A 72,089-nucleotide genomic window follows, 5' to 3' on the forward strand; every position below is an offset into this window, starting at 1 on the left:
TACTTCTGAAAGGTCACTTAAACCCATGGTTTGATAGCAATTTATAATTCCCTTAAAAAGTTAAAGGAAGGTTTTTGTAAAAATACCTACATAACCCCCTCAAAGTAAGTGATCAAGGATGGTATTTTTCAAAGGCTTTATTACCAAGGTGATGGATTCTGGAATAAATGAGAATTTGTTCAAATTTTGATTTCTTAAAAGAATAAGCTGTTTGGTTATTTCCTAGATCAGTGAGTAATGAGAGGCGGTTTTCCTTGAGATTTTTTCAAGATGGTTTCAGAATTTAGCAGGTAACTTTAGGTCTGGTATTTTAGTTGCATTATAAAACCAAAGTGTCTTCACATGAGATCTGTTGTCATGAAGAAGCTGAGTTGTCACTGAGCCTCCTTCTCACTACATTCAGTGTGGGAAGGCCACTGATTTCAGTTGTTTCCATTATAGGACCATAACTAGCTTCCTCTTATGGCTGATTACACTTTATAGTTACTGTGTATATATATTTATGCAAATCCCTGTTCCTGGAAAGTTTCAGCTCGGCAGATAAAAGCAGTCAGTTTGATTTCCATCCTTTTATAAGAGAATGATAAAGGCAGCCTAGGAAGTGTTGGTTATTCAAGTAAAACAGTAGCTCTAAATTCTTTGCCTTTCCAGGCTTGTCCTTTAATAGAAAATAATGCTGTAAATAGAAGTGAGCCCGTTAGCTGGAAACAATTCAAGGATTGAATTAAATAAAAACTCCCCTGGGTTTCTGCATGAAAGCTATTGAATTTGGCTGCAAATGAGCACAAAGCACTTTCAAAAAATTTTTTTCTCATCTTTCCCCATTGTAGAGCCCTCGATTTAGTTTATTTGACAATAATGGATCTCCACTGACCTACATAACTCGTGTATTTAAATACTCATTTCATTTAAAAATACGTATTCAAATATCTATTTCATTAAAAAATATGTTGAGAGAGAATGTAACAGCTTGTTCAACCATCCTTCTTAACAGCTCCTCTGGAGTCTCTCTGTGCTCTCAGCTAAATCCAAACTTGCAGAATTTCATTATGAGAGAGTACTGAGTCAATTCAATTACACTTGGAATTTGTGGTGGTCTGTCATGTTAGAGTTTCACCTGAGGGAACTTCAAAATGCATGGCAATGAAACATGTAAAATATCATGTAGGAAACGAGTTGCCAGTCCAGGTTCGATGCATGATGCTGGATGCTTGGGGCTGGTGCACTGGGACGGCCCAGAGGGATGGTATGGGGAGGGAGGAGGGAGGAGGGTTCGGGATGGGGAACACATGTATACCTGTGGCGGATTCATTTTGATATTTGGCAAAACTAATACAATTATGTAAAGTTTAAAAATAAAATAAAATTGGAAGAATAAAAAAAAAATAAATAAATAAATTGATGAGTCCAAAATGCATTCATTTTAATTTTGCTAAACTCACATGAGGCTATCCTGACTGCGGAAATTTGGGGAATGGGTTCTGATCATTTTTTTACTTTGTAAAATTGAAGCATATCAAACACTGTGAAGAAAGGTGAGCACTGAAGAATTGATGCTTTTGAACTGTGGTGTTAGAGAAGACTCTTGAGAGTCCCTTGGACTGCAAGGAGATCCAACCAGTCCATTCTAAAGGAGATCAGTCTTGGGTGTTCATTGGAAGGACTGATGCTAAAGCTGAAACTCCAATACTTTGGCCACCTTATGCGAAGAGTTGACTCATTGGAAAAGACTCTGATGCTAGGAAGGATTGGGGGCAGGAGGAGAAGGGGACGACAGAGGATGAGATGGCTGGATGGCATCACCGACTCAATGGACGTGAGTCTGAGTGAACTCTGGGAGTTGGTGATGGACAGGGAGGCCTGGCATGCTGCGATTCATGGGGTTGCAAAGAGTTGGACACGACTGAGTGACTGAACTGAACTGAACTGAACTGAATACACATATTAATGAGCAGAAAGTGCACTGATCCTAAGTATACAGTTCAGTGAAGTTTTGCCTTTGTATACACACATCACCATCACCCTGATGAAGGCAGAGAATATCTCCTGCATCCCACAAGGCTCCCTTGTAGTTATTTCTAGACTCTACTCCCATTCTGAACTTCTATCCCCATTCATTAGTCTTTTCTTCAACTTCATGAAATAAATCCTGTACTATATAGTCTCTTGAGTTTTGTTTCTTTCACTTAGTATAACGTCTGTGTGATTCATCCATGTTGTTGTGTGTAACAGCTTATTTTGTCTTATTATGCAGCAGTATTGCACTCTCGGAATATACCAGAGCTTATTCATCCATTCTCTTCTTGGGCATCTGGGTTGTTTCCAGTTTTGAATTACTACAGCATGAATTATCTATGAATGTTCTTGATTGTGTCCTTGGTGGATCTATGCACTCATTTCTCTTATCTATGGTCTCGTTTCACTTTGAAAAATTTTGTTAATGTTTTTCTTACAGCTTTGTGAAAGTCTCTGTATATTTTGGATGCAAGTCCTTTGCCAGCTATGTTTAACACAAATATTTTTTCCTAGTCTGAGACCTTTCTACTTTTTTAATGATGTATTTTGGTAATGGAAGTTATTTAAGGAAATTAAATTTATCACTTTTTGTGGTAATTCTTTTGGTATCTTTAATAAATTATTGCCCATGATAATATCAGACCTGTTTTTCTGATTGTGACTCTGCAGATACTTTGCAAATTGCATTCAGGGAACCAGCAACCTGAGTAGTGAATTGTCAAAGTCCTAGTCAAGGAGTCAACTCTTTCATTTAGTTATGGGGAAGAAGTTTTTTCAAGACAATGGCAGTTGCTATGGGATTGTTATTAATTTGAACCATTAAGCAGCTCCCATTTGCCTGCATGCTGTGCCCCCATTTCTAGCCTCTAAATGGGGCCTGACACTTTCTGATGCACCCCCACTAAGGTCGTTTCTTCCCTTTTCTTTTTACTTAGTTCCATACCCTTTAAGTCTTAGCTTGAATTTTAATTCTAAAATTCCCTGAAGTGTGTTACATGCCACTCATTCTTAGCAAAGAGTAATTTGAATAATGCTAGTCACAGATTAAAATACATATTTGTACTTTTGCTTTGTCTATGTCTACTTCCTTCCAGAATGTGGTTCATAGGAGGTTTATTCAGTTTTATTATAAATAATGTTTATAATAATATCACCCAGAACAGTTTCTGGTCCACTTTTAAGTAATTAATAAACATTTTTGAATGAACAAATGATTAATAATCAACTAACTAATAGAATTCAGCTGTGCTGAATCTTTGCAGACAAATAAACCATGTATCATTAAAATAAAAAAATCAATTAACTTTAGAATGATATATAACAATAATAGTAGTAGTATTGATGATAGTCATGATAAAACAGAAAAATATTTAATCCAAAGTGTACTACCCAAAGATCATCTATATTATTTTCTATTCTATTCCAGACTTAATCTTTATCTGTAAACAATTTCTGAAAAACTGCTATCATAGGTGAATTTTTGCTTTCTTTTGGCATATGAAATGCTGCATAATAAACATTACATTTCTAAGTATAAATGAGTAGTTACAATTTTTAATAACTGTGTAAAATGGTATAGAGTTGCTCTAGTGTGACTATCTTTACCCTGTTATCTGATATTTAGGCTGTTTTCTATATTTTGCTATTATGAATCTAACTTAAATGAATTGCTTCATGACCCTCCAGTGTAAGTAAGAAAGGTCACTTTTCTTTATTTTCATAAATCAAATAAAATCTGGCTAGGACTCCCACCTGTTAAGGTTAATGAGAAATACAATCCCAGTCATTTTTGAAACAGTTTCTGTGACTTTAATTGGTTTTACCAGGAACCTGGGGCTAATGTGGCTCAAGAAAATTAGAGAAGTTTCCTAGCTTCAGCTTATCTTTGTTCCTTTCATTTTCTATTACAATCCAGTGTGGGGGCTGGTCCTCACTGTCTTGCACTTAAGGCTGCTTCAAATGACAACAGTAATGACTGACTGCTCTCAGAAGCTCTGCCCATTGGTAGCAGCTCTGATAGGCAAGCACCTTCCCTCTGCTACTTTTGCAACACAGTTTTCCCCCCATAAAAGCTCAAACTCGAACTTTAGTTGCAGTCTTCTGGCATTAACTTACTCTCCTGGTAGTTCACTCTCATCCTGTGACAATTTTAATTTCTTCCTTTATAAACCTGGACCTCTCAAACCAAGGCCTCTGTGGGGTTTACTTTAGTGCAGCTTCTGAAATAGAACAAAGAGAGCTTGTTAAGCACCCAGGAACTCCACTCCAAGAGGAGTCTTGAACTTTATAATACAAGACATACACATCTATTGTGTGAATGAGGGAAGGGAAAATTTTTCTTCTCATAAGTCCTCTAAGAATTAGGCCCATGTTCATATTCCAATTGATTTCCCTATTATGTATATAATACTACAATACATATCATGTAGCATATCACTTTTCCTCTAATAAATTAGTGGGTCAACTTTTATAAGTACTTTAACCTCTGTAACAAAGGGAACCCGCCTGAAACAGACAAGTTGGCATTCATTTCTGTAATTGTTATTATGAAACAATTTAGGAAATTCTAGCACGAAGATAAGGAGGAAACATGAGTCTCACGTGGTTAAGGAATATTGGGGAAGAAAGCTTCATTCTCAGCTTCTACTGTCACTGATGTTACAGTGACGCTTTCTGTTTATGACCCACATAGGAAATCTGACCCTACTCTGCTGGGCTAAGAAGCTCCAAAGGGCAATAGCAATTTACCAAAAGACATCAGAGAGTTATCAAGAGACTAAAATCAGGCTAGAACCTGGAAAGATTGAGATCCATAGAAGTGAGCCCCTGTTTGGGCTTGATCTCTTTAGGAGGGTATGGGTTGTTGGCTCCAGAGAAAAGAAGAGAATGAGAGCCTAACTGGTGACCTTGACAGACCTGAAAGGAACAGAAGTTTGAATTCATGGCTGGAGAGAGAACAAAAATGTTCTGGTGAAAATTCCTGGCTTTGGGCTCATGCTTTATAGAGTTACATTATAGGAGTAAAGACAGACCAGCCCTGAAAAGGACTGGATTTCCTACAAACTCTTTTTATCTCTAAACTAAAAGAAGGTGGGTCTAGATGGTCAGGGCTTTCATAGCCAACAACAACAACAGAAACAGATTTATTACAGAACTCAGATCTGGCTGCTCACCACCGTGTTGAGACTCTGCCCTCCCAATGTGGGGAACGTGGGTTTGACCCCTGGTTGGGGAACTAAGATCTCACATGCCACTCGGTGCACCTGAAAAAACAACCATTACCCGAGAGGCAAGTCAAAAGGGAAATACTGCTTCTAATCAGACAGCTGGCAATCTGGGTGAATTGTGTCCCTAAAAACTGGCACTCAGGATTCTGCTTAGCCATGAAAGTTTTTAAAGAAAAAAGGGAAATGATCTCAGCTAATCATTGAGATGGGGGTCAGAGTCCTTGCCATCCCTCACTCTGGGCAGGCTTGTTGACTTCTTGTGATCTTTCTTTAGATGCTATCTTGTTCAAACTGTGAGATTACTGAAGGGGAAGCTAAGGAAGAAATCTTGTCATCTGTTAATTGCTTATTGTTCATTTCTACTTCTTAGAGTTACAGAAAGGACCAACAGGTTAAGCAAAGTATTGTGTGACCAAAAGATTTTAAAGATGTGATTGGGCTGGAGATGAGTAGAGCTTAGGAGTTAAGATTAGTTACAATATAGTAGGATGTAGCTTTGCTAAAGGGGCCCCCTGCAGAGACCTCTTGCCTGCAAAGAGCTTTTTCCTGCCAAAAGCTGTTTACAAATCCCCACTTGTCAGAACATCCTCCAATTTCTATGGGATTATGGGCAAAGGTTTATCTTCTATAACTTCTTCCTACCGACATGGGCACTGTAGTCTTAGAGTGGAAGATGTGACATGGGTCTGTGTAGCATCTCTTTGCTGACAGTTTTAGTTGCCTATTTACATATATAAGCAGGACAAACTATGATTATTTTTATGTCCACAAAGATATAGATTATTATGAGCAATAATGTTAATCCTACTCTCTTAAGGTCAGTTCTTGAAAGTGTGGTATCCACAGATTCAGTATTGCTCAAAATGGAGCAGCTAATGTCATGGTTACAGTTTGGTCATCATGAAGTTAGCTTTTTCCCTCTGGTGGTATTTAGGTTGATACAAATGTAACTATGGTTTTTGACTGAATTTTATATCATTATAACTAGGCTCAAACACATGTTTATTAATTAAAATAAGATCTGTTACAATCAACACATTTTTGCCAGTGAGAAATAAGTTTGCTTATTCCTGTAGCACACACATCTATGTCTCAGGATTCGATGAACTCTTGGAAAGCATTTTTTGCCTCCTGCTGGTTGTGGAAGGATTTTCTCTACAAAAAGTTGTTGAGACACTTTAAGAAATGGCAGTTGACTGGCAAAAGTTCAGATGAATATGACAGATGAAGCAAAACTTCATAGCCCAATTTGTTCAACTCTTGAAGTGTTGGTTGTGCGACCTGTTGTTGGTTATTGTCATGGAGAAGAATTGGGTCCTTTCTGTTGACCAGTGCCTTCTGGTCAGTTGCAGTTTTTGGTGCATCTCATCAATTTGCTGCACATACTTCTCAGATGTAAGGGATTCAGAAAGTGGTAGTGGATCAGACTGACAACAGATCACCAAACAGTGACATGTCCTTTTTTTGGTGCAAGTTTGGCTTTGGGAAGCTCTTTCTAGCTTCTCAGTCCAGCCACTGAGCCGGTCATTGCTGAGTATCCTGTAAAATCCACTTTTCATTGCACATCACAATACGATTGAGAAGTGGTTCATTGTTGCATAGAATAAGAAAATATAGCACTTCAAAACAATTTTTTTTTATTTTCAGTCAACTCACAAGGCACCTACTTATTGAGCTTTTCATCTTTCCAATTTGCTTCAAATGCTGAAAGACCATAGAATGGTTGATGTTGAGTTCTTTGGCAACTTGTCCAGGTTTGATGCACGATACTGGATTCTTGGGGCTGGTGCACTGGGATGACCCAGAGGGATGGTATGGGGAGGGAGGAGGGAGGAGGGTTCAGGATGGGTAACACATATATACCTGTGGCAGATTCATTTTGATATATGGCAAAACCAATATAATATTGTAAATTAAAAAAAAATTTAAAAAAAAAGGATCAGTTTTGATGATGCTCTCAGCTGGTCGTTGTCAACTTCTGATGGCCAGCCACTACACTCCTCATCTTCAAGGCCCTCGTCTCCTTTGCAAAACTTCTTGAACCACCACTGCACTATACGTTCATTAGCAGTTCCTGGCTAAATGTGTTGTTGATGTTGTGAGTTGTCTCCACTGCTTTACAAAGTATTTTGAATTAAAATAAGAAGGTTGCTCAAATTCGCTTTTTGCCTGTTGTTTCCATAGTCTAAAATAAATATAAAATACACAGCGAGTAAAAAGTCCTTAGGAAAAAGAACAAAGTGAGAAATGCTCATTAAAATGATGCATAACATAACCACATTTACTTAAGAATGTATTCCAATATCAAATGGCAAATTTCAGTAATGCAAAACCGCAATTACTTTTGCACCAAACTAATAGTTATAGTATCTGTAAAACAATTGAGGAATATGCATCAGACACTGAGTCTGTGACTCTATTGTTCGAATTATTAACTGCTTGAGCTTAACCTCTTGAGACCAGGAGGACTGGGAGACTTCAGCTTTTCTACAAATGAGAGGAAGGGGATGTAAATGGGCCTTTGTCCTGGGAGAGGGGAGCACAGGGTTCTGCTCAACTTTAGTTTCTCTCTAGAGAAAGGTAATTTTTTAGGCTCAAGTTAATTTTCACAAACAATTTTGCAAATACAATGTCTGGTAAACAATTAAAAAAATTCAGGCACACAAAATGACAATACAACATGATCAAACAGTAGAAATAGCAAACAATAGAGATAGACATATAAGGACTTCAAATATGGAAGGGGTGAAGCTATTGCACATCAACTTTTGAAAATATGTTCATAATTGAAAAAATACATGATTGTTTTGTAGAGAATTGGAAACTGTGGGAAAATATTAAATGTTGGCTCTAGTGCTATAAAGCATCATAATTAAAAGTAATAGCACAAACATGAGACTAAGAGTACATTAGATAAAACTGAGGCTTACTACTGAACAAGAAGATAAGTTAGAAGAGTAGCAACAGAAAATAATGACAAAAATATTTAAAGCAGAAAAGAAATGATTAAGAAACATAGACATGAGAGTGATAAGGTTTAATATAGATATATAACAGAGAAGACCAAACCTGACTCCATATTGTGTCTATTCCTTTAGCTCTGACATTTGTGCTCTGTTGCCGATGCTTAGTCATGCTGGCTCTGCACCTTTGTCAATAAGAATATTGCCTATAACCTGAAACATACATAACAGACCATTCTCAAGGCTCTGTCTCCAAGGCTTGACTTTTAAAGGTATGAAAGAGATGTCTTTTATAGAGAGAGAGATAAAAAGTCAAAGAATGGAGAATAAATTTGTCTTGTTGGAGTTTTACAGAAACATCATGACCAGAACTATGTTGACAACTACAAGAGTAAAGGATTCTGGCACCAAGAAGTTTGCTGCAACCGATCATACCCTCTCCCCTTTTAGTATAAAAGAAGCCTGAATTTTAACTCAGGTTAAAATGATTCTTTGGGGTAGTAGTCTCAGTCTACTGTCTTTCCAGTTAAGTCACTATTCCTTTCTCCAACAACTTGTCTCTTGATTTACTGTCTTTATGTGCGGTGATGAGCAATATGAACCTAGAGCCAGTAACACATCTGATTAGAGACCCAGTAGAAGAGGAGAGGAACAATTAGACAGAAGCAATATTGTTGGTCTTCTCTAAACTGACAAATACAAAAATGTTAAAAGCAGTTAAACAACAGAAAACAAAACAAAAAACTGTCTTTAATAGAGCAACATTTAGATTGATAATTTTCATTCAATAAAAATCAATGGAAAATAGAAAATAATGTCACGACATATACAGGTCTGAAAGAATTCTATATGCAAAAAACCCTTCAAGCAAAACAACTGTAAGCCAATAAATCAAACAAAAAAGCAAATGAACAAAACCCTAAAAGAAGACAGATATTTTTAGATGAATAAACCCAGAGAAAATTTTTTGACAGCAGATATGAACAAAATAAGAAAAATTGTTCTTCAGACAGAAGAAAAATAAATTTTGATGAAGAATTCAAGGGGTAGAAGTAATACAAACAGTGAAAATAGTAAAGATATGGGTAACTTATCTTCAGCATTCTTGCCTTGAGAACACCATGAACAGTAAGAAAAGGCAAAAAGATATGATACTAGATGATGAGCCCCCTAGGTCAAAGGTATCCAATATGCCACTGGAGAAGAGTGGAGATATAGCTCCAGAAAGAATGAAGAGGCTGAGCCAAAGCAGAAAAGATGCTCAGTTGTGGATGTGTCTGGTGGTGAAAATGAAGTCTGATGCTATGAAGAACAATATTGCTTAGGAACTTGGAATGTTCAGTACATGAATCAAGGTAAATTGGACATTGTCAAGCAGGAGATGGCAAGAGTGAACATTGACATTTTAGAAACCAGTGAACTAAAATGGACCAGAACGGGTGAATTTAATTCAGATGACCATTTATATCTACTACTGTGGGCAAGAATCCCTTAGTAGAAATGGAGTAGTCTTCATAGTCAACAAAAGAGTCCAAAATGCATAATTGAGTGAAATCTCAAAAATGACAAAATCTCAAAATCCACTAAGAAGATTCCAGGAAACATCTACCTCTTCTTGATTGACTATGCTAAAGCCTTTGACTGTGTGGCTCACATCAAATTGTGGAAAATTCTTCAAGAGATGGGAATACCAGACCACCTTACTTGTCTCCTGAGAAACTTGTGTGCAGACCAAGAAGCAACAGTTAGAATTGTACCTGGAACAATGGACTGGTTCAAAATTGGTAAAGGAGTGTGTCCAGGTTGCATATTGTCATCTTGCCTATTTAACTTATATGCAGGGTACATCATGTGAAATGCTGGGCTAGATGCAGCTCAATCTGGAATCAAGATTGCCAGAATTATCCATAACCTAAGATGTGCAGATGATACCACTCATGGCAGAAAGTGAAGAGTAAGTATAAAGCCTCTTAATGAAGGTGAAAGAGGAAAGTGAAAAATCTGACTTAAAACTCAACATTTAAAAAACTAAAATCATGGCACCCAGTCCCATCACTTCATGGCAAATAGAGGGGGAAAAATGGAAATAGTGACAGACTTTAAATTCTTGGGCTCAAAGTCACTGCTGACAGTGATTGCAGGCATGAAATTAAAAGACATTTGCTCCTTGGAAGAAAAACTATGGCAAGCCTAAACAGTGTATTTAAAAGTAGAGACATCACTTTTCTGACAAAGGTCCGTATAGTCAAAGCTATGGTTTTTCCAGTAGTCATGTATGGATGTGAGAGTTGGACTTTAAAGAAGGTTGAGCATCAAAGAACTGATGCTTTCAAACTGTGGTCTGAAGAAGACTGTTGAGAGTCCCTTGGACCACAAAAAGATTAAATCAGTCAATCCTGAGGGAAACCAACCCTGAATATTCATTGAAAGGACTGATGCTGAAGCTTAGATACTTTGGCCACCTGATGTGAAGAGCTGACTCACTGGAAAAGACCATGAAGCTTGGAAAGACTCAGGGGAGGAGGAGAAGGGGATGGTGGGGGATGAGATGGTTAGATAGCATCACCAACTCAATGGACATGAATTTGAGTAAACTCTGGGAGGTAGCGAAAGACAGGGAAGACTGGTGTGCTACAGCTCATGGTGTCACAGAGAAATGGACATGCCTTAGTGTCTGAACAACAAGACTTTTTAATGATGGCATTTCTGACTGGTGAGGTGATGTCTCATTGTAGACTTGACTTGCATTTCTCAAATAATTAATTAGCAATATTGAATATCTTTTCAGGTGCCCGATGGCCACCTGTATGTATTCTTCAGGCCTTCTGCTCATTTTTTGATTCAGTTGTTTGAGTTTTATATATATGTATATGTATGTATATATTGAGTTTTGTGAGCTCTTTGTCTATTTTGGAGATTGATCCCTAGTCATTCACATCATTTGCAAATATTTTCTTCTATTCTGTAGGTTGTCTTTTTGTTTTGTTGATGATTTTCTTTGCTGTGCAAAAGCTTTTAAGTTTGATTAGATCCCATTTCTTTAGACTAACGTATTCTTGATATCAAAACCTGAGAAGGACATTATTGGAAAAAAATATAGGCCAATTTCATTCATAAACATAGATGTAAAAATTTTAAGCAACATATAGTCAGATTGAAAGCAGATCTTTATGAAAGTATATAAACTGGGTTTATTAAAGGAATGCACCTTCAGTTAATCATGAAAAAAATCAGTATAATTCATATTAGAAGAAAAAGTCAAAATTAATACAGATAAAGCATATAGCTAATTACAGAAATAGAAAAAATATTTTAAAGGTACTACTTATAGTCCCTTGGACCACAAGGAGGTCCAACCAGTCCATCCTAAAGGAGATCAGTCCTGGGGGTTCACTGGAAGGACTGATGCTAAAGCTGAAACTCCAATACTTTGGCCACCTCATGTGAAGAGTTGACTCACTGGAAAAGACCCTGATGCTGGGAGGGATTAGGGGCAAGAGGAGAAGGGGACGACAGAGGATGAGATGGCTGGGTGACATCACCGACTCGATAGACATGTGTTTGGGTTAACTCCAGGACTTGGTGATGGACAGGGAGTGCTGTCCAACGCAGGTGTGCTGCAATTAATGGGGTCACAAAGAGTTGGACATGACTGAGCGACTGAACTGAAATGAACTGAACTGACTTATAATAAGATTAAAATAAAAAGTACCTATGAATAAAACAGAAAGCATTTGTAAGGTCTCTATCTAGAAAGCTGCAAAACATTATTGAGATAAATAAAAGATCTAAATAAATTGAGCATTTATTGTTTGGAATCCTCAACATATCAGAGCTGTCAGTTCTTCTCAAATTGATCTACAGAATCAATACAATTTCAGTTAAAATTTCATTTGTTTTTTCCTATGTAGAACTTGACAAACTGATTTTAAAATTAAGTGGAAATGCAAAAGGCAAATCTTTTCTCCAAGTGTAGCTTATCTTTTCATGCTCTTAACGGCGTATACTGAATAGCAAAAAATTTTAATCCAATCTTTTCTTTGCACTATACGTTAAAAAAATCTCAGAATGGATGATAGATAAAAGTGTAAAAATGAAAACTACAAAAAATCTGCAAGGTAATATAAAAGAAAAGCTTTGTGACTTTGAATGAGACACAGGTTTAATAGATACGATGCCAAAAGTACAATCTGTAAAGAGACAAACTAGTAATTGTGTAGTTTTATTTAAAATGTATTTATTGTATTCTTACCAAGATCAGCTGTGTTCTTCCCACACTCATTAATGCCATTTGAAATTTATATATAATATATAACTAATGTTCAAATTCATATTATTTAAAACAGCAAAATATGAGTGTGGAAAGAGAAGTATTTCTATAAAACTAAAAATTAAGTTGAGTGTTTCAGAAAGACAGAATAAAGATTAATTGCTAAGTGAAAATACAGATTTTTAGTGTGGGATAGATAACTGCAACACATTGAAAGACATTATAAATATTTAGAAGGATTTTTTGCCCTCATGTTTAAAACAAATTCTGCTTGCTTAAAAACAAATACTTTGGAAATCATTGCAAATGCATTTTAATTTTGTTTTCTGCAAGAAAGTGACTGTGGAAATTTAATCAGTGGATTAATATTCAAAATGAGAGAAGTGATTCTATATTAAAGAAAGTAAAGTCGCTCAGTTGTGTCCAACTCTTTGCGACCCCATGGACTGTAGCCTACCAGGCTCTTCCATCCATGGGATTTTCCAGGCAAGAGTACTGGAGTGGGTTGCCATTTCCTTCTCCAGAGGATCTTCCCGACCTAGGGATTGAACCCAGGTCTCCTGCATTGCAGGCAGATGCTTTACCGTCTGAGCCAACAGGGAAACTCAATTCTATATCAAAAGACTTCTAAATAACTGTACAGTTACATATTTCAAGTTATATAAAGTACCAATTAATAATTTGAACTTGAAATTTTTGATTAACTATCTACTGTGCCAATAGACTTAATAAGAGGGTTTCTAGTATATGCTAATTTATAGCTAAATATCATTTTGCATGTTAGCAAGGTATATATTTGCAATATTTTCATTTTATTATTATGCTAAATAACAATATGTAGATAGATAACCTCTAAAGAATTTACTCTTTCCTTCATGATTTATTTTTCATTACTACAAATAGTTTGCTAAGTTATTAATATGCAATACTGATAAAAGTATAGTACAAAAAAGATCTTGATAACCCAGATACCCACAGTGATGTTGTCACTCACTTAGAGCCAGACGTCTGGAGTGTGAAGTCAAGTGGACCTTAGGAAGTATTACTAACCAATAAACCTAGTGGAAGTGATGGAATTCCAGCTGAGCTTTTAAAAATACTAAAAGATGATGGTGTTAAAGTGCTGTACTCAATATGTCAGCAAAATTGGAAAACCTGCAGTGGCCACAAGACTAGAAAAATCAGTTTTCTTTCCAATTCCAAAGCAGGGCAGTGCTAAAAAATGTTCAAATTACTGGACAATTGTGCTTGCTTCCCATGCTAATAAGATTATGCTCAAAATCTTTCAAGCTAAGCTTCAGCAGAACATGAACTGAGAACTTCCAGATGTACAAGCTGGATTTAGAAAAGGCAGAAGATCCAGAGATCAAATTGCCAACATCTGCTGGATCATAGAGAAAGCAAAGGAATTCCAGAAAAACATCTACCTCTGTTTCATTGACTACAGGAAAGCCTTTGACTATGTGGATCACAACAAATTGTAGAAAATTCTTAGAGATGGGAATACCAGACCACTTCATCTGTTTCATGAGAAGCCTGTATGCAGGTTAAGAAGCAACACTTAGAGCCTTACATGGAACAACTGACTGGTTCAAACTTGAGAACGGAGTACAACAAAGCTATATATTATCACCCTGTTTATTTAACTTATATGCACAGCACATCATGCAAAATGCTGGGCTGGATGAGTTACAAGCTGAAATCAAGATTGCCGGGAGAAATATCAACAACCTCAGATATGCAGATGATACCACTCTAATGGCAGAAAGTGAAGAGAAACTAAAGAACCTCTTGATTGGGGTTAAGGAGGAGAGTGAAAAAGCTGGCTTAAAATTCAACATTCAAAAAACTAAGATCAGGGCATCCAGTTACATCACTTCATGGTAAATAGAAGGGAGAAAGTGCAAGAAGTGACAGACATTCCCTTCATGGGCTCCAATATCACTGCAGATGGTGACTGTAGCCATGAAATTAGAAGACCATTGCTTCTTGAAAGGAAGGCTATGACAAACTCAGGCAGTGTATTAAAAAGTAAAGACATCACTTTGTCAACAAAGATCTGTATAGCCCAAGCTATGGTCTTTCCAGTAGTCATGTACAGATGTGAGAGTTGGACCATAAAGAAGGCTGAGCACTGAATAATTGATGCTTTCAAACTGTGGTGCTGGAGAAAACTCTTTAGAGTCCCTTGGACCACAAGAAGATCAAACCAGTCAATCCTAAAGCAAATCAATACTGAATATTCACTGGAAGGACTGATGCTGAAGCTGAAGCTCCAATACTTTGGCCACCTGATATGAAGAGCCGATTCACTGGAAAAGACCCTGATGCTGGGAAAGATTGAGGGCAAAAGGAAAAGAAGGCGGCAGAGGATGAGATGCTTGGATGGTTGGATGGCATCACCATTCTCTGGACATGAACTTGGGTGAACTCCGGGAGATGGTGAGAGACAGAGAGGCCTGTCATGTTCCAGGGTGGGGAAGAACTGGACATGACTGAATGACTGAGGAACAACTGATAAATACCCAAAACTATGTTCAAGCAGTTTATAATTTTTTAGTTAAAATTTTTATCTGATATGTGATTTATTTAGTGATCTATTTTTTCCCTTAAATTATCAGTGCATTCCAATGTTATTTACTGATTTTTTTCCTAACCCATTTTTGGGTGTAATTGATGGTTCATATTTTTAATTTATTTATTTTTCTCTACACTGGGTCTCAGTTGTGCAGGCAGGATTTTTCTTTGCAGCATATGGAATCTTTCCTTGCAGTGTTCAGTCTCTTCCTTGGGCACACTGGTTTCTCTCTAGTTGTGGTGAGTGGGCTCAGTAGTTGTGAGGATTTAATTGCTCAGAGGTGTTTGGGATCACAGTTCCTTGGCCAGGGATCAAACCCATGTTCTCTGCACTGGAAGGCAGATTCTTAACCACTAGAACAGCAAGGAAGACCCAACTGTTCATACACTTTAAAATTAAAATCCTACAAAGAATTTAGCTTTCAGATGTTCCCTGGCAGTTCAGTGGTTAAGATACTGCATTTCCTATGCAGGAGACATGGGTTCCATTCCTGGTCAGGTAAGTAAGATCCCACATGCTGCGTGTTGTGGCCAAAAATGAACAAAAAAATTTTAAGAAAAAGGAAATTAGTTTTCATTTTCCCATAAAGTGAAAATTAAAGTCGCTCAGTAATGTCCAACTCATTGTGACCCCATAGACTATACACTCCATGGAATTCTCCAAGCCAGAATACTGGAATGGGTAGCCCTTCCCTTCTACAGGGAATCTTCCCAACCCAGGGAGTGAACCCAGGTCTCTGCATGGCAGGTGGATTCTTTACCAGCTTAGCCACAAGGAAAGCCCTCATTTTCTCATAAGAAGAAGGTAAATCACTATCTTTTCCCACCTTGGAAAGAGAGGAAGAAAGAAAGGAAGGAGGTAGGGAAGGGAGAGAAGTTGCAATGAATTGTAACCTATCCATGCAGAGCAGTGATTCTCAATTGGGGGTGATTTTGCCCTCCAGGAGACATTTGGTAATATCTAGGGCCAGCAAATTTGGAAAACTCAGCAGTGGCCACAGGACTGGAAAAGGTCAGTTTTCATTCCAATCCCAAAGAAAGGCAATGCCAAAGAATGCTCAAACTACTACACAATTGCACTCTTCTCACATGCTAGCAAAGTAATGCTCAAAATTCTCCAAGCCAGGCTTCAGCAATATGTGAACCGTGAATTTCCTGATGTTCAAGCTGGTTTTAGAAAAGGCAGAGGAACCAGAGATCAAATTGCCAACATCCGCTGGATCATGGAAAAAGCAAGAGAGTTCCAGAAAAACATCTATTTCTGCTTTATTGACTATGCCAAAGCCTTTGACTGTGTGGATCACAATAAATTGTGGGATATTCTGAAAGAGATGGGAATACCAGACCACCTGACCTGCCTCTTGAGAAACGTTTATGCAGGTCAGGAAGCAACAGTTAGAACTGGACATGGAACAACAGACACTTTCCAAATAGGAAAAGGAGTACGTCAAGGCTGTATATTGTCACCCTGTTTATTTAACTTATATGCAGAGTACATCATGAGAAATGCTGGACTGGAAGAAATACAAGCTGGAATCAAGATTGCTGGGAGAAATATCAACAACCTCAGATATGCAGATTACACCACCCTTATGGCAGAAAGTGAAGAGGAACTCAAAAGCCTCTTGATGAAAGTGAAAGTGGAGAGTGAAAAAGTTGGCTTAAAGCTCAACATTCAGAAAATGAAGGTCATGGCATCTGGTTCCATCACTTCATGGGAAATAGATGGGGAAACAGTGGAAACAGTGTCAGACTTTATTTTTGGGGGCTCCAAAATCACTACAGATGGTGACTGCAGCCATGAAATTAAAAGATGCTTACTCCTTGGAAGGAAAGTTATAACCAGTCTAGATAGCATATTCAAAAGCAGAGACATTACTTTGCCAACAAAGGTCTGTCTAGTCAAGGCTATGGTTTTTCCAGTGGTCATGTATGGATGTGAGAGTTGGACTGTGAAGAAAGCTGAGTGCCGAAGAATTGATGCTTTTGAACTGTGGTGTTGGAGAAGACTCTTGAGAGTCCCTTGGACTGTAAGGGAGGCCTGGCGTGCTGCAAATCATGGGGTCGCCAAGAGTCAGACACGACTGAGCGACTGAACCGAACTGAACTGAGAGACATTTTTGGTTGTCACTTAGGCAGTACTTCTGCTGCTTAGTATAGAAGCCAGAGATGCTGCTAAATGTCCTATAACAAAGGCTTCCCCAGTGACTCAGTGGTAAAGAATCTGCCTGCGATGCAGTAAATGCAAATTTGATCCCTGGGTCAGGAATATTCCTTGGAAGAGTGCATGGTAACCCAATCCAGTATTCTTGCCCATGAGAGAGGGGCCTGGCAGGCCACAGTCCATGGCGTCATAAAGAGTTGGACGCGACTGAAGCAACTAAGCATGCATGCCAGTCCTACAATATACAGGACAGTCTCCAACAACAAAGAATTATCTGGTCCCACGTGTCGATAGTGCTGAATTAAAAAAAAATTTTTTATTATTGTAAAGAAGTAAATAGAATGAGAAAATCAGGGACACACATAATATGCTGAGAACTTATTGTTTAAAGCAGGGAGGCAAAAACGTGTTTTCCATGGGAAAGAACAGAAAGCCTAATGTATACAGCATTGTTATTAGATTATTATATACACTTGAAAATGAATATGCACTGAGCTGCCCTCTACATTCTTTCATTAAAAAGGTTTGTGGAGTATTAAGAGGATCTTGCTGGTAGAGAATTATATTGATTGAGGAAAATAGTCTTTGGGGAAATTTCTCAGATGTTTGATATAAATGGCTGCTTTCTGGGTATGGGAAATACCTTGTAAAGTTTCCTTCAAGTGAAAGTCATATCTCAGTTATATCAGGGATCCATTCAAAGATACATTACCTGTGCTCTCCACATATGGCCCCCAGAGTAGTTTTTAACAGTAGTTTTACACGGTAAGTATTAGATACCATATTTAACAAATAAAAGTACAGGATTGTATTTATTCTAGAAAAGTATTCATTATGTATCTGAAATTTGAAATTAATTGAACATCCTGTATTTTATCAGGCAATCCTTACATGTATTTAAACTACTTTTAATTCATTTTTAATATAAAGAAAAAAAGTACATGTTAAACTTTTGATTCTCTTTAACAGGGTCTTTCTCTAGCTTTATTGCATGTTTCTAACTCTTTATTCTCTCTGCCTTCCCTGCACTGTGAATTCCATTTAATTACCACAGAATCAAAACTCTTGATTCACTAATTTTTTCTACTTAAATATTGGCCATTGGGGCTTCCCTGGTGGCTCAGAGGGTAAAAGAATCTGCCTGTAATGTAGGAAACCCAAGTTCAATCTCTGGATTGGGAAGATCCCCTGGAGAAGGAAGTGGCAACCCACTCCAGTTATTCTTGCCTGGAGAATTCCATGGACAGAGGACCCTGGCCTTGGGCTACAGTCCATGGGATCACAGAGTCAGACACAGAGGAGCAATTAACACTTTCAGTTTGGGGAATGATTCTAAATAAAATACATTCCAAATATGACCTCTGAGCTTAAGAAATAGCATTTCCCAAGAAGAAGGCTGTATAGTGTTGGACAGTGGGGTGTAATACAGAAAATAAAATCTGCTATCAAAGAAAATCCACAGAGAAGAGAGGGGAAACCCAAACCTCTCCTCAGGCCTGCCACTTGCTACAGAGTAGCATTTCTCAAAATACTGTCTCTGGGCCACTTTCTCTCAGAATCATATGGATTGCTTTTAAATGTGAATTCCTGGACTTGAATCAGAATGTCTATTTTGGGTGAATACCACAGGTACATTTGAAGTTTAAGTACCATGAGGCTAGAATTTTTGTTGTACAGGTGTGTGCACTATTGGAAAATGTTAAAAACTAATGCTTTCTTTTGTTTTAGACTTTGTTTGGAGAATCTGATTGTTGTTTCTTAAACCATCCTGAATCCATATCCATGCCCTTTTCTCCCCCACAACCACACAAACTTACTTTCCCAATACACATATTTTCATTCGTTCATTCATTAAATCTTTCATTCAACACACACTGAGAGAAGCAAGCCTCTGTGACTATTTTCAATGGAAATGTAAATATAAGCCTTATCATTACCTTTCTGAAGGACAGTGTCTTCATATTTTACATTTATGTCTTTCTCCATATTGTTGGCAGCCTAAAAAAAAAATACAGCTTTATTTTACTTATTTGTTTTCCTGTCACCTGTGGCAAATATTTAATTTGTTACTAAATGACATTTACGATTTTGAACTTGCTTGTTTCTGTGTCCCCAACATGCACTGGGGCCCAGCCTGCATTGACAATATGTGTGTATGCTTATCAAAGTGCCCTTGGGAAATGAAATAACATGTGAAACTCATTTTTTATTTTCCAGCAAACTTCATAACATTCTCCGTGATTCTATCCTTTGGATAGATTTCTAGTTTATCTTATATGTGAGAAATGACCTTATAACCTGTGTGTGACAGTTGTTTGGGTTTTATTAAGTGCCCTGCTAGCTGGTGATATAGGGGTATTACTCATAGATATTTGTTTGCTACCACCAGTAAGCCAAGAAAATTTATTTTTATATATTTAAGTACAGTGTCTTTCTTCTCCTGCATGTCATTTAAAAGTAGTTCATAGAATAAGGAGAATACTGCCAATTTTAGCTTTAGATGTGGGAAAGAGATGGATTGCCATCATGAATCCCAGAGGTGAAACTTTGTAATACACTCATCTTCCAGGACAACCTAAGCTTGATGAAAATTAAACATAAATTTAAACTAAGAGGATTTCTTTCTTTCTTTTTTTTTTTATACACAGGAACAATCAGCTCACTACCTCCCCTATTTCTACCCCAAAACTTCAGTGGAAAAGTGTCTGCAGAATACTTCCCTTGAACTTCTGACATACACCCCTACAGGAAAGCAAGCTACTTCTGTATATGGAGGGGGGTGGCATTTGTTGTTATTTTTGAAACAGTGATAGCTTAGTGGTCATTTCAAAGTTGTGGCTGATTTCTGTCATGTGAAAACATCCATGGTCAGGAAATTCATCAGAACTTCAAAAACAAATTCTTAATTACATATTGTTTCTTCATATATTAGACTCAAATCAGATATTTTATTAGTGAATCTCATACTGCTGAATAGGTGGAAATTTTAATAAAACTGTATTATTTCAATGTAATTCTGAATACTAATACCAAAGCAGATATAATCAGTTTCTGCTATCACAAAGGATTTGTGCATTCCACTCCACTTATATATGGAAATTAGATATGGCATTTTCGTTGAGAAAACATGAGAGTGTATAGTGAATTATCTTAGGAGGTGGCTGGGTAGAGGTGGTGTTGAGCTTGCTCTGGCCTTTGGTGTTAGACAGTTCCCTTCCCGCTCAGTTCCTCTTTGCATATCCATTTGGATCCAAATGTGCCTATGAAGACTTGTGTTTTTTTTTTTTCTTTCTTTTGTTCATTTTCACAAAGATGCCTGGAAAACAATGAAGCACAGAAAACAGTTTATGGTTGTGGTGCTGCGGATGCCTGAGAGGCACTCTACTCGAAAATAAACAGCAAGATTTTGGTTTCATACAGCTATACAAACTTGGGGAAAGTACTCCATTTCCCTGAACCTCAGTTTCATATTAAAATAGAGGTAATAGTATCATAGGCATGTGGTGATATTTGAATTAAAGGCAAACTGTTTGTTATAACAAACAATTGGAAACAACACAAAGGTACATTCATGGGGGTTGAGTCAAACGTGGTGTGTGCCTTTAATGAAACACTGCAGAGCTGCAACTGAAGGAAGCTCTCCAAGTGAATGTGAGTGAACTCCATGCCAAATTGGAAACAACCACACACAAAGAAAAGGATTTCTAATGGCTTTAGAACTCTGCATACAGTTATTGGTATATATTCTAAGGACAAAAACAACTGTGAAAAATATTAAACTTCAGTCAATAATTTTACTCAGTATTAATATTGGTACAGTTATTTTGAATTTATTTTTGTTAATGTTGTAGGATAGAGCAAGAATGAATATTAAAGTTAGTAGGAAACAAATTTTAAGTGTAAGAGAAAAGATGTATAAGTACAGAATCAAAAAAAATGAAGGAAAAAATGTAAAATGTTACATTTGGATGGAAAATATCTGTATGAACTCATGATGTTAGAATATTTGTTTTTTTTTCTAGCTTTGTCCACTGAGAAAGCCTAAAACCACTGATAACCCAGTGAAACCATTTACTTCAGATTGGGACTTGAACCCATGTTCTGGGACTTGAACCCATGTGGTTGGGGACTCAAACTCACATAACCAGGACTTGAACCTGGCTGAAATCCTGCTTAGGACTTGAACCCATGTGGCTGGAACTCAAACCCAGCCAGAACCCGTGGTACCTGGTTTCAGGACCTAATGAAGCTCAGATTTTTGATATCTCATCACAGAAAGAATTCAGTGATAAAATTGATCGGTGAGAAGTGGATTTATTCAGATTCAGAGAGAAGCACACTTCACAGACAGACTGTGGGCCATTGCAGAGGACAAGGGCGGTGGCCTCAAAGTGTGGTGTGGTTAGCTTTTATGGGCTGGTTAACTTCATGGGCTGAGTGGGAGGATTATTCCAACTATTTTGGGGAATAGATGGAGATTCCCAGGAATTTGGCCACCATCCACTTTTTGGTCTTTTGACAGTGTCTTGGAACTGTCATGGTGCCTCTGGGGGTGTCATTTCACTTGTTGATCAAGGATCAAGGTTTAGTCGAAGTTGACTTGTCTGCCATCTTGGATCCATCTGATTCTAATCAGTTTATGTTGTGTCCTCTGGGTTATGTCATTCTGTCAAAAGTTGTGCCCTACCCCTTTCCCTCCCGTTTAACCAGGAGCAAAGAATCTCTTGGTATCCAAACTGTGATTTCTTTTCATAGAAAAATATTCTTGGAAAAATAGCTGCTCCAGGTTTGGGATATTTTGTGCCAGAAAGTAAACAAGTCATCAAAAAAATATATCAAAAGTTTATGGGAACCAGTTTGAAAGGATTCTAACTTACCAAATTTGATCATTATACATAAAGCAATTAATTGAAAGTCACTGAATATATAAAAATCATGAATTAATATTGATATTTAACAGCAACTATAAAACAGACATGGAACTCTCATTCACCACCATTGACAAGTACTATTAAATGAACTCCTTACTTTGGAAGTTTGCAATTAGAAAGAGAGAGTTAAGTATTTATCCTACCTTTCTCCCAGGACTATAATTCAGGGTAAGGAAATAGCTTATGTTGAAGTTCTCTCAAGTTACTTCATAGAAGAATGCACACTAAAATGCAGAAGGAATGATGCAATATAAAAAATAATTCTTAATCTCTAACATAATATTTGACTCAAGCAAGCATTATCACTCAATGCTAAATCATTAGGCAAAAGGCTTCTTACAAGGCCAAAGTATTACTCTATTGATGGCTTTCTAACCACAAAGGGAAAAACTTACCTTGATAATAGAGAGATCCATGTGTCACCATCTTAACCCAGTGATCAAACTTGCAGCACTAGGGGGAAAAATAAATATAATGGGCCTCCTGATGTGATGTAGTATGAAATACACAGCATCTCTGAGAAAATATTCTTGCCAAACATATTCAGCTTGAATTCACTACAGAAAATATTATAGAGCTCAGAAGAACCAGTAAAATGATATCACAGGAAACAGTTGAACATATCTGTACTGTGGGGCATTCATCAGCTTGATGCCTGGTGATATCTAGCCTGATGCCAACTTTGTGATGGTTAAATAGGTCAAAGGGGCCAGAGTCTTCATGATCGGGGTACTGTTGTGAAAGTGTTCTCATTTGAATTTTCTGGCTTATGGATCTTGGGCTTATCTCCTGGGACATGATGATTTATTACAAGCATGGGTTGCCCATGATCAAAGAACCTAAAATACCCCTAAAATGAGCCGAGCACTAAGGATTTCATTTTTTTAAGTAATAGAGATTAGTATAAACTGAATTTGCCAGCAATTCTTAGTTTTTCTTTTCAATAGTGCTATTTTGGTTAATGTATTAATAACTTAGAAATGGTTACAAAAGGACAGTTATTTTGTCAAAACATTCTTAAACATACCACAAATATCTGTTGAATTTATACATTAAGATATTAAAAATGTAAAATATTTAGTGAATATTTTATATTTATAACTGTGAATACTGAGTTATGTCATAATTACATAATTATGTAGTTATTGTCATAATTACATTAAAGTAAGCAGAATACAGTAGAATAAGGTTAAGCTTTGTCTCCATATATATTTAAAATTTGGGTTCTTTTATAATAATATGTAATATATGCAGTTAAAATTTTATATTTATTATAAAACTTATATATGTGCATTATTATTTCCAGTGGGTTTTAAGTCATACAGCTTTATGTTTTTTCAGAGGGGCATATTTCCACTAACCCCTTTAAAGTTTAGAATTCAATCTTCTGAGTTGTTGAAGTATCAATAAACTTGCTCTGTATGTTTGTGTATAAAAGACATTTTCTTAATTTAAAAATTTGTTCTTGAATGAAGCAAAATCTCTAAGCACCAAAAATGGCAATTATAAATAAATTTTAAGGTTGGATGTTTAAACAATCAATGATAGTTTTAAATGAAGCCTAACTAATAGAAATCATTGTGATTTCAAAATATTGAGTATAAAAGGAGACAGAACAATAAATGAGATCTCATTTAATAAATGTATAGTGATAACACTACTATCACAAACACAAAGTCAACTTTATGCAGATTAAGCCTGAAGCTAATTTATATTTCATACCTTTTATTAACTGATATCCAATGAGAATTATTCACATTTTTTTCACTATATCACTCTTAATGAAACTCTGCTCTGTTTTGCATGTGAGTTGCATCGTTTCATAAAATTTTCAGCAGTCTTTGACTTGCTAAATAAAGTGGTCACTCAAATCTCATTTTCTGTCTGAGTGCAGAAAGCTGAATGGACACTGAATTAATCCTGCATATTGTCTCTGCTTGATTAGGTCTCCAAGAGATCTTTGTCCTGTCACCTTTAATGGACTCTGTCTAATGGACTCATTAGTGAATTTCTTATCATTTTTAGGAGAAAGATGCAATCTTACAAAGCTGTCCTTCATGTGTTTGGAAATTATTATAATTTATGTATGCCTTAAACACTTATTCAAAAATCAAGAATGAAGAGACTCTACTTTATTTGGACACCATAATATTGTAACAATGACATGCTGATTACAACGAGGGGTCTAAGAATACTATTTCTTGCTGATTACTCATGTTATATTCAAAACTAGTAGTTAAAGCGGACACATTCTTTAATTCAATAGCTTTATATTACACCATAGTCAGAAAATTTGCAGCTGGGAAAATGGAGATTTTCTTGGCTACAGTTATCTATAAGTGCAGAAAAACTAATAATAAATGACTTACTGATATCATGCAAATCTCTCTAAATTCATGCTACGGGGATTTACATTTTAATATTACTTTGCATTACAGCCCAATAATGAATACTCATGTTTGTTATCTTACACTACACTCTTTCTTCTCTGTCTCTTTTCTTGGATTCTCTTGTTATTTTGGTTAATGAAATTCATGATAGTAGAGAAAATGAATTTTAGACAAATATTTAATTCTGAGAAATATCTATTTATTTTACTATTTTTATTGTGATTGTATTCTTATACCCTTAATTACTTTGTTAAAACTTGCCATTCATAGGCCTTTCACTTGAGAAAATTTGTTAAAGTTTCATTACCTGATTTCTTTGAACTCTAACATTTTAATTATTGATTTTTTATTTATTAAATATAGGAAGAAAATGTCAATATTGATATTCTTGAAGACTTTAACACATTTTTTTTTCTTTGCTTGAAAGCATTTCTTTGATTTTGTTTTGCTAATTGCCTGATCCCAGTGTCTGATGAGGAAAGCTAGGGGAAATGGAGAACTAGCAAGTAACTGCTAGGTAACCCAAAGCAGTGTGTGTGTGTGTGTGTGTGTGACAGGGGTGGAAGAGGAGAGTATAAAGTTCTTTCCAGAGATGATGGTCAATGGAATCAGAGGGCATATGCTGAAGTCAAGTTCTGGAGGGATATCAGTATGGAGGTTGAGTTATCCATCCAGGAAAAGTTGTCTATAGCAAAGGCATTCTGGAGAAAGAGCTAGGGAATTTCTGGGGTTTCCTGGCCCTGGAACAATTAATTATCTGTGATGGACAATTAGAAAAATTCCAGATGCAAAAAGCAAAGCCAATGGTTTTCATTTTTTTTGGTTTGTTTTATATTTTTAGCACACCAATTACTGAACAAACTTTCTAAAAGGGATTTAATAAGACTGGTATCTTTTGAATAGTCCTTCAACAACTTGTTCTTATAAACTTTCTGCATGTTACAGAATTTAAAAATTTTTCACTGTACAAAAAAGATACTCAGTACTTTAATTTTTTGAGTCTTGAATACAGTGTTTTCTTCACCTAAACTGTTAGTTCCCTTCTTACTTGTCTGACAAACTCTAATTCTTCCTTCATGACGCAACTCAAATGTCACCTGTTCCGTGACGCTTTCCTTAAGACAGCCCTACACACCTCTCTGCCCAGATTTACTAGTTGTTCTGTGTTTAGTACTCTTTTAAGGTGTTTCTTTCTTAAAATGTGTCACTTATTATCATTTGGAGAAGCTATTGGGGTTAACTAAGGCTCAGTCTCTCATGATAACCAGCATAGTTAACAATAGTTAACGAAGCTAACTTGTCATAAATTTTAGTACAATTTTTGAACAGCTGAAATGCTTACAGCACTCAATGTTCATGTGGTGCACAGTGTAGTGAGTGTGAATGTGAAGAAGAAAAGGAACCAACCACCATCTGGTAGGTATAAATGTCTGTGATGAGAGGTCAGTCAGTGGAAGGCTGTGTTTGAAAATGAGAAGGAATAAAAATAGTGGACGTTAGGACTACTGAGAAGCAGAACTGATGGAGATAAGAGAATGAGAGATGTCGACAGAAAAAAAAAAGTTTGAAGAAATAATGGCCCCAAATTTGATTAAAAGTATAAACAGATTGAGGACATTTATCAGACATGAAACACAAAAAACTACACTGACACTTCAAAATCAAATTGCTTAACACCAGTGACAAATAGAAAACCTATAAAGGAACCAGAGGGAAAAAAGACCACTTTATATAGAAAGAAACAAAGTCAAAGATGGCAGCAGATTTTTCATGTGAAAGAATGTAGGTTAGAAGATAGTGATGCAACATTATTAAAATAATGGAAGAAAAGAAGCTCTGTCAATTTAGAATTTTTCACCCAGTAAAAATCTGTTTCAAAAATGAAGGTAACCATTCCTAAGAGAAATAATATATGTCAACACAAAGACATGTACACAAATGTTCATAGAAAAATTATTTGTCATCACCAGAAACAACCCAAATGGTCATCAACTAGTGTAAGGAAGAATGAAATATGGTATATCTATATAATGAAATAATATTTAGCAATAAAAAGGTATAAACTACTTACATTTACTACAATATGGACGAACCACAGAAACATTATGTTGTATAAGGCAAGGCAGATGCAAAAGACTATGTTGCAGAATCCCATTCATCTGAAATGCTTAGAAGGCACGAATCTATAGGAAGAAAGCAAATTAGAGGTTGCCTGAGGCTGAAACAAGAGAGACTAACTGTGAAAATGGATGACAGAATTTTTTGATGATGTAAACATTCAAAACCACTTTAGAATGCTTGCACAATTTTACAAATTTACTGAATTACAAATACATTGAATTTTATATTTATAAATGGTGAACTTTATATTATGTAAATTACACCTCAATAAATCTTTAAACAATGAAGGTAGAATAAAGACCTTTTTAGACATACAGAAGCTGAAAGAATTTAATGACAGACGTTCTCTTCAAGAAATGTTGATGGAAGTCCTTTAAGCACAAGAAAAATGTAATTAGTCAGAAAGATGGATCTATATGAAGAAACACTTTAGGAAATAATATATAGTTTTAAAACCAAAAATAGCAATAATATAGTTACTATAATATTTATAGAATATATAAAAGTAAAACATATGACAATAGCACAAAAAACAGGGAGGGAAACCATGAGTATATTGCTTTATTGTTCTTATACCAAAATGTAAAGTTAATGTCACATGACAGCCTGGAAAATCCCATGGACGGAGGAGCCTGGTAGGCTGCAGTCCATGGGGTCGCTAAGAGTAGGATATGACTAAACGACTTCACTTTCACTTTTCACTTTCATGCATTGGAGAAGGAAATGGCAACCCACTCCAGTGTTCTTGCTTGGAGAATCCCAGGGACGGGGAGCCTGGTGGGCTGCCGTCTATGGGGTCGCACAGAGTCGGACACAACTGAAGTGACTTAGTAGTAGTAGTAGATTTTAATAAAGTAAAAATGTATTATAAATCTTGATGCAATCATTAATGTTAACATAAGAATTTTAGCTAATAAACCAACAAAAGAGATAAAATGGAATTATAAAAATTACTTGATCCAAAGAAAGGCAAATAAAGGGGAAAAGGGAACAAAGGTGGGACAAATAAAAGACAAACATCAAGATCACCAACCTAAACATAGCAATATCAGTAATAAAATTGATTGTAAATAGTCTAAATATTCCAGTAAAAAAAAGTGAATGTAATGTTGAATGAAACAGAATATCTAATGATATGCTGCTTATAAAAATAGACTTTAGTATAAAGACATAAATGGGTTAAAATTTAAAAAATGAATAAAAGACATGACATTCTAACATGAAGCAAAGAAACCCAGGCTGGTTATATTACTATCAGATAAAATAGATTTTAAGACAAATATATTACAAGAGATAAAAAGTATCTTGAAGATTATACAAGAACCAGATCTTAAATATTATGCATCTAATAATAGGGCTTCAAAATACTTGGTGTAAAAATTGTAAGGAGAAATAGACAAGTTTACATTTACAGTTGGAGATTTCAAAACTTAATATCAATAGCTGATCAAATGAATACACAGCAAATCATTAAGAATATCAAATACTATCAACCAACTTGACCTAATTTATAAGACACTGAATCCAGGAACAACAACAGAACAAGCATTCTTTTCAAGCACCCTTAGAACATTTACAAAGACAGATGAAATTCTGGGTCATAAAACAAGTCTCAAAAAATTTAAGAATATTAGATCATACAAAGAATGTTATCTAATAGCAGGTAATAACAATAATAAATAATTAAATAATAAATAAATAATAATAAATAGAAATCAATAGCAGATATTGTGCAAAACAACTTATAAATATTTGAAACATTATTGCACACTTTTAAATAAAACCTGTGGGTCTAAGAATATTTCAAAAAGGAAATGAGAAAGTATTTAGAATAGAATGAAAATTAAAATATAACATTGGAGAAGGAACTGGTAACCCATTTCAGAATTCTTGCCTGGGAAATCCCATTGACCGAGGAGCTTGGTGGGTTACAGTCCATGAAGTTGCAAGAGTCAGACATGACTTAGTGACTAAACCATCACCAAGACCAAAAATATACCAAAATTTATGGGATACCAAATGTGTTAGAATAACAGTTCCCCCCTCAACCAAATATGCACATGTCCTTGTCCCTAGAACCTGTGAATATGTTACTTTTCATGGCAAAAAGGACTTTGGCCAATGGGACTAACTTAAGGATCTTGATATTAGTTTGCAAATATTTCTCATAAAGGGACATGAAAAGATGTTCAACATCATTGTTATTTGTTTGTTTAGTCACTAAGTCATGTCTGACTCTTGCAACCCAATGGACTGTAACCCACCAGGCTTTTCTGGCCATGGGATTTCCCAGGCAAGAATACTGGAGTGTGTTGCCATTTCCTTCTCCAGGGGATCATCTGATCCAAGGATTGAACCCATGTCTGTTGCATTGACAGACTGATTCTTTACCACAGAGCCACAGGGAAGCCCAGCGTCAGTAGTCACTAAGAAATGTGAATAAAACCACAGTGATATATATCACTACACACTTACTGGAATGCCTTAAATTTAAAAAGATTGATTATATCAAGTGTTGGTGAAAATGCAGTAACTAATATTCTAGCATCTTGGGTGAGAACACTTTGGAAAACAATGTAGCAATTTCTTAAAGAGTTAAATACACGCTCAGCTATGCTCCAGCCATTCAACACCTAGGTATTGATGTTCACTGTTGAGAAATGTAAACACATGAACAAAGTTTTAGACTTAATATTCATAGAAACTTTATTTATAATAGCCAAAAATTGGGTAAAAATAACCCTAAATGCTTTTCAATTGGTAAATTTGTAAACTACAGTCCCCACAATGGAATACTATTCAGCAATAAAGAAGACTGAGTTATGATAGACCCAATAGCATAAATAAATATCAAAATAATTATGCTGGGTGATATTAGCCAGGTGAAAATGTACATTAATTTTTAAATATAAAATTCTAGAAAATGAAACTAACTCACAGAAAACAAGTCAGTTATTTCCTGGGTACAGAGTAGGGATGGCAATGTGTGAGAGAGGAATTACCCGGGGGTAAAATTAAACTTTTGTTGGGGATGGATATTGTTGTTATCTTGATTGTGATGATTATTTTATGGTTGTATACATATGTCAAAACTTAACAAATTATATACTTTAAACATACACAGTTTATTGTATCTTAATTATATGTCCATAAAGCACACACAATAATATACAGCTAAACATATACCCACTAAATTAACTATAGTAAAAAATCATTGAAAATACTAAATGTTGGAGAAAATGAGCAGAAACTGGAACCTTCATACATTGCTTGTGGTAATGCAAAAAGGTACACTTATGATTAGCAAAATGCTAAACTTATGATTGTCATTTGACCTAGTAATTTCATTTCTTGGTATATATCCTGGAGAAAAATAATATATGTTCATGAGAATTGCGATGCAAATGTTCATAGGAACTTCATTCGTAACAGACAAAAAATGAAAACAGTCCAGGGTTAACCAACTGGTGAAGACATAGACACAATGTGGCATATTCATACGATCAAATACTATCCAACAATAAAAATGAAAAAAAAGACCATTCCATGCAAAATCATGAATGAACCTAAAGAACATACAAAGTGAAGGAATTCAGACACAAAATATTATATAGTGTACTTTTCAATTTGTACAAAATGTCTATAAAATGCAAAGATCAGTGTTTGCTTGGGACTAGGGGAGGGAAAGGGAATTGACAAGGGACAGAATAGAATTCGGGGAATGGTAGAAAGTTTCTAAATCTGGAATGTGGTCGTAGTGTGTCACTATACAAATCTGGGCTTCCCTGGTGGCTCAGAGTTAACGAATTTGCCTCCTTACAGAAGGCAAAGTTTGATCCCTGGGTTGGGAAAATCCCCTGGAGAAGGGCATGGCAACTCACTCCAGTATTCTTGCCTGGAGAATTCCATGGACAGACGAGTTTGGCAGGCTACAGTTCATGGGGTCACAATGAGTAGGGCATGACTGAAGTGACTGAGCATGCACGCATATAAATTTACTAAAAATCATTCTGCATATTTTAAATGGGTGAATTTTATAGTATGTCATGTATGCCTCAATGAAAATGTTAAAAATGCAAAAAAGCAAAACAAAACATGGAGTACGTACCATGTGTCACATATTGTGGGATATAAAAGAAGATAATGTGTTATATATGATAATTGAGAATATCAAAATTTGGGTGAATGTTAGCTAAATCTCTCTCCTTTCTTCCCTGTGACTGGTGTATTTGAAGTTACCTAGCTGACACTGTCTGAGGTTTAGAGGCCACTGCCTGGGAACAAGGCTCTGTGCTCTTCCCTGTCCTTAGCTCATTCAGTAAAGAGGAGTGTTCTTTTTTTTTTTTTTTTCTGTTAGAGGTATTTATTTTTCTAAATCCAAAACCGAGGTGGTGATGCCATTATTCTTCTTGCATCAGGGTAGGGTAGATTTAATAGATAACAGTTGTAAAGTCCTTGGAGGTATTCAGGGAAAAGAGCTTGACACAGTCTCTACAGGTTTAATGACTAAAATGTCCTGTTTGCTACTTCCCAACTGTCACCTCTTCCCTGTATTCATTACTTTTGTCTACTCTAAATATAATTGCTCACATCAATGAGCTGGTGAGTAAACTCACACATATCAAGTCTGCCAATAAAACTGAAGTCAGGTTCAATTCCTTTGGGGGAGAAATAATGAAGTTAGCACCATATTCCTGCTTGTTTCTTTAATGGAATTAGAGAGGATGTTTTCCTCAAACATTTTATTCTCTGAGAAGTTCTGCTTCTTCCAAGCACTTTAAAGTGCTCGATATTGGATGCTGTGAAACATTACAAAAGTGCACCGTGCATTATCATTATGTGTTGAAAAATACTGATTTAAAAACTTGCTTCCCTGGTGGCTCAGATGGTAAAGAATCTGCCTGCAATGCGGGAGGCCAGGGTTTGATCCCTGGGTTGAAAAGTCCCCTTGGGGAAGGGAATGGCAACCTATTCCAGTATTCTTGCCTGGAAAACTGGACATGACTAAGCGACTAACACTTTTTTTCTCTTAGAGATACATTCGTTAGGTTACTCCTTTATGCCCATAAATGCAGCTGAGTCAGCATTGTTGAAGTCTCCCCGGCTCTGCTGCCATCATGTCTAAGTCAGAGTCTCCCAAAGAACCCAAACAGCTGCAGAAGCTCTTCTTGGAGGGACGAGCTTCGACACAACTGACGAGAGCCTGAGGAGCCATTTTGAGTAATGGGGAGTGCTCACAGACTTGTGGTAATGAGGCATCCAAACACCAAGCATTCCAGAGGCTTCCAGTTTGTCAAATATGCCACTATGGAGGAGGTGGACACGACCAAAATGTAAGGCCACGTAAGGTGGATGAAAGAGTTGTGGAACCCAAGAGAGCTGTCTCAGAAGAAGATTCTCTAAGACCTGGTACCCACATTAACTGTGAAAAAGATTTTTGTTGGTGGCATTAAAGAAGATACTGAAGAACTTCACTTGAGAGATTATTTTGAACAGTATGGGAAAATTGAAGTGATCGAAATCGTGACTGACCGAGGCAGTGGCAAAAAGCAAGCTTTGCTTTTGTAACCTTTGATGACCATGACTCTTTAGACAAGATTGTCATTCATAAATATCACACTGTGAAGGGCCACAAATGTGAAGTTAGGAAAGCCCTATGTAAGCAAGAGATGGCTAGTGCTTCGTCCAGCCAAAGAGGTGGAAGTGGTCCTGGAAACTTTGGTGGTGGTCGTGGAGATGGTTTTGGTGGGAATGACAACTTTGGTCATGGAGGAAGCTTCAGTGATTGAAGTGGCTTTGGTGGAAACTGTGGAGGGGTGGATACGGTGGCAGTGGGGATGGCTATAATGGATTTGGTAATAATGGAAGCATTTTTGGACAATGATTTTGGCAGTTACAACAATCAATCTTCAAATTTTGGTTCCATGAAAGGATGAAACTTTGGAGGCAGAAGTTCTGACCCCTATGGTAGTGGAGGCCAATACTTTGCCAAACCATGAAACCAAGGTGGCTATGGTGGTTCCAGCAGCAGCAGTAGTAGCTATCACAGTGGGAGAAGGTTTTAATTACTGCCAGGAAACAAAACTTAGCAGAAGAGGAGAGCCAGAGAAGTGACAGGCAAGTTACACGTTAGAACAGATTTGTGTACTCAGCCAAGCACAGTGGTGGCAGGGTCTAACTGCTATAAAGAAGACATATTTTAGACAACACTCATGTTTATGGGCAAAAACTCCAGAACTACTGTACTTGTGACTAACTGTATGAGTTCAGTTCAGTTCAGTTCAGTTCAGTCGCTCAGTCATGTCTGACTCTGCGACCCCACGAACCTCAGCACGCCAGGCCTCACTGTCCATCACCAACTCCCGGAGATCACTCAAACTCATGTCTATTGAGTCGGTGATGCCATCCAACCATCTCAACTTCTGTCATCCCCTTCTCCTCCTGCCCCCAATCCCTCCCAGCATCAGAGTCTTTTCCAATGAGTCAACTCTTCGCATGAGGTGGCCAAAGTATTTGAGTTTCAGCTTCAACATCAGCCCTTCCAATGAACACCCAGGATTGATCTCCTTTATGATGGACTGGTTGGATCTCCTTGCAATCCAAGGGACTCTCAAGAGTCTTCTCTAATACCGCAGTTCAAAAGCATCAATTCTTCAGTGCTCAGCTTTCTTTATAGTCCAACTCTCACATCCATACATGACCACAGGAAAAACCATGGCCTTGACTAGACGGACCTTTGTTGGCAAACTAATGTCTCTGATTTTTAATATGTTGTCCAGGTTGGTCATAACTTTCCTTCCAAGGAGTAAGCATCTTTTAATTTCATGGCTGCAATCACCATCTGCAGTGATTTTGGAGCCCCCCAAAATAAACTCTGACACTGTTTCCATTGTTTCCCCATCTATTTGCCATGAAGTGATGGGACCAGGCGCTATGATCTTAGTTTTCTGAATGTTGTGTTTTAAGCCAACTTTTTCACTCTCCTCTTTCACTTTCATCAAGAGGCTCTTTAGTTCATCTGCATATCTGAGGTTATTGATATTTCTCCTGGCAATCTTGATTAATAGGTTATTTTAGTTTCTGTTCTGTGAAAAGTGCAAAGCATTCTAACAAAGTGTTTCAAAGTAGTTTTTTTTTTTTTTGCACCCATGTTGTTGATTGCTAAATGTAATAGTCTGATCATGATGCTGAATAAATGTATCTTTTTTTTTTTTTTAACCTGCTGTGTAAAGTTAGTCTACTCTGAAGCCATTTTGGTAAACTACCCCAAAAGTGTGAAGTTGGAATTCCTTCAGGGTGATGCCAGGTTCTATTTGAAATTTATCTACAACCTGCTTTGGTGGAGAAGCTGTTGTCTTCAGAACTTTGGTGTAGTTGAACTGACAGTTACTGTATTGTGACCTGGAGTTCACTGTTAAAAGTGTCACAGATGCAAAGGCATGGAGTTTTATTTATTTATTTTTGGTTATTAATGAATGTTGGCACATGCTCTGCATTATATATAAACTGAATTATGGTACCAGATAAAGTTATAGATGGGAATGAGAATTGTGTATCATCCATTATCATGTGTAGTCAATAAAATATTTAATACCTCCCTAAAAAAAAACTAGTTAATCTAATGCATTAGCGTGATTATCAAAATGGCTTAAATAATTTCTCTTGGATAAATATACAGGAATGGAAGGGTTGAGATATATGGTAGATACACATCTAAGTTCATAAGAGGCTGCCAAACAGTTTTCCAGTGTGAGTGTGCAATTTTTACATCCCCACCAGCTGTGCATGAGACTTTTGGTTATTAGAGCAAGTGACACAGAAACTTTAAATGGTCAAATAATATAAATGGAGATGTACACATACATACACACACAAAGCAGGTAGAAGTCAACTGTTTATATAATGTTATATACTATGTACTTGAGTCACTTTAAACTCTTGAGTCATTCTAAGCATTTTTAGAATGACTTAAAAATTCAACTGCTTATATAATGTTATATATTATGTACCTCAGTCACTATAAATATTTAATATTTATTTAAATATGAAATAAAATATTTAATACACCCATTTTGGGGTTATTAAATATTTTATTGATTACACATGATAATGGATGATACACAAGTTTCATTCCCTTAGCTACCGGGAGCAAGGAATCTGGTGGTTTAGGTGACTCGAGTAATAGTACACAGGAGAGGTAATGAGAACTTGAACAAAGAAAGCTGGGTTAGGAGTGATCAGGGAGAAAGAAATAGGATAATGTAGACATAAACTGGGCTTCCCAGGTGGCGCTAGTGGTAAAGAACCCACCTGCCAATGCAGAAGACATAGAGACACAGGTTCGATCTCTGGGTCAGGAAGATTCCCTGGAGGAGAACACAGCAACTCAGTCTAGTATTTTTGCCCGAAGAAACCCAATGGACAGAGGAGCCTGGCAGGCATGACTGAAGTGACTTAGCACCCATGCAGACATAAACTATAGGATGGAATTAATTTGATATGGGGATCAAGGAAGAGGAAAGAATTAACAGTGATTTGAGATTTGGGGCTAGCTATAGTACCTGGAGAAGGCAATGGCACCCCACTCCAGTACTCTTGCCTGGAAAATCCCATGGATGGAGGAGCCTGGTAAGCTTCAGTCCATGGGGTCGCGAAGAGTCAGACACGACTGAGCGACTTCACTTTTACTTTTCACTTTCATGCACTGGAGAAGGAAATGGCAACTCACTCCAGTGTTCTTTCTGGTGGGCTGCCGTCTATGGGGTCGCACAGAGTCGGACACGACTGAAGTAACTTAGCAGCAGCAGCAGCATAGTACCTGGAAAAGGTGTTTATAATGCAGAGATGTCAAGAGAAGATAATTGTGGGGAGAGGGGAGGTAAGGGGAAGCACATGCATATTGTTCAGATATGTTATTTTAACAAACATTGCTAGATGGCAGGTCTGGAATTAGAGAATTCAGGATTAGAATGTAGATTTAGGGAGTGACACCTGATAGCATTATAGTTGAAGAGGTGGATAATTGTTGAGATGACAGAGGAAAAAATGGAATTGCTGAGCTCTAGGACAGTACATTAAACAGCATTTATATTTATAAAACTGGAGGGAAATGGACTACAGCAAGAGTCAGAAGAGAAAAAACAAATGAAAGAAAATTAGGATTGTGGGCTCCTTGGGAAGCTAAGAATGGAGAGACACCGATCAATTGAATGCTTTGGAAATCTATTTTAAATAAATTTTGCAAAGTGATTTGATGGAAAACCATGCAATTCATGAATTTCATGTTCAGAAAGATTTTTAAAAAGTTGTATTCAAAGAAACTGATTATCTCTAGTGAGCTGGGAAAATGGCCACTGAGCTTAGGTAATGAGTGTCCAGCATTGTGATCTGGAGTTATTTACAATTTAGCCATCTAGGAAGGGTTTCAAATAAACATGGATTACTGGCTGACTGAGACTGTGTAGTGAATCTTGGAAACACACACACAGTCACACACATACCCTATGCCACACACAAAGAGAAAAACTAAATCTTTCCTCAAAGTGAAAAGATAGCGCCGTATTATTAAGAGATTTTTTTGGTTCATAGAATCTTGATTAGTAATTCTAAATAGAAATCACAATTAAACCCATAGTCTTCAAGGTAGAAGTATCATCTAATGATAAAAATACTTGCTGACTCAGGCCTTGTCACCAGTAATGCACACTAGAGGGTTGCCAGCAGCCTGCGTTTTGCCACAAGCTGTGCAGTTATCTCAGAGCAGATATTAATTTAAGATGTTAATGCTTATGTCATTAGATTTTCCTATTTACAGACTGTGACCCTGTTAATTTGCAGACCGTGATTATGATTGTTAAGTTTTATTAGTTCATTTTATGAACACGTAGCTTCTTTGCTTTCCTTACTTGCTGGTACCTTTACAGGATGATTTGACCAGTAGTTCTATCTAATCTTTAGAAATATATCTCTGTTAAAAACAGCTAAACTGTGATAAACATATGGAACATATCTGAAAATGTTTCCCATATCAGAAGACTTTCAGATTAAATTTATTCATGTCTTAGCTGCTTATCTTATTCATCCCAAAACACTATCAAGTGTCACGTGCCTGTCATTATGCTAGTCAGACATGTGCTGATTTCTAGATGTGTATGAAGATGAAGAAAGCACTTTCTGTCCTTTGAGGTATTCATAGGGTAATAGTTTACAAAGTTACCTACCATAGCATTTCTTTTTTAAATTCCATTTCAAGACAGCTCTTCCGAACTGAGCATGCAGTTTGTCATATAAATAGGACATTTAAGGTGTTAATGCAACAAATCCACCACCGTTCTACATAACCCATAACATTTGCTGTTACTGAATCTAATACTTGTGTAAAATAATATGTATTTAAGGAAAATGCACTCAGAGATGCCACTCAGAATGCCAAGAAGATCACTTCTCTGCAGTGATGGAAAACTTACCCTTCCTGCACTCTCCATATCTTTTGAAAGACTGAGAGCTAAAACTGCAGCTCCAAATCCGGGAAGCTAATGGGTGACCCACTGGGCAAGTTTGGGCTGAGCTGGGGCTCCTGGCAGGAATATCACATGCAGGACAGGTGTCCACTCCCAGAAAAACAGTTTTCTTTTGAAAGACCCAGGGGTAGTTGGTTTGCTCTTTCCATTGCCTCTAAAAAAAGAGTCAAATATTGGCATGCCGATTCAGTATATGCCAACTTATACAGTATTTGATCTGTCAAGGAAGCATCCTTTTAGATTGACTGACCCTGCTAATTTTAGACAGCCTGTTCAGTCTCCTCAGATTCAAGGAGCTCAAACTGCTTATTAAAACCTCTCAGTTGGAAATAAGGCCGTAGATCTGTCAGCCTTTTGCTGAACCATTAAGCCATAGATACCACTTTTACTGAATAGAGTATAACTTCAGTTGTTGAGAAGGAGATTATTTGCAGTGGTATATATCACCATAGTAACTGGATTTTCAAGCAGGGCTTTTGAAATGGAACTTAAAAGTCACACAGAAACAGGTCTACCTTGCACTGGCTTCAAAAGCATCATGTTGGAGAGAGGCAGAGATTCATTCATAGATTATATGCCATTTGATCTATGATTGCTCAAAGGCATGGGGGAAAGAGACGGGCAATATGTATATTAATATCAATATGCTGAAAAATTAAGACAAAATATGTATTCCACCACTGACTTGCCCTAAGCGAATAATCCAATAAACAGCTTCTACTCTTGTAGCTCGAATTCATGCAACCTTTATGAATACACAAAACTAACACTAGATTTGAGTCTTTCAACAATTTTAATTAGCATTCTGGAACTTATTCACCTTAAAACAGAAAATGTTTACTGTGTCCTCCCAAGTACTATGTAGTCATCACTGGAGAGAAACCGTGCTTAATGCTGTAGGAAAACTACAAAATATGTGTTATAGGAATTCAGGAGGAGAGTCAATATCAAATTTTAGAACTGAAAGGAACTATAGATTGTAAGATTGTTAAATCTTAAGCATGACAGGGACTCAGAGAAGATCATTTTCAATGTCTCTAATTTTTGAGGAGGGAAGCAAAGTTCCACAGTGACTAAGCAACTGATGGTGGGGTCACACAGCTAGTTACACGTAGAACTAAGGCTAGAAGTCAACTATTCTGATTTTCAATTAGGAGGTTAAAAGAAACATGACAAATTAAAGATGGAGAGGTTCTACATGAGTTGCTCACAATTTAAAAAAAGAAAACAAAATGAATATGTATGAGACAACTAGAACATAATTATATAATGCCAAGGCCTTAGAATTAAGAATGAAGGTGGTCTCGCTGAATTTCTTTAAAAATTCCTTATTAAGTTTTAAGATACATGGCTTCTAACAATATGGGTTATAGTTCATGAGATTGCATTTATTAAAGCTAAACAATACAGAAAAGCATAGGGATGCTATTAAAGACATCCATGGACCTATTACTAAGAACAAAGCAAGTGGAGGTGAAGGAATTCTAGCTGAGCTATTTCAAATCCTAAAAGATGATGCTGTGAAAGTGCTGCACTCAATATGCCAGCAAATTTGGAAAACTCAGCAGTGGCCACAGGACTGGAAAAGGTCTGTTTTCATTGCAATTCCAAAGAAAGGCAATGTCAAAGAATTTTCAAATTACCATGCAATTGCACTCATTTCACATACTGAAAGATTATGCTCAAAATCCTTCAAGCTAGCCTTCAACAATATATAAACTGAGAACTTCCAGATGTTCAAGCTGGATTTAGAAAAGGCAGAGGAACCAGAGATCAAATTGCCAACATCTGGTTGGATCATAGAAAAAGCAAGGGAATTCAAGAAAAACATCTGCTTCATTGACTATGCTAAAGTCTTTAACTATGGATCACAACAAACTGTGGAAAATTCTTAGAGATGGGAATACCAGACCACCTTATTTGTCTCCTGAGAAACCTGTATGAAGCAACAAGAAACATAGAGCCGGACATGGAAAAACAGACTGATTCAAAATTGGGAAAGTTCTGTTCAGTTCAGTTCAGCTCAGTTGCTCAGTCGAGTCTGACTCTTTGTGACCCCATGAATTGCAGCACGCCAGGCCTCCCTGTCCATCACCAACTCCCGGAGTTCACTCAAACTCATGTTCAACGAGTTGGTGATGCCATCCAGCCATCTCATCCTCTGTCATTCCCTTCTCCTCCTGCCCCCAATCCCTCCCAGCATCAGAATCTTTTCAAAATTGGGAAAGGAGTACATCAATTCTATATGTTTTAACTCTGCTTATTTAAATTCTATGAAGAGTACATCCTTTGAAATGCAAAGCTGGATCAATCACAAGGTGGAATCAAGAAAGCTGGGGGAAATATCAACAGCCTCAGATATGCAGATGATACCACTTTAACGGCAGAAAGTGAAGAGGAACTAAAGAGCCTGTTTATGAAGATGAAAGAGGTGAGTGAAAAAGCTGGCTTAAAACAACATTCAGGAAACTAAGATCATGGCATCCAGTCCCATCCCTTCATGGCAAATAGATGGAGGAAAAATGGAAACAGTGACAGATTTTAATTCCTTGGGCTCCAAAATCACTGCAGACAGTGACTGCAGCCACAAAATTAGGACACTTGCTCCTTGGAATAATATCTTTGATAAACCTATACGCATATTAAAAAGCAGAGACATCACTTTGCCAACAAAGGTCCGTCTAGTCAAAGCTATGGTTTTTCCAATAGTCATGTATGGATGTGAGATTTGGATCATACAGAAAGCTGAATGCCAAAGAATTGTTGCTTTCAAACTGTGGTGCTGGAAAAGACTCTTGAGAGTCCCTTAGACTGCAAGGAGATCTAAATAGTCAATCCTAAAGGAAAATCAGTACGGAATATTCATTGGAAGGACTGATGCTGAGGCTGAAACTCCAATACTTTGGCCACCTAATGTCAAGAGTGGACTCATTGTAAAAGACCCTGATGCTGGGAAAGATTGAAGGCAAGAGGAGAAGGGGTCAACAGAGGATGAGATTGTTGGATGACATCACATACTCAATGGACATGAGTTTAAGCACACTAAGGGATACAGTGAGGGACAGGGAAGCTGGTATGCTGTAGTTCATGGGATTGCAAAGAGTCAGACAGGATGTAGCAACTGAACAACAGCAACAAGTCTTTTTTTTCCTCCTTCTTTCTTGCTCTCTTGGAATACTACATTATAGATTCAGTTGACGGTCTTGCTTCTCATTTTCCATTTAATTTGCCTCCCAGACCAACTCTCAGGAAATCACTATCATAAACATGTTTCTCAGTGAGTATTTAATAAACCCCTACCTTGTTTATTTAACTTATATGCAGAATACATCATGAGAAACGCTGGACTGGAAGAAACACAAGCTGGAATCAAGATTGCCGGGAGAAATATCAATAACCTCAGTTATGCAGATGACACCACCCTTATGGCAGAAAGTGAAGAGGAACTCAAAAGCCTCTTGATGAAAGTGAAAGTGGAGAGTGAAAAAGTTGGCTTAAAGCTCAACATTCAGAAAATGAAGATCATGGCATCCGGTTCCATTACTTCATGGGAAATAGATGGGGAAACAGTGGAAACAGTATCAGACTTTATTTTTCTGGGCTCCAAAATCACTACAGATGGTGACTGCAGCCATGAAATTAAAAGATGCTTACTCCTTTGCCGGGAGCCGGCATATTGCATATTGAGTGCAGCACTTTCCACAGCATCATCTTTCAGGATCTGGAATAGCTCAACTGGAATTCTATCACTGCCGGAAGCCAGCGTGAGGAACTCCACCCATGACAAAAATCATGAGGAAGGAGGCTTGGCATATGCAAAGGCGGGATCAAGCCTCAGGAGTCTCCCTGGAAATTCTCGAGCATCTAACCCCCAAACCAGAGTTTGCCTACTTTCTGCTTTGTATTTTCACCTACACCTCTGACTTTACGGGGGGCTGTCCCCCACTACCTCTCTCTGAAAAAAAGAGTTAGCTTACAGCTCCAGTTAATAATTCCTGGGTGTGACGTGTTTCAACCTACAAACTCCTTTGGAAGTCCTCTAGCTTGCCTGAATAGGTTTTTCCGGCCACATGTGATTGCTCAGAGCCTCCCAACTGTGAGAGGCATGAGATGTTCTAAACTGTCTAAATACAGATTCCTTTGAGCAGTTAAAAGATTGATTAGAAACTGTATTGGTGAAGGGATTTTCACTTGTCGGGCCAATGTTTGCTGCTAAGTTTCCATATCCCTTACCTGCTGTGTCCCTGGCAGTGTATTGATTAATATAATTGGTATAAGTAGTAGCTTTAATGTTTGTAACCTGGGACCCTTGAGTTAATTCTTTTTCTTGTTATAGCCCACCACACCTTTGCTCTGTAGGAATGCAACTTCATCTAATGCTTTTTGGAGGCTGGCGCCTGACTTTAGAATAATCACCTTTAGAGAAAAAGGCCTCCGGGCCAGAAGATGATTCAAATCACCTAAACTTTTGCATATGATAAGTTTGCAGGAAGAAGGCCTGGCTTACTGCATGACTCTACCCCTTCCCCCATTATCCTCTATGCATAACTTAAGATATAAAAACTACTTTGGAAAATAAAGTGTGGGCCTTGTTCACTGAAACTTGGTCTCCCCATGTCGTTCTTTCTCTCACCTTCTGGCTGAATTATTCAGCCTCTTTTCTCCACTGAATTTCCTCACTGAGCTATCCTTATTTCAGCCTCTTTTCTCCACTGAATTTCCTCACTGAGCTATCCTTATTCTATTACTCTTTATATCCTTAATTAAAAGTTTAATTAAGCAGTTGTTTCCTGATCCTCGCCGACGCCGTCCTCGGTTCGAATTCCCTGGATCCACCGGGGCTGGACCCCGGCACTCCTTGGAAGGAAAGTTATGACCAACCTAGACAGCATATTCAAAAGCAGAAACATTACTTTGCTAACAAAGGTTCGTCTAGTTAAGGCTATGGTTTTTCCTGTGGTCGTGTATGGATGTGAGAGTTGGACTGTGAAGAAGGCTGAATGCCGAAGAATTGATGCTTTTGAACTGTGGTGTTGGAGAAGACTCTTGAGAGTCCCTTGGACTGCAAGGAGATCCAACCAGTCCATTCTGAAGGAGATCAGCCCCGGGATTTCTTTGGAAGGAATGATGCTAAAGCTGAAACTCCAGTACTTTGGCCACCTCATGGGAAGAGTTGACTCATTGGAAAAGACTCTGATGCTGGGAGGGATTGGGGGCAGGAGGAGAAGGGGACGACAGAGGATGAGATGGCTGGATGGCATCACTGTCTCGATGGACGTGAGTCTGAGTGAACTCCGGGAGTTGGTGATGGACAGGGAGGCCTGGCGTGCTGCGATTCATGGGGTCGCAAAGAGTCGGACACGACTGAGCGACTGATCTGATCTGATCTGATCTGATGTGTCAGAGAGAGTTCTAGATGCTTGAAATGCATTGGCTAAAAAAAAGGCTCACATTGCTGACTAAGAATATTTTACTTTTTTTTCCCCCCAACTGTGCTGGATCCTTATTACTATGTGTGAGTGGGATATACTCTTTAGTTGTGGTGTGTAGGCTTCTTATTGCTGTGACTTCTCTTGTTGCAGAGCACAGTCTCTAGAGTGTCACCTCAGTAGTTGTGGTACATGGGCTTAGCTGCCCCATGACATGTGGGATCTTCCTCCACCAGGAAGGAACCCATGTTCCCTGCATTGGCAGGAGAATTCTTTACCACTGGACCCTATTTTACTTTACCGTTTTTTTTTTAACCAAATGGAAGTTCCTATTGTATATTTTAGAGTAAGAATTTGATGTGTGCTACTGCTAAGTCACTTCAGTTGTATCCGACTCTGTGCGACCCCATAGATGGCAGCCCACCAGGCTCCCCCATCCCTGGGATTCTCCAGGCAAGAACGCTGGAGTGGGTTGCCATTTCCTTCTCCAATGCATGAAAGTGAAAAGTGAAAGTGAAGTCACTCAGTCGTGTCCAACTCCCAGTGACCCCATGGACTGCAGCCTACCAGGCTCCTCCGTCCATAGGATTTTCCAGGTAAGAGTACTGGAGTGGGGTGCCATTGCCTTCTCCGAAGAATTTGATGTGTATCCACTTTCAATTAGTATGCCTCTAAGTACATATGCAAATGAATAACATGTTTCTATTTCTCTGTGCTTTAAAATGCATTCAATTTATATCACCCTGTGTAATAATCTGAAAAAAAAAAGCTTTTTCCATTTAACATTGTTGTTGAGATATAGTAGTATTGATAGATACAGATCAATTTTATTTTTGGCATCACTGACTTGATGGACGTGAGTCTGAGTGAACTCCGGGAGTTGGTGATGGATAGGGAGGCCTTGTGTGCTGTGATTCATGGGGCTGCAAAGAGTCGGACACGACTGAACGACTGAACTGAACTGAACTGAAAGTATTGATATTTTATTTATTGATTCCTCTGTTGAAAGTCATTGGGAATATAACAGATTTTAACCATTGGAAGAATGCTACAGTGACATCCTTGTAATTGCCTTCTGTACACATGTTTAAGTCTCTTTGAGGTATTTACCTAAACATGGGTTTACTAGGTAATTCGTTTTTAATTTTCTAAGTGCTGCTGAATTGTTTACCCTAGTGGTCATTCTGCTTGATACTCCCATCGGCAGTGATCTCTATTTAGCAAGTAACTATAGACCATAGTCATATAATTGACTTTGACATATATTTGACATTGACATATGTCAGAATTTACATATTTGTTGTTTGCACAGAGGAGAGTATTTATGTGAAGAGCACCTTGACGAATGTAAATCTGGAGTTTTTACTGATTTATCAAGGTTTATTTATCAACCTAAGTTCTACATTCTAAAAAATGACTAGAAAAGACATTTTTATATTACGAGACAAAAATATTAACTCCTAGTCTTAGTAGGTAGGAAAAGCTGGGCTCAGTCCTTCCCTTTGTAGGTTAGTTTGACTGAAATAAAGCCAATCCTTCAAAGAATTAAAATCATAGTTGATACAAAATTAGTAGAAATAATACATTTTAAAATGAGGGTACAAGTTCAACAATGTGATAAATTGAAAACTGCAAGAAAATTGTCTAAAAATAAGATTTCAGAGTATTGTTTAAGTTATGACTGAGTTCTACAGCAGAAACCACACTAGCATGAAAAAAAAATTCTTCTAAATACTGGCAAAGAGATGATCCTGAGAAAGAGTTAGAAAGCAAAGTTACAAAAAAAATTTTTTTTTAAGTGAGAGAAAGCTTTCTTTAATCAAGAAAGCACAGTGTCATATTTGAGTTGAAATTATTTATAATTCAGAGAAAATTATCTATGCAATTTCTATTTATTAAGAGTTTATCTAATAATAAAATTGGATGGATTTAACTGTTTAATTATATAAATGAATATTAAGTTCCAGAGTATTCTAAAATATTCTAATAGATTCTTGAATCATGTAATCATATAAATATAAAGATTTTTTAAATTCATGGCAGAGATAAAAGTTTACAGAGGAATTTTTTTTGAGTCTCAGTACTTTTCCTCTCCCCTGCCAACTTAATTGAGGAATAATTGCCAAATATAAAAGTATATATTAAAATTGCACATATATGTGATGTGATGATTTGATATGCATATGCCCTGTAAAATAATTAACAGTGACTTTGTTTTTTTAACCTCAAAATCCATGGTCCTAGAGGACTTATGGCCAAGGGGTTTTCCCATAAATATCTCATAAGAGAAGTACATGATTTTGTCAAGAAGAAAAAAAAATGCACAGGGAGGGACTATGGGACAAATTTGGAACAAAAGGGAGCTTAGATGCTAATAAATAGCTAAGAAGGGCTTGGTATTTTCCTAGGTACAAGAAAATTAACCATTCACCTAGATGCAAATAAAGCTTGTGTATACAATGAATGTACAGTTATTAAAGAACAGAACACAGTGTCCTGAGAATTGAAGCTTCTTGGCCATCACTCTCAAGCTCCCCCTGCCTCACACAGCTTTCTATGGGCACATTTCTTGACCAGTCTTGGGATAAGACTAGAGTCAATTACCCAGACAACTTAGGAAGTCACACGAAGAGTTCTAATCTAAGTCATACAGATGACTCTCCATGTATCTGGTCAGAGAAGGATGGTGATATCCCTGTGTATTTTCCTTGGGTCCAGAGAGGTTTTGAACAGCATCAGAATATTTCTCATGCACAAAAGAGAAATACAGCAGTAGTTGAGGAAGATTTTAGATCAGAAGTAACATTATGTTTTTTGGGAGAATAATGCAGCAATAAGTTTTCCTGCAATCTGTGAATGGAGACTGATGAGAAATTAAGATGGCCTTCAGGTTCCAAAAACTGGAGAGCAGCCATACACAAGGATGATCAGAGGAGTTGGCAGGAGTATATGTAAGACTCATCGTGTGAATCTTTTCAAAACTTAAAGACAGTGGTAGAGGCTGAAAGGAAAATAAAAGTTGATTCAGAAAACATGTAAATTGACTGAGAAAACTCTGAATTATTTTTTTATTCTGAATCGATGAAAGTTAAGTGGATACCATCAGTTAGAATAGAGGTTCAAGACAGAAATTAAGTGCAGTTATAGCAATTTAAATTGACATTTTTTGCACATTTGAGTCCATAGCCTAAGAAATCTGTATTCCTCTCAGATGAGCTTAATACTTGATAACACATATTTATATGACAGGGATAAGAAAGATTAAAGAGTTGAAAGTACTGATTAGCCTTTAAAATATAATTGAACTGAGCTTGCTTCAAATTTTAATTTCCTAAAGGTTAAAGGTAATACAAACTTAATATGAGTTACTATTTTTTCTAAAGTCTAATAGCAAAAAACTTAAAAGTATTTAAAATCAATTTTTAGTGAATGACAGTTTAGAAATGTGAAATCTTTATTGATTTTTGACAGGTTAAAATAGAAAATTGATCTCAAATATAAAAGATTCTTCAGTTAAAAAAAAAAAACCCTCAAAAAAATGTAACAGCTAGTTTTATAATGAATTTAAAATGGCTGCAAATTCCCTCTTATGATCATTTATTATTCATTTGTGCATTATGAAACAAAAAGAGGAGTATGTTTTCTGTTAATTGTACTATCAATGTATGTATAATGAATTGCCATACTTATCTCTCTCTAAAATCACATGTCCCTGATTTTACATATCCATTTGGAAGCTTGGCTTTTTATGATCATAATCTTGAAAATTCAACTGAACTGTCAAAGTTTAAAGTTTAAAGCCATATCTATAGATACCATCAGGAGAAACACTGCTCCCAGCCCCCATTTTTCCTGTGGGTCAGTTTCTGAGGCAAATAACAAATACTATTAGTTGCTTATATAATTTTCATTATCCTCATCTTTCTTCCTAAGAAAATACAAGTGTGTGTCTCCCTTAAGTTCAGTTACTCAGTCGTGTCCAACTCTTTGCAACCCCATGGACTGCAGCATGCCAGTCTTCCCAGTCCATCACCAACTCCCAGAGCTTGCTCAAAATCATGTCCATCAAGTCAGTGATGCCATCCAACCATCTCATCCTCTGTCGTGCCCTTCTCCTCCTGCCTTCAATCTTTCCCAGCATCAGGGCCCTTTCCAATGAGTGACTTCACATTAGGTGGCCAAAGTATTGAAGATTCAGCTTCAGCATCAATCCTTCCAATGAATATTCAGTACTGATTTCCTTTAGGATTGACTGGTTTGATCTCCTTGCTGTCAAAGTGACCCTCAAGAATCTTCTTCAACACCACAGTTCAAAAGCATCAATTCTTTGGTGCTCAGCTTTTTTCCTTTGATGCTCAGTTTTTCTGACTTTCTTCAATTTAAGTATGAATTTGGCAATTAGGACTTCATGATCTGAGCCACAGTCAGCTTCTGGTCTTGTTTTTGTTGACTGTATAGAGCTTCTCCATCTTCAGCTACAGAAAATAAAATCAGTCTGATTTGGGTATTGACTATCTGGTGATGTCCATACATAGAGTCTTCTCTTGTGTTGTTGGCAGAGGGTGTTTGCCATGACCAGTGTGTTCACTTGGCAAAACCCTGTTAGCCTTTGCCCTGCTTCATTTTGTACTCCAAGGCCAAATTTGCCTGTTACTCCAGGTATGTCTTGACTTCCTACTTTTGCATTCCAGTCACCTATGATGAAAAGGACATTTTTTTTGGTGTTAGTTCTATAAGGTCTTGTAGGTCTTCAAAGAACTGTTCAACCTCAGCTTCTTCAGCATTACTAGTTGGGGCATAGATGTATTACTGTGATATTGAATGGTTTGCCTTGGAAACAAACAGAGACCATTCTGTCATTTTTGAGATTGCATCCAAGTATTGCATTTCACAATCTTCTGTTGACTATGAGGCTACTCCATTTCTTCTAAGGGATTCTTGCCCACAGTGGTAGATATAATGGTCATCTGAATTAAATTCACCCATTCCAGCCCATTTTAGTTCACTGATTCCTAAAATGTCAATGTTCACTCTTGTCATCTCGTTTGACCACTTCCAATTACTTTGATTCATGGACCTAACATTCCATCTTCCTATGAAATATTGTTCTTTACAGCATCAGACTTTACTTCCATCACCAGTCACATCCACAACAGGGCGTTGTTCTTGCGTTGGCTCCGTCTCTTCATTCTCTCTGGAATTATTTCTCCATTCTTCTCCAGTAGCATATTGGGCACCTACCGACCTGGGGAATTCATCTTTCAGTGTCATATCTTTTTGCCTTTTCATACTTTTTGCCTTTTTATGTAGTTTTCAAGGCAAGAATACTGAAGTGGTTTGCCATTGCCTTTTCCAGTGGACCACATTGTGTCAGAACTCTCCACCATGACCTATCTGTCTTGGGTGGTCCTACATGGCATGACTCATAGTTTCATTGAGTTAGACAATGCTGTAGTCCATGTGATCAGTTTGGTTAGTTTTATGTGATTGTGGTTTTCATTCTGTATGCCCTCTGAGGGATAAGGATAAGAGGCTTATGGAAGCATCCTGATGAGAGACACTGACAGTGGGGGAAACCAGGTTTTGTTCTGATGGGCAGAGCCATACTCAGTAAATCTTTAATCCAACTTTCTGTTGCAGGGTGGGGCTGTGTTCCCTCCCTGTTGTTTGACCTGAGACCAATCTAGAGTGGAGGTAATGAAGATAATGGCGACCTCCTTCAAAAGGTCCTGTGCACGCACTGCCGCACTCAGTGCCTCTGACCTTGCAGCAGGCCACTGCCAACGCATGCCTCCTCTGGAGACTCCTGGACACTAACTCACAGGCAAGTGTGGGTCAGTCTCTTGTGGGGCCACTACTTCTTTTTCCTGGGTCTTGGTGTGAACAAGGTTTTGTTTGTGCCCTCCAAGAGTCTGTTTTCCCAGTCCTGTGTTCTGGTGGCTCTATGGTGGGGTTAATGGAGATCTCCTCCAAGAGGGATTATGCCACACCCAGGTTTGCTTCACCCAGAGCTCTTGCCCCTGTGACAGTCCACTGCTGACCCATACCTCCGCAGGAGACACTCAAACACTCAAAGGCAGGTCTGGCTCCGTCTCTATGGGGTTTCTGGGTCCTGGTGCACACAGTGTTTTGTTTGAGTCCTCTGAGTGTCTCTGGCAGGTATGGGTTTTTTTCCCCTACCATCTTGCTTGTGCTTTTCCTTTGCCCTAGGATGTGGGGTATCTTTTTTCAGCAGTGGGTTGTAATTTGGAGTTCTCACAGGAGAATATGAGCACATGTCCTTCTATTTCACCATCTTGTGAACATTATATCTCCCCTAAATCCACCAAATACAACATTTAGAAATGACATTTTGAGAAAATTTCTCTAAAGCCCTGCTGCTGTGTCGCTTCAGTCGTGTCCGACTCTGTGTGACTCCACAGATGGCAGCCCACCAGGCTCTCCCATCCCTGGGATTGTCCAGGCAAGAACACTGGAGTGGGTTGCCATTTCCTTCTCTGCTGCTAAGTCACTTCAGTCATGTCAGACTCTGTGTGACCCCATAGATGGCAGCCCACCAGGCTCCCCCATCCCTGGGATTCTCCAAGCAAAAACACTGGAGTGGGTTGCCATTTCCTTCTCCAATGCATGAAAGTGAAAAGTTAAAGGGAAGTCTCTCAGTCATATCTGACCCTTAGCGACCCCATGGACTGCAGCCTACCAGGCTCCTCAATCCATGGGATTTTCCAGGCAAGAGTACTGGAGTGGGGTGCCATTGCCTTCTCCATTCCTTCTCTAATACATGAAAGTGAAAAGCAAAAGTGAAGTCACTCAGTCGTGTCCAACTCTTAGCGACCCCATGGACTGCAGCCCACCAGGCTCCTCCATCCATGGGATTTTCCAGGCAAGAGTACTGGAGTGGGTTGCCATTGCCTTCTCCACCTAAAGCCCTAAGGAGTCTATTATAAGATTACACACAAAAATATGAAAATTTGGAGTACTAAGAGAGAAACTAACTCATTGGAAAAAACCCTGATGCTGGGAAAGACTGAAGGTGGGAGGAGAAAGGGTTGACAGAGGATCAGATGGTTGGATTGCGTCAGTGACACAATGGACATGGGTTAGAGTAGTCTCCAGGAGTTGGTGATGAACAGGGAAGCCTGGCATGCTGCAGTCGGACATGACTGAGTGACTGAACTAAGAGAGAAATCAGGACTCCTAGAATTCATCTCCCTGCCATTCTAATCTTAGGAGTCCCCTCAGATTAGCTCCTTCTCAGCCCCAGGCTTGTGGCCTTATGCCTATGACCTATTAAATTCTCTGAACCTGGCCTCTTATGGCCTTCATCCCTGGACTTCAGCATCCCATTCCTCCTGGTCATAGATCTTTTCCAATGATTAGTTATCATCCATTTTCCTCAAGGGAAATACCTAACTCATTTCACAGGATATGGTCAGGCCTCCATGTCTCACACAGAGCATATCCCTACTAGTTAGAAATGAGGTCATAACATGTTGTACGCTGAAATAGAGAGAAAAATATTCTATAGAAATAAATGATATTTTTGAATATTAACAACATTTTCTGCCCAAATGTTTAAAGTATACCTAATTTACCTTGAGTTTTGAAATTATAGTATTAGGAAGTCCTGTCTGTGAAAACGTAAATAATTAGTTGTTAACACTGAGAAAAGAACTTTGAAAAATAAAGCCTGGATAGTCTACTTCAAGAATTCCTGAAATCTAATGCTATAATTTAGTGTGTGCTGTTTTAAAGCTTCTTAGCTTGAAATTCCTCTAGACAAAGGCTAAAATTTAAGCTATTTTATATTTATGTAAATATCATTTTGGCATCATAGACTCTTTTTCAGTGATTTTATTTGTGACGTGGTCTTCGAGTGCTCTGTGCGATGGTGGCCAGATCTTCCACTATACATAGTAAATGAGACTTCAGGTTCATAAATCAGATTCTCAATAGTTCAGTTACTGAGAATCCATTTTCCAGAGTCTTATCATCTCTTGGTCAATTATTCAACCTTTTGAGCTTCAACACTGTCTGTGAAATGTCAGTTTTAAATATCATCTGTTTTATTTGTATATTGACTCATTGGAAAACACTTCTAAAAGAGAAAATATAAAAAATAATAAAATACAAACACTGAAATAGAATATGTATTAGGGAACTCAAGAGTACACATGGGAACTTAGTGCCTGGGAAAGTAATAACAGTGTTTCTAAGCATAAAAGGATAAAACTGACTACTGTAGCTGTTTAAAGTAGTTAAGAACAGTACTTATTTTATAGGGTTGATAAGGGGATTGAATGATATAATCTATGTGATATCCCTGGGACATCATAGGGTTTATCAAATGCAAGTTTTCTTCCTCCTGGGAAATTTAGAAAACGTGGTTTTGTCACAGAACCTTGGACCTGTGGTGAGGTCAGGACATGGAGCTTGATGGGGTCTCTGCTCCACTGTAAGGATAAAAAGGGGAGATGGATATATTATATAGTAGCACAGTAAGTAATGGTTGTGTAAGTATCTGTTCAATACATTCCTATGAGAAAGTAAAAACTACAGAACTGAAGAGAACCTGTAGGGTGTTGACCCTAAGAGAGTAGAACAGTCACAGTGGGAAGAAGTGGTAGCAGATTTATTTCTGCCTAATATAAGATATTTTGCACATGTAAAGTTACCAAATATGACGTATCTTGCTTCAGGAAACTCTGAACATCTCATCCCTAGAGTTGTCTGTGTCTGAGCCAGATTCCACTGGCTGGATTATAGAAAGGGTTCAAGGAGTGGATGACTAGATGAACTGCTTGAAATATCTATCATGGTTCTATGATTTTTCCAGAAAAGATGGATATTGAATAAAGTGAATTTTAAAGATGTTTTAATGTCAGGAATGAACATAGATCAATAGAGAACGGGAATAGGCATTATAGCTTAACTCAGTGCTGGTCCTAATGTTTATCCTAGCTTGACATTCTGTCCTATAGGAAACTCCCTATTCATCCTATTGCTTTAACTTGCAATTTCACTGTTATGTTTCACTCCAATTACTACTTTTTCCTCAAACCAATCTGGCTGACAGATTCAGATGTTCTTTCTTTATAACATGTCAGAACCTATTTGTAGATTGCTTTTCTGGCTTCTTCTACAACTTTCTTCCTTTCACTAATTTTTTTCTTTGATACAGGCAAAATACTTCTATCTCAATCAAAGCTTTACAGAGTATTCTGGAGTAGGCTCTTTACTTTTACCTTATGAAGATGTTCAAGTCCATCTAGAATTAACACCAAAAAAAGATGTCCTTTTCATCATAGGGGACCAGAATGCAAAATTTGGAAGTCAAGAGATATCTAGAGTAACAGAAAAGTTTGGCCTTGAAGTACAAAGTGAAGCAGGTCAAAGGCTAAAAGAGTTTTGCCAAGAGGATGCACTGGTCATAACAAACCCTCTCTTCCAACAGCACAAGAGATGACTCTACACATGGGCATCACCAGATGATCAATACTGAAATCAGATTGATTAGATTCTTTGCAGCTGAAGATGGAGAAGCTCTATACAGTCAGCAAAAACAAGATCAGGAGCTGAATGTGGCTCAGATCATGAGCTCCTTATTGCAAAATTCAGACTTATATTGAAGAAAGTATGGAAAACCACTGGACCATTCAAGTATGAACTAAATCAAATCCCTTATGAATATAGAGTGGAAGTGACAAATAGATTCAAGGGATTAGTTCTGGTATATAGAGTGCCTGAAGAACTATGTACTGAAGTTCATAACATTGTACAGGAGGTGGTGATTAAAACCATCCCCAAGAAAAATGAATGCAAAAATGCTAAATCGTTGTCTGAGGAGGCCTTACAAGTATGTCTGATGAGGCCTTACAAATAGCTGAGAAAAAAAGAGAAGCCAGAGGCAAAAGAGAAAAGGAAAGATATATCTATCTGAAAGCAGAGTTCCAAAGAATAACAAGGAGAGATAAGAAAACCTTTCTAAGTGATCAATGCAAAGTAGAGGAAAACAATAGAATGGGAAAGACTAGAGATTTCTTCATGAAAATTAGAGATTCTTAGGGAACATTTCATGCAAGGATGGGGACAGGAAAGGACAGAAATGGTATGGACCTAACAGAAGCAGAAGATATTAAGAGGTGGCAAGAATGTAGAGAAGAACTATACCAAAAACATCTAGATAACCTCAAGGTGATTACTCACCTAGAGCCAGACATCTTGGAGTAAGAAGTCAAGTGGGTCTTGGGAAGTTTCACTATGAACAAAGCTAGTGGAGGTGATGGAATTCCAACAGAGTTATTTCAAATCCTGAAAGATGATGCTGTGAAAGTGCTGCACTCAATATGTCAGCAAATTTGGAAAACCCAGCAGTGGCCACAGGACTGGAAAAGGTCAGTTTCCATTCCAATCCCAAAGAAGGGCAATGCCAAAGAATGTTCAAACTATTGCACAATTGCACTCATCTCACACGTTAGCAAAGTAATGCTCAAAATTCTCCAAGCTAGGCTTTAACAGTACATGAACTGAGAACTTCCAGATGTTCAAGCTGGATTTAGAAAAGGCAGAAGAACCAGAGATCAAATTGTCAACATGCGTTAGATCATAGAAAAAGCAAGAGAATTCCAGAAAAACATCTGCTTCATTGACTATTTTAAAGCCTTTGACTCTGTGGATCCCAACAAACTGTGGAAAAATTTTAAAGTGATGGGAATACCAGACCACCTTACCTGCCTCCTTCAAAATCTGTATGCAGGTCAAGAAGCAACAGTTAGAACTGGACATGGAACAATGGACTGGTTCCTAATTGGGAAAGGAGTGTGTCAAGGCTGTTTATTGTCACCTTACTTATTTAACTTATATGCAGAGTATATCATGTGCAATGCCAGACTGAATGAAGCAAACATGGAATCAAGATTGTAGGGAGAAATGTCAATAACCTCAGACATGCATACGACATCACCCTGATGGCAGAAAGTGAAGAGGAACTAAAGAGCCTCTTGATCAAAGTGAAAGAGAATGAAAAAGCTGGCTTAAAACTCAACATTCAGAAAACGCAGATCATGGCATCCAGTCCCATCACTTCATGGCAAATAGATGGAGAAACAATGGAAACCATGACAGACTCTATTATCCTAGGCTTCAAAATCACTACAGAATTATGAATCACTGTGAAATTATGTAACTTATGATTTGGTTTTCTAATATCATTAACCTATAGAATATTTTACACTTTAAGAGTTGTTTTTTTTTTTTTTTAGTGTTATGTGGACACAGACCAGTGGACTGGTTCAAAACTGGAAAAGGAATATGTCAAAGCTGTATATTGTCACCCTGCTTATTTAACTTATATTCAGAGTATTTCATGCAAAATGTCAGGCTGGGTAAATCCCAAACTGGAATCAAGATTTTCAGGTGAAATATTGACAGCAAATGACACCACTCTAATGGCAGAAAGCAAAGAAGAACTTAAGAGCCTATTGATAAAGGTGAAATAGGAGAGTGAAAAATCAAGCTTAAAACTCAAAATTAAAAAAACAAAGATCATGGCATCCAGTCTCATCACTTCATGGCAAATAGTTGGAGAAAAATGGAAACAGTGACAGTGTTTCCATTTATTTTCTTGGGCTACGTATCAATGTAGACAGTGACTGCAGCCATGAAATTAAGACACTTGCTTCTTGGAAGAAAAGCTGTGACCAAGCTAGACAGCATATTAAAAAGCAGAGACATTACTTTGGCAACAAAGGTCCATCTAATCAAAGCTATGGTTTTTCCAGTAGACATGTATGGATGTGAGTGTTGCATCATAAAGAAGACTGAGCAATGAAGAATTGATGATTTCAAGCAGTGATGATGGAGAAGACTCTTGAGAGTCCCTTGGACTGCAAGGAGATCAAACCAGCCAATCCTAAAGAAAATCAATCCTGAATATTCATTGGAAGTCCTGATGTTGAAGCTGAAGTTCCTATACTTTGGCCACCTGATACAAAGAGCCAACTCATTGGAAAAGACTCTGGGAAAGATTGAGGGCAGAAGGCAGGGACAGAGAATGAGATAGTTGGATAGCATCTCCAAATCAATAGTCTTGAGTTTGAGCAAACTCCATGAGATAGTGAAGGACTGGGAAGCCTGGCGTGGTGCTATTCATGGGGTTACAAAGAGTCAGACATGACTTAGCAACTGAACAACAACAACAACATTAATTGTCATTTGTGTACATCTGAAATGAAAAAAATCTGAAGATCTCTAGACCTAGAGACATTTAATTTGATTACAAGTACATTTTAAAGTCAAATGTTTCTTTTTGTTTGAGCATTAACTGTATGATTGACTGTAAGAGACATTCAATTGATAGAATTTCAGGAGCAGTTACTTATTTTCAGTAATTCACAGATACATGTCTGCTGAATACATTTTGGGAAAAATACATTTCAGCTGACTAAGATATTTGGAAGTGGTAAAGAGTAGCTCCAATCATAATTCTTTTTTCTATTTTAATTTCCATGTGCCAGGCAAGCTTGTTAATTTATTACCTGGCTCAGACAAGGTACTCTTTAAAGGATTTTTAACTTCTCAGAGTCTGATGACTAATCAGTCACTATAAAGTTATTTCAACATGAAAAATAAACATTCTTCATAACTCTGCAGTATTTTAACTTAATACCAAGGTTTCTCCCTAATGAAAGAGCAATTTTTATAGGAATAAGTAATAATAAAACTTTGAGTGAATATTATAATGAAAAGTTTACATATTTTTATGCTGACTGTTGAAATAAGAATCGCAAACACACACGTATTCACTTTTTTTGTATGAAATAAATATGCAGTTTTTGAAAAAGAAAAATCTGAATATTATAGACCCAATGGAAAAATACAGCTTTGCCCTAATATTATAAGTAAAGAATTTCTGAAAAATAACAGGACAAAATATATATTAAAAAAAAAAAGCTTTTACTCTGGGCTATTATAATGAAGAAAAAGTGTTCCAAATGTGAACTAATGAAGTACAGAGTAATGAATATTTAATTTGTATAATTTACCAAAGTGCTTTTAGAAATCAGAGCTACATTCTTCATAAACATAATGTTCATTAGGCCTTAACTGTAGCTTGCATGCAATTACCATATACTCCACTACAGCTTCAGCATCTATGGCATTGAATAAAACTCCTCTGAGAATATCTTGAGGGTGAAGAGAGAAAAAGAGAGGAAAAACTACTAGGGCTGTGAAATTTGAATAGCTTACCTTTGACAAGGAAAACATAGAAGATACATACCTGGAGGGTGGGCAGCCAGCACTCGTGTAGCAGACACCACAGCTTCCCCTGGGCTCGTTCCCTCCTCTTCTGAAAACAGTGTCTTGAAGGGTTAAGTGAAACAAAATACAAAATTAGTTTGATGGCTCAGTAGGACACATTATCACATTCTTAAATGTAAGAGGAGTGCTGCTTAAAATCTGACAGATAACATAGATTAAGCAGAGAAGTTTTCAGTAGAGATAAACTTATTATGTGATATGAATAAGACCACTGTTGTAGCTTGCATAGACTTCAGAGCCCCAAAACTTTTCCTCTTGATCTTTTGTTATACATAATGGAAGGCGATTTTTTTTTTTTTTCCCTCTTACAGTGTATCTCCTCTCCTTTTCTATTTTTTTAGCAAGTTGGCAACCAAATTGCTCCTGCTATTAGGGGGTGAGGTAAAAATTTTAAGTTTTATTTGAGGACAGTTTTTGTAATAGCTAAAGAAAATCAAACTTATCAGTAAAATGCATGATATTCTAATGTTTTTGAAATCTGGAAATCACTTTCAGTAAAGTAAATTTGACAGAAGAGATTTCATAACTTTAAAAACTCTCTTTACTCTTTCCTTTTGCCTTGTTAATGTTTATTTTCATTATTTGGGGTCCACTTAATTCAACATGCAAGAAGCGATTCAATGTCTCCCTACAGTTGATCCAGACTGTTATTACTAATTTTAGCACAAGCCATCACAGGAGAATCACAGAACACGTAAAAATGTAACATACATGCCATCTTCCTTGAAAAATGGTGTATGTGATTTATAAAAAGTGAATAATAGCACTACATGAGAGATACAAAGAGTTTGGAGATAAAATGAAAAACCTGAGCCTAATATGGAAATAATTAGTGTATAGGCCTGCCAAGGATTTCCATTAAAATATTTAGAGAAAAATAATTTTGACAAATTATGTATTTTATGGGCAAAAATATGCAACCTGCTGCATTTGGCACTTTGTCCTTCCATTCGTGAAAGAAAGGTAAATTGCCTTTGTTATGAGTCACTGTAATTGGATTTCAATTCCTCCAACAGCACTGTCGATTAGCTGAGATGCCCACCTGGAAGGACTCGGTGACAGCTGCAGCTATGGCCTTTGGGGAGCTCGTGCCTATTGGACTTAGATCTTATTTGGACGAAAGGCGAATTCTCAGGAGAGTATTTTGGCAACTTTAAGTTATCATTTAAGAAATCTCTTGGCAAGACTCTTTCATTTAGCTTGTCATTTGGAGAAGCAGGGAAATGCAAGCTCACTTTAGAACAGGAATAAACTCATAATTGAGATGGCCAAAATGAGTCCATTATGGAACTATATCCTGTAGGGAGAATTTGATTAGGTATTAGATCTTGCATAATCAAAGGATTATTGAGACTTAAAAAAAAATCTTATCTATCTTGACTGAATAAATGGACTGGAGGGTAAAGAATATCATCCAGATAATTTTATGGACCCCACAACATTTTATAGACTTGGAAGGAATCTTAAAGAATTTAAAGGCATTCAGTTTAAAGCATAAGCAGAAAATATAGTTGGGGACACCCAGGAGGCAAATGACAACTTGGAGAAGTGGAGGAGAGAGACTTGCGTGCCATTATACTATAGGAATGAATGAGACTAACAGACAGAGTGAGGAAAATCCTGAAGTTAGAGGAAAGTAAGAGAGAAGGAGGGTTGATATTCACTGTGGCTGAATTGAGGGAAGTGGAAACAATTCATAAAATAGGGTCTTTATTTTCTCAAGCAGGAGGCAAGATGCCCATTATCTGAAAATGAGGAGATGCACATGGATTTGGAAACTTTATATGAATGGAAAAAGCAGGAAAGCTGTTTAACAAAAATTGCATGAAGTTAGAGTCAGTTACAGATAAATAGATAAAGCCAAAAATCCCCTTCATGGATTATAGCCTTGTTGCTATGAAGGGGCTTACATAACTTAATGAAGCTATGAGCCATGTGGTGCAGAAACTTGCAGACAGAAGGGTCATTGTGGAAAGTTCTGACAAAATGTGGTCCACTGGAGAAGGGAATGGCAAGCCATTCCAGTATCCTTTCCACTAGAATCCCATGAACAATATGGAAAGGCAAAAAGATATGACACCAGAAGATGACCCCCCAGGTTGGAAGGTGTCCAATATGATAGTAGGGAAGAGCAGAGGGTAGGTAATTGCTAATAGCTCCAGAAAGAATGAAGTGGCTGGGCCAAAGCAGAAATGATACTCAGTTCTGGATGTGTTCGGTGGTGAAAGTAAAGTCCGATGTTGTAAAGAACAATATTGCATAGGAACCTGGGATGTTAAGTCCATGACTCAAGGTAAATGGGATGTAGTCTAGCAGTAGATGGTAAGAGTGAATATTGACATCTTTAGGAATCAATGAACTAAAATGGACAGGAATGGGCGAATTTAATTCAGATGACCGTTATATCTACTACTGTGGGCAAGAATCCCTTAGAAGAAATGGAGTAGCCTCATAGTCAATAAAAGAGTCTAAAATGCAGTACTTGGCTGCAATCTCAAAAATGACAGAATAACCTCTGTTTGTTTCCAATACAAACCATTCAATATCACAGTAATACAAATCTATGCCCCAACCACTGCTGCCAAAGAAGCTGAACAGTCCTATGAAGACCTTCTAGAACTAACACTCGAAAAAGATGTCCTTTTCATCATAGGGAACTGAAATGCAAAATTAGGAAGTCAATAAATAACTGGAGTAACAGGCATTTTTGGTCTTGGAGTACAAAATGAGGCAGGGCAAAAGCTAACCAAGTTTTGCCAAGAGAACACACTGGTCAGAGAAAATGCCCTCTTCCAAAAACACAAGAGATGACTCTACACATGGACATCACCACATGGTTAATACTGAAATCAAATTGATTATATTCTTTGCAGCTGAAGATGGAGAAGCTCTATACAGTAAGCAAAAACAGAACAAAACAAACCTGGAGCTGACTGTAGCTCATATCATGAGCTCCTCACTGCAAAATTCTGACTTAAAGTGAAGAAAGTAGGGAAAACCACTAGACCATTCAGGTATGACCTAAATCAAATCCCTTATGATTATGCAGTGGAAGTGATGAATAGACTCAAGAGATTAGATCTGGTAGACAGAGTGCCCAAAGAAATATGGACAGACATTCCTAATAGTGTACAGGAGGCAGTGATCAGGAGGTGGTGACCAAAACCATCCCAAAGAAACAGAGATACAAGAAGGCAAAGTGGTTTTCTGAGGAGGCTTTACAGATAGCTGAGAAAATAAGAGAAGCAAAAAGCAAGGAAGAAAGGGAAGACAGACCCAACTGAATGCAGAGTTCCAGAGAGTAGCAAGGAGCTATAAAAAAGCCTTTTTAAGGGAACAATATGAAGAAATAGAAGAAAACAATACAGTCTTGAGACTAGAGATCTCTTCAAGAAATTTAGAGATAGTAAGGTAAAATTTCATTCAATGATGGGCATGATAAAGGAAAGAAATGGTAAGAACCTAACAGAGGCAGAAGAGATTAAGAAGAGGTGGCAAGAATATATAGAACTCTATGAAAAATCTTAATGACCTGGATAACCATGATTGTTTGGTCACTTACATAGGTCCAGACATTCTGGAGTGTGAAGTCAAGTGGGCCTTAGGAAGTATTACTACAAACTAAGCTAATGTAGGTGATGAAATTCCAGCTGAGCCACTTAAAATCCTGAAAGATGATGCTATTAATGTGCTGTGCTCAATGTATCAGCAAATTTGGAAAACTCAGCAGTGGCCACAGGACTGGAAAAGGTCAATTTTCATTCCAATCCCAAAGAAGGGCAGTGCCAAATAATGTTCAAATTACTGGACAATTGAGCTCATTTCATGTGCTAGTAAGTTTATGCTCAAAATCCTTCATGCTAGGCTTCAGCAGTATATCAACTGAAAACTTCCAGATGTACAAGCTGGGTTTTGGAGAGGCAGAGGAACTTGAGATCAAATTACCAACATTTGTTGGATCACAGAGAAAGCAAGGGAATTTCAGAAAACATCTACTTCTACTTCATTGACTACACTAATGCCTTTGACTACGTGGATCACAAAAATTGTGGAAAATTCTTAAAGAGATGGAAATACCAGACCATGTTACCTGTTCCCTGAGAAACATGTATCTGGGTCAAGAAGCAACAGTTAGAACCTTACATGGAATAAATGACAGGTTCACATTTGGGAAAAGAGTACAACAAGGCTCCTGTTGTCACCCTGTTTATTCTACTTCTCTGCAGAGTAACTCATGTGAAATGCTGGGTTAGAAGAAGCACAAGCTAGAATCAAGTTTGCTGGAAGAAATACTAATAACCTCAGATATGGAGATGACACCACTTTCACTTACCTAGAGCCAGACATCTTGGAGTGCTACAAAGCTAGTGGAGGTGATGAAATTCCAGCTGAGCTATTTCAAATCCTAAAAGATGATGCTGTGAAAATGCTGCACTCAATATGCCAGCAAATTTGGAAAACTCAGCAGTGGCCACAGAATTGGAAAAGGTCAGTTTTCACTTCAGTCCCAAAGAAAGGCAATGCCAAAGAATGTTCAAACTACTGCACAATTGCACTCATCTCACATGTTAGCAAAGTAATGCTCAAAACTCTGCAAGCTAGGCTTCAACAGTATGTCAACTGAGAACTTCTAGATGTTCAAGCTGGATTTAGAAAAGGCAGAGTAACCAGAGATCAAATTGCCAACATCTGTTGGGTCATACAAAAAGCAAGAGAATTCCAGAAAAACGTCTACTTCTGCTTCATTGATATGCTAAAGCCTTTGACTCTGTGGATCACAACAAAATGTGGAAAATTCTTAAAGAGATGACAATACCAGACCACCTTACCTGCCTCCTGAGAAATCTGTATGTAGGTCAAGAAGGAACAGTTAGAACTGGACATGGAACAAAGGACTGGTACCAAATTGGGAAAGGAGTGTGTCAAGGCTGTATATTGTCACCTTGATTATTTAATGTGTATGCAGAGCTGCTGCTGCTGCTGCTAAGTCACTTCAGTTGTGTCTGACTCTGTGCAACTCAATAGATGGCAGCCCACCAGGCTCCCCCGTCCCTGGGATTCTCAAGTTAGGAACACTGGAGTGGTTTGCCATTTCCTTCTCCAATACATGAAAGTGAAAAGTGAAAGTGAAGTCTCTCAGTCGTGTCCAATGAAGTCGCTCAGTCGTGTCCAACTCCTAGTGACCCCATGGACTGCAGCTTACCAGGCTCCTCCGTCCATGGGATTTTCCAGGCAGGAGTACTGGAGCGAGGTGACATTGCCTTCTCTGGTATGCAGAGCACATCATACTAAATGCCAGGCTAAATAAAGCACAAGTTTGAATCAAGATTTCTGGGAGAAATATCAATAACCTTAGATATGCAGATAACACCACCCTTATGGCAGAAATCTAAGAGAACTAAAGAGTCTTTTGATGAAAGCGAAAGAGCAGAGTTAAAAACTTGGATTAAATTCAACATTCATAAAACTAAGATCAGGGCATATGGTCCAATCACTTCATAGGAAATAGGAGGGGAAAAAGAAGAAGTTGTGACAAATTTTATTTTTTTAGCCTGGAAAATCACTGCAGATAGTGATTGCAACCATGAAGTTAAAAGATACTTGTTCCTTGGAAGGAATTCTGTGACAAAACTAGACAGTTTATTAAAAAGCAAAGACATTGTTTTGCTGACAAAGATCTGTAGAGTCAAAGCTATGGTTTTTCCAGTAGTCATGTATGGATGTGAGAGTTGGACCATAAAGAAGGCTGAGTGCTGAAAAACTGATGCGTTCAAACTGTTGTGTTGGAGAAGACTATTGAGAGTTCCTTGGACTGCAAAGAGATCCAACCAATAAATCTTAAAGGAAATCAACCCTTACTATACATTGAAAAAACTGATGCTGAAGCTGAAACTCCAATACTTTGGCCACCTGATGTGAAGAGTTGACTCATTGGAAAAGACCCTGATGATGTGAAAGACTGAATGCAAAAGAAGAAGGGGGCTGCAGAGTATGAGATAATTAGATAGCATCACTGACTCAGTGGACATAAACTTGAGCAAACTCTGGGAGACAGTGAAGGACAGGGAAGCCTGGCCTGCTGCAGTCTGCTGCTGCTGCTGCTAAGTCGCTTCAGTCATGTCCAACTCTGTGTGACCCCATAGACAGCAGCCCACCAGGCTCCCCTATCCTTGGGATTCTCCAGGCAAGAATACTGGAGTGGGTTGCCATTTCCTTCTCCAATGCATGAAAGTGAAAAGTGAAAGAGAAGTCACTCAGTAGTGTCCAACTCTTAGCGACCCCATGGACTGCAGCCCACCAGGCTCCTCCGTCCATGGGATTTTCCAGGCAAGAGTACTAAGAGATCACAAATAGTCAGACATGACTGAGCAATTGAGCACAACAACCACAATAAATAAATGATTGTCCAGCATTCTTGATTGGTGGTGGATGTTGGGTAAAGTAGATTGGTTGTAATGGCATCTGGCATCATTGTGTAGCTTTCTTTAAAAATAATCATTATTAAAAGACAAGTGATCTGAGGATTGACATTACCCAAAGTTGAAAGTGGTGAGTTCAGTTCAGTTCAGTTGCTCAGTCATGTCCGGCTCTTTGCGACCCCATGAATCGCAGCACGCCAGGCCTCCCTGTCCATCACCAACACCTGGAGTTCACTCAGACTCACGTCCATCGAGACAGTGATGCCATCCAGCCATCTCATCCTCTGTCGTCCCCTTCTCCTCCTACCCCCAATCCCTCCCAGCATCAGAGACTTTTCCAATGAGTCAACCCTTCGCATGAGGTGGCCAAAGTACTGGAGTTTCAGCTTTAGCATCAGTCCTTCCAAAGAAATCCCAGGGCTGATCTCCTTCAGAATGGACTGGTTGGATCTCCTTGCAGTCCAGGGGACTCTCAAGAGTCTTCTCCAACACCACAGTTCAAAAGCATCAATTCTTCAGCGCTCAGCCTTCTTCACAGTCCAACTCTCACATCCATACATGACCACAGGAAAAACCATAGCCTTGACTAGATGGACCTTTGTTGGCAAAGGAATGTCTCTGCTTTTGAATATGCTATCTAGGTTGGTCATAACTTTCCTTCCAAGGAGTAAGCGTCTTTTAATTTCATGGCTGCAGTCACCATCTGCAGTGATTTTGGAGCCCAGACAAAGTCTGACACTGTTTCCCCATCTATTTCCCATGAAGTGATGGGACCAGATGCCATGATCTTCGTTTTCTGAATGTTGAGCTTTAAGCCAACTTTTTCACTCTCCACTTTCACTTTCATCAAGAAGCTTTTGGGTTCCTCTTCACTTTCTGCCATAAGGGTGGTGTCATCTGCATATCTGAGGTTATTGATATTTCTCCCGGCAATCTTGATTCCAGCTTGTGTTTCTTCCAGTCCAGCGTTTTTCATGATGTACTCTGCATAGAAGTTAAATAAGCAGGGTGACAATATACAGCCTTGACGTACTCCTTTTTCTATTTGGAACCAGTCTGTTGTTCCATGTCCAGTTCTAACTGTTGCTTCCTGACCTGCATACAAATTTCTCAAGAGGCAGATCAGATGGTCTGGTATTCCCATCTCTTTCAGAATTTTCCACAGTTTATTGTGATCCCACAGTCAAAGGCTTTGGCATAGTCAATAAAGCAGAAATAGACGTTTTTCTGGAACTCTCTTGCTTTTTCCATGATCCTGCGGATGTTGGCAATTTGATCTCTGGTTCCTCTGCCTTTTCTAAAACCAGCTTGAATATCAGGAAGCTCATAGTTCACATACTGCTGAAGCCTGGCTTGGAGAATTTTGAGCATTACTTTACTAGCGTATGAGATGAGTGTAGTTGTGCAGTAGTTGAGCATTCTTTGGCATTGCCTTTCTTTGGGATTGGAATGAAAACTGACCTTTTGGGTATTTTCAGGTTGGTAGTGACCTTTAAAACAGTAAGTAGCAAGAATCAATACCTATATGGGATGCACAGAGTAGAAAACATTTAGGAAAAATCAAACTGTTTTCATAAACAGTTCTGACATCCATGTGTCTCATTTCCTTGACTATGCTTGTCAGTTTTATGGTCTTTTACAGTAGAACTATTCTTTTTTTTAATTAAAAAATTTTTAATCTAATATTATCTGGAATGGCCATTTGGTGTGTTAATTGGAAACAGTTCTATTAATGTGAAGAATCTTTGAAAAGATTAGAGTATACAAACATCATTTTATTTTATCTTAAAACATGCTTATTTTACAATATGTTCAATATAGAACATAGACTTTTTTTTTTTTTTTTTTTGGTAGGGGGCAAGATGCAAACATAACTGCATTTGTAAGATTTTTTATCCCATCTTTTACATAAACCATACACATAATATTAATATATCATCTATAATTTCCATACACTGGATCTCAGTTCAAAATTCTTTTGGAATTCACTGATTGTAAAGTAAATGCCACAATGATGATGCTGTGATGGGTTATTTAAGTCTCAACTTGACTGGGCCACAGAATGCCCAGGCATTTGGCCAAATGTTACTCTGGATTGTCTGTGGTGTGTTTCTGGATGTGATGAACATTTGAATTATTAGACTCCATAAAGCAGATTGCCCTCTGTAATGTGGGTGGGCTTTGCCCAATCAGTATAAGACCAGAACAGAACAAAATGCTGAGTAAAATGGAACTACTCCTGCTTGATTGTTTGAAATAGAACATTGGTATGTTTTGGCCTCTGATATATTTTGTTAGGAGACATGGGTTCAGTAACTGGGTTGGGAAGATACCCTAAAGGATGACATGGCAACCCACTTCAGTATTCTTGCCTGGAGAATCCCATGGACAGAGGAGCCTGGCGGGCTACAGTCCATAACGTTGCATAGAGTCAGACATGACTGAAGCAACTTAGCATGTGCGTACACATTCTTTTTGTGTGTGTGTTGTTCTCTATGTCTGTTTCTCCATTGCTGCTCTGCAAATAAATTCCTTGGTACCATCTTTCTAGATTTCATATATATGTGTTAGTATATGATATTTATCTTTCTCTTTCTGACTTACTTCACTCTGAGTAATAGGATCCAGGTTCATCCACCTCATTAGAATTGACTCAAATGCATTCCTTTTTATGACTAATATTCCATTGTGTATATGTACCACAACTTCTTTATCCATTCGTCTGTCAATGGACATCTAGGTTGCATCCATGTTCTAGCTATTGTAAATAGTGCTGCAATAAACATTGGGATACATGTGTCTTTTTCAGTGTTGGCTTCCTTATGGTATATGTCTAGGAGTGGGATTGCTGGGTCATACAGTGGTTTTATTCCTAGTTTTTAAAGTAATATCCTTATCATCATCCATAGTGGCTATATAAGTTTACATTCCCACCAACAGCACGAAGCATTCTTTATTATCCTGGCCTTGCAGAGCATTTGATTACTTATAATTTTTTTTCTTTCTTCTCACATTCACATTTTGCTAGTACACAAAATATTTAATTCAAAGAGGGAACTTTGATAACAGTTAAAATGTCATGATTAATTTGAGAATAAATTCAAGCTGTTGAAACAAAAGTATGTGGAAGATCCAGTGGAAGGAAAGAGTTCTGACTATAAATGTAGGGAGGAGGTAACCCAATCATGAACAAGCACATTAACTTGGAAATCAATTGTAACCCAGCATATGCTCCCCAGGATTTTAGATCAACAATTTGTGGAGTGGTGTGTTCTTCCACTTCACTTTTGGAAAACCTGTCTTATTGTTATAAAAGAAGTCTGGGGAGCAAAAGCTTTGAGGTTTTTTTTTTTTTCCATTTTATTTTATTTTTTTTTACTTTACAATATTGTATTGGTTTTGCCATACATCAACATGCATCCGCCACGGGTGTACATGTGTTCCCCATCCTGAACCCCCCTCCCACCTCCCTCCCCATACCATCCCTCTGGGTCATCCCAGTGCACCAGCCCCAAGCTTCCTGTATCCTGCATCAAACCTGGACTGGCAATTCGTTTCTTATATGATATTATACATGTTTTAATGCCATTCTCCCAAATCATTCCCCACTCCACCACAGAGTCCAAAAGACTGCAAGACAGCAAAAGAGACACAGATGTATAGAGCTTTGAGGTTTTAATAAAGTAACTATTTGGTACTACAATCTACTGCCAAAGATCTGAAATATTCTATACCAGCTCAGGGTTTCATGTATTCCTTATTCAAGCCAACTTACCGGAATCCAGATATTCTCTTCTCTCTCTCACCGCTTCCCCCCTCCACTTCCTCTTTCTTGAAGTCTTCAGGAGACGTATCCTTCAAGGCCATACTACTTTCTCTCCTGGTGAGAACTTCAGCTGCACATGCAGAATAGATTGTCACCATTCATGTTGCCACCATCTAGACACTGTGGCTCACAATATCTCGATCTAGACCCTATTACACTGCAGTTTTGGTGAAAGGATGGAGGGTGTTCTGAGGTACTACAAAAACCAACTAGAAAGAAATGATCACATGATCGATCAAAGCTGGATGGACCTAGAGAAATGGAAAGAGGCAAGGGCTTGAAAATGAACAGAAGAGGTAATGGTTAGAAAGGAATCATTCCCTTGTGAGACAGCAGAATAAGTGATAAAAGCAATGATGAGGCCTGTGGAAAAAATGCAGAAACACCATTTGGAAACATATTTGAAACTAATTTGGAAATCCCAAGGCCAAGGACCTATGAGGTTAATGTGTTTAATATTTTCACATAATGAGTTTATTGTTGTTTAAAATTTTAGTTACTTTTTATGTTAGTGCTTTTTAATAGTAGAAAATATTTTCACAATACATTTGAGAAAGCTTGGATTTTATGTTTCTGAATAATTATAGCAGATTTCTACTTCACTTTATGGTGAGCCTATGTAGAAGCCAAAAAATCAGAAGTGTTAATTCTTGTGATTTGCTAATCTAGGAAGAATATAAAACAAGGTCTCTTGAATTCAGCTGACTGCCCATATATCTCAAGGTTAAACCATGTAAAAACCACATTTCTGCTGCTGCTAAGTCGTTTCAGTCGTGTCCGACTCTGTATGACCCCATAGACGGCAGCCCACCAAGCTCCCCCGTCCCTGGGATTCTCCAGGCAAGAATATTGGAGTGGGTTGCCATTGCCTTCTCCGAAAAAACACATTAAGGGAGAGTTTTTAAGAGGGAAGAGATATCTTCCAGGATATAATCTTTAAAGTTCTTGTTGTTCCCAAATATCTTTTGTTTCTGACTAATGAACTATTGCAATCTATGATCTAAATGTATCAAGTATGGAGCTTAAATAGCCTATTGACAATAAAGCGTGTGTTAGTCACTCAGTTGTGTTCAACTCTTTGCGACCCCTCCAGGCAAGAATACTGGAATGTGTGGCTGTGCCCTTCTCCAGGGGGTTTTTCTCCAGGGAAGCCCCAATATATATTCCACTAATAAGCAGTCGATATTTGGAACTCAGTATTGTCAATATGGGCTTCTCTGGTGGCTCAGAAGGTAAAGAATCTGCCTGCAATGCAGGAGACCCTGGTTCATTTCCTGAGTTGGGAAGATCCCCTGGAGAAGGATAGGCTACCCACTCCAGTATACTTGGCCTTTCCTGATGACTCAGATGGTAAAGAATCCACCTGCAATGCAGGAGACCTGGGTTCTATCCCTGGGTTGGGATGATCCCCTGGAGGAGGGCATGGCAACCTACTCCAGTATTCTTGCCTGGAGGAGCCTGGTGGCTACAGTCCATGGGGTTGCAAAGAATCAGACATGACTGAGTGACTAAGCACAGCATAACAAACATAATTATTAATTATATATTAGTAATTAGTTAATCATGATTTAGAAATTGTTTGAATAAGAATGAAGCCATTATTAAAGATCAGAAATGAGATGTTCACATCATTGTCCTTGGGACCTCATTGTTTTTCAGGGGGATCAGTACTAGGAAAGTGGTAGCCAAGTGTGAGAGGTCAATAGGAACTGTAGCTTGGAAACCAGGAGAGAAACCTAGGACTAAAGGACCAGTGATTATTATATGGTCATTTAAATTGAATTTGTTTCTAGGATATCAGTAATTCCATTAAGCTAAATAGCAACTTTCTTCTCAGTCTTTATCCACAGGATTAAAAACATGGTCAAAGACCCTTTTGGGACATATTCAGATGCTACTGCCCAGATATGACTTTAATTCCTGGGTGACCCTGATTCTGACAGCTATAGAAAACTATAAAATTGCACACTGATAATCATACCTAAACCTGCTGCTTGTTTAATCTTTTTTTCCTTTTTAAAGTAATCATTATTTAAAAAGTTAAACAATTCTATTTTATATTGGATTATAGTTGATTTACAGTGTTGTGTTAGTTTCAGGTACACAGCAAAGTGATTCAACCATACATATACTATACACATAGCAATTGTGTGTGCTCAATTGCTTAAGTTGTGTTCAGCTCTTTGAGACCCCATGGACTATAGTCTGCCAGGCTCCTCTGTCCATGAGATTTTCCCAGCAAGAATTTAAGAATGAGTTGTCCTGCCCTCTTCCAGGGAATTTCCCCGACCAAAGGATCAAACCCATGTCTCCTGCATCTCTGCATTGCAGGCAGATTCTTAACCAGAGAGCCTCTGGGGAAGCCTATACATATACACATATCTATTCTTTTTCAGATTCTTTTCCCATACAGACGATTACAGAATACTAAGTAGAGTTCTCTGTGCTGTATAGTAGGTCTCTGTTGTTTATCTATTCTATATATGGTACAGTGTATTGTTCAGTTGCTCAGTTGTGTCTAACTCTTTGTGACCCCATCAACTGCAGCATGCCAGGCTTCTGTCCTTCACTATCTCCCGAAGTTTGCTCAGACTCATGCCTGTTGAGTCGATGATGCCATCCAACCATCTCATACTCTGTCACCTGTTTCTCCTCCTGCTCTCACCCTTTCCCAACATCAGGGTCTTTCCCAGTGAGTTGGCTCTTCGAATCAGGGGGCCAAAGTATTGGAGCTTCAGCATCAGTTTTTTCAATGAAAAGTCAGGGTTGATTTCCTTTACGAATGACTGGTTTGATCTCCTTGCAGTCCAAGGGACTCTCAAGAGTCTTTTCCAACACCACAGTTCAAAAGCACCAATTTTTTGGTGCTCAGTCTTCTATATGGTGCAACTCTCACATTGAACATGACTATTGGAAAAACCACAGCTTTGACTATACAGACCTTTGTCGGTAAAGTAATGTTTTTGCTTTATCAGTATGCTGTCTAGGTTTCTCATAGCCTTTTTTCCAAGGAGCAAGAAACTTTTAATTTCATGGCTGCAGTCACCATCTTCAGTGATTTTGAAGCCTAAAAAATAAAGTCTGTTACTGTTTCCCATTTTTTCCACATCTATTTGAAATGAAGTGGTGGCACTGGATGCCATGATCTTAGTTTTTTGAATGTTGAGTTTTAAGCCAGCTTTTTCGCTCTCTTCTTTCACTTTCATCAAGAGACTTTTTAGTTCCTCTTCACTTTCTGCCATAAGGGTGGTGTCATCTGCATATATGAGGTTATTGATATTTTTCTCAGTAATCTTGATTCCAGCCTGTACTTCAACCAGCCCTATATTTTGTATGATGTACTCTGTGAAGAAGTTAAATAAGCAGGGTATTTATATAATATACAGCCATGTCGTACTCCTTTCCCAATTTTGAACCAGTACATTTTTCCATGTCCACTTCTAACTATTGCATCTTGACCTGCATACAGGTTTCTCAGGAGGCAGGTAAGGTGGTCTGGTATTTCCATCTCTTTAAGAATTTTCCACAGTTTGTTGTGATCCACACAATCAAAGCCTTTAGCATAGTCAGTGAAGCAGAAGATTTTTTTTGTTTTTTTCTGGAATTCTCTTGCTTTTTCTATGATCCAGCGGATGCTGGCAATTTGATCTCTGGTTCCTCTGCCTTTGCTAAATCCAGCTTGAACATCTGGAAGTTCTTGGTTCATGTACTGTTGAAGCCTAGTTTGCAGCATTTTAAGGATTATCTTGCTAGCACATAAAATGAGTGGAACTGTGCAGTAGTTTGAACATTCTTTGGCATGTAGAGTGTATATGTTAATTCTATACTCCTCACTTACTGACCCCTTTTACCCCGTTCATAACCATAGGTCTATTTTCCATGTCTGTGAGTTTGTTTCAGTTTTGTCATCTGTATCATTCCTTTGGATTTCACACATAAGTAAAATCATATTATTTTTCTTTCTCTGTCTGACTTACTTCACTTAGTATGATAATCTCTAGTTTCATACATGTTGCTGCAAATGGCCTTATTTCATTCTTTTTAGGATTGTGTAATATCCCTTTGTATATTTATGCCACGTCTTTTTTATCTATTCATCTGTTGATGGATGTTTAGATTGCTTCAAGTCTTGGCTATTGTGAACAGTGCTACAATGAGCATTGAGATGCATGTATCTTTTTGAGTTACAGTTTTCTCTGGATATATGCCCAGGAGTGGGATTACTGGATCATAGGGTAGCTCTATTTTTAGTTTTTTAAAGAACGTCCAAGCTTCTCCATAGAAACTGTACCAATTTACTTTCCCACCAATAGTGTAGGGGGATTTCCTTTTCTTCACATCCTCTTCAGCATTTATTATTTGTAGAGTTTTTGATGATGGCTATCTGACTACTGTGAGATGATACCTCCTTGAAGTTTTAATTTACATTTCTTTGGTAATTAAAGACTGAGCATCTTCTTCTATGGTTTTTGGCCATCTAATTAATCTTGACACTGAAAATCCCTGTTTGCTGTAGCATCATGAGTCCCACATTACACTGTATACCTTAGGCACATTGGAAATAGAAGGAGACATTTGAGGTGCTATGGCCCCCAAATAAATTTTCAGTAAAAAGAATGCTCCAACATACAGTTCAAAAGACACTTTTGAGAGTCAGGATCATGGGACTGGATTTACCAGAGACATTACTTTGTCAACAAAGGTCCATTTAGTCAGTGTTATGGTTTTGCCAGTAGTCATGTATGGATGTGAGAGTTGGACTATAAAGAAAGCTGAGGGCAGAAGAATTGATGCTTTTGAACTGTGGTGTTGGAGAAAACTCTTAAGAGTCCCTTGGACTGCAAGGAGATCCAACCAGTCCATCCTAAAAGCGATCAGTCCTGGGTGTTCATTGGAAGGACTGATGTTGAAGCTGAAACTCTAATACTTTGGCCACCTGCTGTGAAGAGCTAACTCATTTGAAAAGACCCTGATGCTGGGAAAGATTGTGAGCAGGAGGAGAAAGGGATGACAGAGGATGAGACGGTTAGATGGCATCACTGACTCAATGGGCATGAGTTTGGGTAAACTCTGGGAGTTGGTGATGGACAGGGAGGCCTGGTGTGGTGCAGTTCATGGGGTTGCAGAGTCCAACATGACTGAGCGACTGAGCTGAAATGAACTGAACTGAATAAAGAGGACGGGGATAAAACTATATACATTTTTTTCAAAGTATATATATTCAAAGAAATACCATGTATGTGTCATCTGTATAATTGCTTTAAACTCCAATCTTCTGTGTCAATATAAATGACCTGGTTTACATTTTCTGACTTATAAAATGGGAGGGATAAAGTATTTATTCTTTGGCTGCTTTAAATCACAGCTAATGAAAAGTAATTGCAAGTAATCTCTCAAGCTGAAAAACATCACTTAAAAACATAATTTTTTATGATTTAACTTTTTCATTGCTCTAAAAAGGGTGCAAACATATACCTTATATTATTGTAAGCAAACCCCTTTCTTTAACTCTCCACTGTTTGAAAAGTAAAAGATGCTTGGTCCTTGGAAGAAAAGCTATGAAAAACCTGGACAGCATGTTAAAAAAGCATAAACGTCACTTTGCTGACAAAGGTCTGTATAATCAAAGCTATGGTTTTCCCAGTAGTCATGTACGGATGTGAGAGTTGGATCTTAAAGAAGGCTGAGCACCAAATAATTGATTCTTTCGAACTGTGGCGCTATAGAAGACTCTTGAGAGTCCTGTGGACTGCAAGGAGCTCAAACCAATAAATCCTAAAGGAAATCAACCCTGACTATTCATTGAAAAGACGGATGATGAAACTGAAGCTCCAGTACTTTGGCCACCTGATATGAAGAGCCAACTAGTTGGAAAAGACCCTGGTGCTGGGAAAAACTGAAGGCAGGAGAAGAAGG

The 72,089-nt window shown here is 37.8% G+C and overlaps 2 long non-coding RNA genes and 1 pseudogene across 2 annotated transcripts; 1 reads left to right on the forward strand and 2 right to left on the reverse strand.

Annotated features, from left to right (window-relative positions):
* Positions 1–20,061: 20,061 nt before the first annotated feature.
* LOC133248830 (uncharacterized) lies at positions 20,062–27,032 on the reverse strand. Its single transcript, XR_009736779.1, has 5 exons — positions 26,961–27,032; positions 26,610–26,721; positions 22,544–22,601; positions 22,292–22,372; positions 20,062–20,533 (listed from the first exon to the last, which is right to left on the reverse strand). It is a non-coding gene; the product is annotated as an uncharacterized LOC133248830 (long non-coding RNA).
* Positions 27,033–31,776: 4,744 nt separating this feature from the next.
* LOC133248831 (heterogeneous nuclear ribonucleoprotein A1-like) lies at positions 31,777–32,933 on the forward strand (annotated as a pseudogene).
* A 17,812-nt stretch (positions 32,934–50,745) lies between these two features.
* On the reverse strand, positions 50,746–59,431 carry LOC133247519 (uncharacterized). Its single transcript, XR_009736417.1, has 3 exons — positions 56,971–59,431; positions 55,888–55,969; positions 50,746–51,061 (listed from the first exon to the last, which is right to left on the reverse strand). It is a non-coding gene; the product is annotated as an uncharacterized LOC133247519 (long non-coding RNA).
* Positions 59,432–72,089: the final 12,658 nt, after the last annotated feature.

The sequence above is a fragment of the Bos javanicus genome, chromosome 5, assembly GCF_032452875.1.
Source record: "Bos javanicus breed banteng chromosome 5, ARS-OSU_banteng_1.0, whole genome shotgun sequence".
Lineage (NCBI taxonomy): Eukaryota > Metazoa > Chordata > Mammalia > Artiodactyla > Bovidae > Bos > Bos javanicus.